Below are 72,089 nucleotides of genomic sequence, written 5' to 3' on the forward strand. Positions count from 1 at the left end.
AACAATGCAATAGATGGAGGGTTAGGGTGAACAGATCAAAGGTATTTTCTGTGATATGATCGACAAAGAAAGTGGTTAACCAATGACAAGCAAGGTCTTCCAAGCAGAAATCAAAGTTATCATGGCAAGTGATAGAGCAATAGACCTCAAGTCCAAGGCCAGTGATTTAAGTCGGGAAAGAACAGCATGCGCACTGGGTAGATGGCAATTGACGTGCTTTGGGATTCATGAGAAACACAAAGGTTCAGTACATATCAATGCAAAAGCACAATGCAATAGATGGATGGTATTGGGTTTGAATGGATCAGAGGTATCCTCCGTGATAAAGGTGATAGAGAAAAGTGGTCAGTCAATAAACAGGCAAGGTCTTTCGAGTTGAAACCGAAGCTACCATAGGAAGTGAAGGAGCAATCGCCCTCAAAGTTCAAGGCCACAAACCAACCAATGCATTTTAAACTGACAAGATTTTTCTTTGATTGAAACATGGGCAAAAAATTTCGTTTGTTTCGGATAAACCCTCCGTAAGGAAGAGCAAGCACCAGACAGGTTTGACCGTAAATTCTTAGGACCTTCCTAAAAAATGGGACCTAGTTTAAAATTCAAAACAATCATGAGTAGCAAAATCTAGCATAAATGTACCCCAAAGGAATATAAATTGACTTCAAAGATTTCATGCTTGAGAAAGGATTCAATTAAGAGTTTTGAGGACCCTCCTAAATAATGAGACTTAGCTTTAAGATTTGCATTGGATAACAAGATTTAGCGTAAGTTCTGTTGTAGGGTAGTATAATTCAGTCGTAAAAGTTGTCACTCTTAAGATAAGACTTGATTTTTGATTTTCAGGACCCTCCTGGATAATGGGATGTAGTTTTAAGACCCTCTTAGATAACAAGGTATAGTGGGAGTCATACCTTTAGAAGACATAATTTAAATGTAAAGCTATCATTTAACTAGGAGTTTTTAGGACCCTCCTAGATAATGGGATTTGACATTCAAATTCATAGATATATTTGGTGACATGATTCAATAAACACTTATAGATGCGCCCAAAACCAAACTGGGGAAGGAATATTTTTAAAATTTGTTTGTTTTGTTGTAATCAGGTTCAAAGGCAGCATTTTCAGATGAGCAATTCAAGTTTTGGCAATCAGCCGCCCACCTGGAGAGCAAGGGAATACAATTCCAGTTTTGGCAATCAGGCGCCCATCTGGAGAGTAAGGGAATACAGTTCACGTTTTGGCAATCAGGCGCCCACCTGGAGAGCAAAGGAAGACAATTAAAATTTCGGCAATCAGGCGCCCACCTTGAAAGAAAGGGAATACAGTTCAAGTTTGGCAATCAGACGCCCACCTGGAGAGCAAGGGAATACAGTTGAAGTTTCGGCAATCAGGCGCCCACCTAGAGAGAAAGGGAGTACAACTAAGGTTTTGGTAATCAGGCGCCCACTTGGAAAGTAAGGGAATACAGTTAAAGTTTTGGCAATCAGACACCCACCTGGAGAGCAAGGGAATACAATTCAAATGTTGTAATCAGGCGCCCACCTGGAGAGCAAGGGAATACAATTAAAGTTTTGGCAATCAGGCACCCACCTGGAGAGCAAGAGAATACAGTTCAAATGATATAATCAGGCGCCCAACTGGAGAGAAAGGGAGTACAACAATAATCAGGAGCCCACCTGGAAAGTAAGGGAATATAGTTAAAGTTTTGGCAATCAGGTGCCCACTTGGAGAGCAAGGGAATATAGTTCAAATGTTGTAATCAGGCGCCCACCTGGAGAGCAAGGGAATACAACAAAGGTTTTAGCAATCAGACGTCCACATGGAAAGCAAGGGAATACAATTCAAATGTTGTAATCAGGCGCCCACCTGGAGAGCAAGGGAGTACCACTAAGGTTTTGGTAATCAGGCGCCCACCTGGAAAGCAAGGGAATATAGTTAAAGTTTTGGCAATCAGGCGCCCACCTGGAGAGCAATGGAATACAGTTCAAATGTTGTAATCAGGCGCCCACCTGGAGAGCAAGGGAATACAACTAAGGTTTTGGTAATCAGACGCTCACCTGGAAAGCAAGAGAATATAGTTAAAATGTTGTAATCAGGCTCCCACCTGGAGAGCAAGGGAATACAACTAAGGTTTTGGTAATCAGGTGCCCACCTAGAAAGCAAGGGAATACAGTTAAAAATTTAGCAATCAGGCGCCCACCTGGAAAGCAAGGGAATACAGTTCAAATGTTATAATCAGGCGCCCACTTAGAGAGCAAGGGAGTACAACTAAGGTTTTGGTAATCAGGCGCCCACCTGGAAAGCAAGGGAATATAGTTGAAGTTTTGGCAATCAGGCGCCCACCTGAAAAGCAAGGGAATATAGTTCAAATGTTGTAATCAGGCGCCCACCTGGAGAACAAGGGAATACAACTAAGGTTTTGGTAATCAGGCGCCCACCTGGAAAGCAAGGGAATACAGTTAAAGTTTTGGCAATCAGGCGCCCACCTGGAAAGCAAGGGAATACAGTTCAAATGTTGTAATCAGGCACCCACCTGGAGAGCAAGGGAATACAGCTAAGGTTTTGGTAATCAGGAGCCCACTTGGAGAACAAAGCAGATCAAGTGTTGGTAATCAGGAGCCCACCTGAAGAACAAAGAAAATCAAGCATCAGTAATCAGGAGCCCACCTGGAGAACAAATCAGATCAAGTGTTGGTAATCAGGAGCCCACCTGGAGAACAAAGCAGATTAAGTGTTGGTAATCAGAAGCCCACCTAGAGAACAAAGCAAATCAAGCGTCAGTAATCAGCAGCCCACCTGGAGAAAAGGAAAAACATCTCAGATTACAATTCAAGTCGGCAACAAAGGAACTTCACCTGGAGAATACAAGCCAACAAGGCAACAGGAATCACAAGATCAAGTTTGAGGATATAGATAGGATTTTTGTAATGCATAGATCATAGTTTAGTCTAGCTTCTTTTATTTTGTCATGGTGTAATAAGGAGTTCAGTAAGTAGTAGCAGCAGCAACAGCAACATTGAAATCAATGCTTCATGGTAATTCCAGCTACCGAAACTTCTCGAACTACACTGACCTGATTCCTTTATAACCAAGGATATGTAGGCAACCTCGGAAGCAGGGTGCGGTCAAAATCTTTCGAAAATGCTTCCCATGGAGTATTCAAACGGGAAAAAATCGCTCGTATCTGCTCACTTTATCTTTGAACAAAAACTCTCCGTATTTCTGAGCAAAGAGGGGCAGCTGTGAGCACGTAATTTTTGCCCTATATGAATTATTCCCATAAATTCAAACAAAATAAATCTTTCCCATTGTTTGCAACTTCGTGGATTTTTGTAGCATTTTTTTTAATTGCTTGCATTTGTCTGTGCACATTTATTTTATTTAAATCAAGAAAAATACTAAAAATATCATGCATGGCATTTAGACTTTATTTTGTACATTTTTTGGATTAATTGGTAGTTACTTGTTTTATAAAGAAAATTGAAAATCACAAAAAAATGCTTCATTTTTTACACTTTTATTGATTTTTTCTCTTTTAATTTAGGATTAAGTATTGTTTATAATTTTTACAATTAGCTAATTAGTTTAATTTAGGACTTATGGATAATTTAGGATTTTTAATTTTTAGGATTTTAATTAATTGGATTTTAAAATCAAAGAAAAGAAAAAGAAAGCAAAGAAAAGCACAAGGGCCATTTTGTAGCTCAAAATCGGACTGGGCCAGCTTGGAACAACCCATTTGATTTAAATCCCTAGTCCATTTTAAAGGCTCAGACCATTGACCCATAAACCATTTTCCCTCTTTATTCCCTAAATCCCTCACATTAAATAGGGGGAGATCAAAAAATCCATAAGAGGAATAGACCCTTCCCCTAGAGAGTACAACGACGCTAGCTTCTTCTTCTTCATATAAACACACACACTCAAAAATGCACAAAAAGGAGAGGAAAAGAACGAGAAGATAGGGAAGGGAGAAACAGGGGCTCTCATCACTCACTCATTCTCATTTTGTTTTTTTTAGAAGAAAAATTACATCCACCTCTAATCTTCATTTCTTGAGCAATCGAAGTTGTTTTCAAGCTTTTTGGCGTCGGCACCGGAGTTTCGTCATATTCGACTAGCTATCTCTTACCACAAAACTCAACAACTTTACCTTCGTTCACTGCTTCCATTCACATGAGTTGAATTTCAGTACGTCAAGTTAATTTCTGGGATCCAAGGCAACTTATAACTCGAGACCAAAGCTGTGTGTTGATTTCTGCTGTTGAATCGACTGTTTGGTGGCTGAACTCCGACCATTATTTTGGTTCATTTCTTTGCGGTTGTTCTGCTTTTAGGTATGTACATCTTTGAAGCTGTAATTCCCTGTTAGGATTAAATAAAACTGAGTTGTTATGTTTGTTTATAGTTGGCTTTATAGATTCAGCATGTTTTAGGTCTCAAAGTTACTCGAAATCTTTCTTTTGTTGATCCTTGGTATTACTATGTATTTGAATTAAAACTCGAATTTTTGAGGCTTGAATGTTTGTTGGTTAGTTAGTCGTTTTCGGCTCGTTCAAATTTTTTTGTTTGATTATGTTTTAATATGGTTATGAATCTGATTAGTGTTAGATAGGCATGGAGTGTAAATAGGCACAAAAATGATTTTTGATATAGATAGCCTTCCCATTTAGCACGTGACTTTGTATAGAAATATGACTTCTGCTAAGGCCGTTATTCTGTTAAGTTAATTTCCTTCTGCTTAGCTAAATCACCTATATTAGCAATTTAAACAAATTTAGTAATGAGTTACTTTTGGGGATTAACTAATTGCCTAGTCTTGGAATATTTCGACTTCCTCCAAAGTTGAAATTCAAGGAACTACAATGCTTCACATAATAGTTAGTAACTTATCAATTTCTTCAAATTAACCCATAATCCTTGGCTTTGCAATAATCTTAAATTAGCTTTAGAAAAATAATTATGAATATCCATAGTTTGCTTTAGTTGAGTACATTCCTTTGAAATTAGAATCGAGGTATGCCATTAGTTGAATTTTCCATGGCCCTCGCAAACTTGAAAGTACGTAGTTGCTTTAGGCGTGCTATTTAAAATTACTTCTCTAAACTCGGGTGTGCATTTATGTGACTCAAATCCAAATCTCAACAACGTTAGATGAAATGTGTCATAAACCGCGGGTGCATTTGTGTGACGTGGTTCAAGATGTGTTTTATATGACGTTGAATCTTTCCTAAAAAGTGATAATTAAAAAAAGCGGGTATAAGAGTTAAAATTGTACCATAGGTTAAAACATGTATTAAAATAAGATAATAGGCCAATTATAACAGTTGAGCGACCGTGCTAGAACCACAGAACTCGGGAATGCCTAACACCTTCTCCCGGGTTAACAGAATTCCTTACCCGGATTTTCTGTGTTCCCGGACTGTAAAATATAGTCAATCTTTCCTCGATTCGGGATTTGAATCGGTGACTTGGGAAATCATAAATTATCCCAAGTGGAAACTCTGAATTTTTAATAAAATAATCCCGTTTCGATTGTCACTTAAATTGGAAAAAACTCCCTTATACTCCCTTCCGGGGTGTAGCGAAAAAGGAGGTGTGACAGGTATCAGATATAGAGATTCTGGTATTCTAAGGATTTAAAGAATTAGAAGGTCCTCGGATGCAGATTGTTCCAGGTTTGTGAATGGTAAAGGTATGTAAAGAGGTTGGCGGCTGATCGTATTGATATGGATAGGTTATTACGGGTTTTCGGAGTTTATCTATCTATTTTGGGAACAATTGGAATTGATTTGGAGGCCACTGATAGGCCTAGTGAGGATGTGTATTCTACATCGGGTCGGATTTGTTTACTCAGCAGAGCTATCGTAGCGGGTACTGTAATCGGTTAGAGTTGACCTTATTCGTGTTCTGATGTGTTTTATGTGTTACTTTTCTACGCCACGATGGATTGTGAGACTGTTGACTATTTACATATGATGCGGTATTGTTTGGGCTTTGTGGAGGAATTCGAGCGAGATACCTCCTGGAGTGCTGAATGGTTGATTGCGTCTTGGTTATGGTCTTCTTATTTGTGGTATATATATATAGTGATATCCCTTTCTCAATGATTATGGTCATGCACCTCAAGTGTGTCACGACCTAAAATCCCGGCTTAGGCATCGTGATAACACCTAGTCTGTAAAATTAGGTAAGCCGATTACTTACAATGATTAAGCTAGTTTAACAATGATATTTTAAAACAAAGTTTAATATAAATACCGAAAAAAGGTAACACAAGCCTACGCGGCAATAATCACAAAAACCTCCCAAGACTAGGTAATATAAAGTCACAAACTCTAGATGAATAAATAGGAATGTCTCAAAACAAAATACAATATTGTTTGGACAACAAATCGATAGTACAACAAAAAGGGAAAGGACTCCAAGGGACTGCGACGACCAAGTAGATCTACCTTGAATCCTCGCGATTAAGAAGCTAACTCTGCCTGAGTATGATATCTACAATACCTGGATCTACACAAAAATATGCAGAAGTGTAGTATGAATACACCACAGCCGGTACCCAGTAAGTATCAAGACTAACCTCGATGGAGTAGTGACGAGGTACAAGTCAAGACACCTACTAATCATAATAACTTATGCAGTAAATAAGTATAAAGCTAATAATGCAAGCAATAAGCAGCAAATGACAACAAGGGATAAACATGTGAAATAACCGTAATGTAATCTGAACACTATTAAGTACCAGTGCAATCATTTAAGGAAAAACAATGATAGCCAAATACTGAAACCATTCTAACACAAGTTTCACAACAAAATTACTCCGAGATACGTCATCTCATTAACACAAGTCACGAGTCTCAAACAACAAATCATATGCTCACAACACCTTGTTCCCACATTATTAATCACTACCGTGTGGACAACTCACGTGCCAATATCTCAATTCACTCGGAATGTCACAACCCCAAAACCGACGCGGTCGTGATGGCACCTATCGTGAAACTAGGACATCCAACCTATTTTTAAAAGAATCCATATTTCATTTAGAACTTAAGTAACACCATTTTTCAACTGAAATATGATAAAAAGATACAAAGTAAAAATAAAACAAAGCGGAAAATACAAGCCCGACCTCAGGTGTCACTAAGTCATGAGCCATGCTACAATAGTTCCGAAATAAGACAAGACCAAATAGTCTGAAAATAGAAACAAAGTACTAATAGGAAGATAGAGAAGGAGAAAAGAGGAACTGCGAATTGCCAAGCCGATACCTCGCTATCTCCATAAAGTCCTCAACCGGAATAGTCAACAGCCGCTACCGTGTCCTAAGATACCTTGATCTGCACATAAGGTGCAGGGGGTAACGTGAGTACACTAACTCGGTAAATAACAAGTCCAAACTATAGATTGCCAGGTAGTGATGATCCAAACCTCAATAGGTAATACAATTAAACTGTACAGAAAAGTAGGCATGCTTGCAGTTCAAGTATAAAATTCAACAGTAAATGAATATAATTTGAACAGTACGGAGTATAAAGCTTAGCAAATCTCTATGTACCAATGCACAGAAAGCATGAAAAATGTACCGTGTACCTCCACTCATAAATGCTCAATCACTCGGTACTGTATATGGCCATCCCGCCCAAGGAAGATCCATCCTGGAATATATATACACATCACTGACCGCAGTCATCTAGAACCGAGGAAGGCCATTCCAGCCCTATGGAGAAGATCTATCTCCAGGTATAAATATTTTGGACAAGATCCATGTCCAGGGAAGATCCATCCCTCAATAGCGTCAACCACGCTCAATGGGTGTGTAAAGACTCCAGAGAGGCTCCTTTCAGCCCAAGCGCTATAACAAGACAACAAAGGCATAATCAATATCCCGTTGTGGTGTGCAGCCCGATCCCATACTGTTACTCAATATCAGGCTCTCGGCCTCACTCAATCATCACTCTCCAGTCTCACACACACGGGTTCAAAATGTCATGATACTAGCCCGAACAATGATATGATGTGCCAAATAACAATAATCGAGACTGAGGCATGATATAATATGTATAAACAGGACTGAGTATAGAATATCTATGAAGATAATGATATGACAGCAAGAAACGACCTCTCGGGTCTCAACAGTATCGACGTAAAGCCTTAACATGATAATTAGCATGATTTACAGCTCATTAACTTAATCACACAATCACAATACAAATATCAGCAAGAAAGAGTCACTAAGTGGTGCCATGGAATGATCCAGACTGCAATTCTCACGGTGCACGCCCACACGCCCGTCACTTGGCATTTGTGTCACCTCAATAGTAATCATAGAACACATAGTTCGGGGTTTCGAACCCTTTGAACTAAGTTTGGAAGCATTACTTACCTTAAGCCAAGCCAAAACTCTAGCCCGCGATGCCTTGCCTCTCAATTCGGCCTCCAAATTCCCTGAATCTAACCAAAATCAGTATATTATCATCAATATACGCTAAAGGAATAAAACCCATACGAAAATTATCAAATTAATTCAAAAATCCCATAATTGGCCAAACCCGACCCCCGAGCCCACGTCTCAGAATTTGATAAAAATCACATCACCATAATCCTTATCCTCCCGCGAGTACATACCAAGAACATCAAAATCGGACCTCAAATGACCCCTCAAATCACCAATTTAAACTCTCCAATTTCAAGCCGTAATTTCTCAATTTCCCCCATTAAATCCCACAAATTTCATGCTTAATCAACTGAAAATCACCATAGAATCGAGTTTTAGGTTCAAGAAACTTACCTCAATGAAAACCCCCTTGATCCCCCCCTTCACAACCCTCCAAAAAGCTCCAAGTCCGAACACAAAAGGTGGAAAAATGACCAAAGCGAAGGCCTCTATTTATACTTTCTACCCAGCAAAAACTGCACATGCGGTACCAATGTCGCATCTGCGGTCCGCACCTGCGGACAAATCTCCGCTTCTGCGGATTTTCATTTAAAATCCCCCATCCGCACCTGCGATCAAACCACCGCACCTGCGGGCTCGCAGGTGCGACTCGCCTTCCGCTTCTGCGATGCCAAAAAATGCATCTGCGGTCTCTTCCCGCTTATGTGATCCTCACACCTACGGTCCCCAATCCGCAGGTGCGGAAACAACAGAAATAGAAAAATTTCTGCAACTCCAAATCCACTCCAACCTTCTGTCAATCACCCAAATCCATCCCGAGGCCCTCGGGAACTCAACCAAACACGCCAACAAGTCCCATATCATCATTCAAACTTATTCCAACTTTAGGAACACTCAAAACAACATAAAAACATCAAATCATGCTCGGATTCAAGCCTAAGGATTCCATACTTTCAAATTCCGCAACCGATCCAAAAACCTATCAAACCTCATTCGAATGACCTGAAATTTTGTACACACATCACAAATGACACAACAGACCTACTCCAATTTTTGGAATGCCATTCCGACCCTGATATAAAAATTTTCACAGCCGACCGGAAAATGCCAAAATTTCAATTTCGCCAATTCAAGCCTAAATCTACCACAGACCTCCAAAATACATTCTGATCACGCTCCTAAGACCCAAATCACCTAATGAAGCTATCTGAATCATCAGAATTCACATCCGAGACCTTCTCTACATAAGTCAACATTCGGTTAACATTTCCATCTTAAGCTTACTCAAAAGAGACTAAGTGTCTTATTCCTCTACAAATCTACTCCGAACCCAAACTAACCAACACGATAGGATGAAATATAGCTGAACAACACATAAAGAAGTATAAATGGGGAAAATGGAGCGGTAACTCATGAAACCACCGGCCGGGTTGTTACATAGAATGATTACGGTCTCACAATCATAATCTGCCCTAAGTGGTCACATGGTCAATACCAAAAATCCGCCTGACATGGTCACAGACTCACTATCACAATCTGACCAACATGATCACAAGTCTAGAAAATACTGTCTAACATAGTCCAAAACTAAATACAGTAAGAGGAAAGGATAGGGAAAGAGAAACAAGGTCTGCAAAGCGCCGGGCAGCTACCTTGGAATCTCCCAGAAGATCAACTGTGCGATGAAATCAACACCCACCTTGTCCGAAAACACCTGGATATGCACACGAAGTGCAGGGTGTAGCGTGAGAACAACCAACTCAGTAAGTAACTGGACTAAATAAAGAACTAAAAGTAGTGACGAGTTCTGCAATTATGGTTCAATTTCAGTAATTTCAACATAGGAAAATAGGCATGCTTTCATGTTCGACAATTTTAGGTCAAATCAGTTACCTCATGTCAAGTTCAAGTAAAACAGAACATAATATCTTTCAGAAAACTTCAAGACGGTGTTATATGGAAGCTAAGTGCAACAATAATAAAATCAAAAGCATCCTCTCAACGCAACAGTCACTCAGTCTTTCTCAATAGCTCAGCACTCGGTACTCGGCACTCGCACTCAGTAGGTACTTGCGCTCACTGGGGGTGTGTACAGACTCCGGAGGGGCTCATTCAACCCAAGCGCTATATCAAGCCAATCATGGCATAAATCAATGAACATGTTGCGGCGTGCAGCCCGATCCATAAATATCCTCACAATTAAGCCCTCGGCCTTACTCAGTCATCAACTTCTCCAGTCTCTCGGGCTCTCAGAAACCATGATAAGCAGCTCGGCATTCAGGCCCTAACTCAGTCACCAACCTCTCCAGTCTCATGGGCTCCCAAAAATTATAAAAATCAGCCCAAACATAAATGATGTAATGTATCAACAAGGAACAAAAGAGACTGAGATATGATACGCAAGTAAAACTGTGACTGAGTACAAGACAACAATTAGCAAATTATTCAACAAGTACACGACATCTATTGGTCCCTATAGTTCCAACATATAGCCTAAACATGATTTCTAATATGATTTGCAGTAAAATTTCTATAACACATGGAGAGCATACAACTAATAACAAGTTATTCAACTTCATGGTTCCACAAAATGGACCAAGTCACAATTCCTACATTGCAGGCCCACACGCTCGTCACCTAGTATGTGCATCACCTCCAAACCTGCCACAAGACACATAATACGGGGTTTCATACCCTCAGAACCAAATTTAGAACTGTTACTTACCTCAATCCAAGCAAAACTCTACTCTAACACACATTTTGCTCACAAATTGGCCTCAAAATGTCTCGAATCTTACCACAAATAGTACAATACAATCAACACGGGATAAAGGAATCAATTCCACAAAACAATAAGAAGTTATTAAACTTAAAACCGGCCCCCGGTACCATGTCTCAAAATCTGACAAAAGTCACAAAACATAAAAGCTCATTCAATCACGAGTCTAACAATACCAAATTTATCAAAATCTGACACCAAATCGTCATCTAAATCTCCATATCCCTAGGCTCACGCCCCTCGTTTACACCTTAAATACACACCAACTACGTGGGAAAATCAATGGGGAAACAAGATTATTGATCAAAAAAGAGCACAAGGGACTTACCTCAAGAATCCCCTCGAAAATCCTCTCGAAAATTTGTAAACCCGAGCTCAAAATGTTTCAAATGAAGCCAAATTCGTAAACTCTTGTATTTAATTTTCTGTCCAGCACTTCCGCTTATGCGGACACTTAACCACATCTGCGGTGTCACAGAAGAGACCAAATTTCTGCTTCTGCGGTCCTCTCCCCCGCATCTATGCAACCATAGGTGCGGAACTACCCATCGCACCTGCACAAACGTCCAATTTTGCGCCCATCACTCTGCTACTGCGACTATGTAGGTGCGAAAAAATCTTCGCACCTGCGACCACAGTCCTTCCCAAGCCTAGCCGCATCTGTGCTCCTCAGCTTTCACCTACGAACAAAGCTCCACAAGTGCGATTAGACAAGCAGAGTTCACCTTCAGCAATCACTCAACTTCAACTTTTGATCCGTTAATCATCCGGAATCGCCCTGAACCCCCGGGACATCAACCAAACATACCAACAAGTCTTAAAACATGGTAAGAACTTAGTCAAACCCTCAAATCACCTCAAACAACATCAAAAACACGAATCATATATAGATTCAAGCCTATTGAATTTTGAACTTCCAATTTCTACAAATGACGCTGAAACATATCAAATCACGTCCTATTGACCTCAAAATTTACGTACAAGTCACAAATGACATTATAGACCTGCTCTAACTTCTAGAATCGGGATCCGATTCCGATATCAAAAATTCCACTCCCAGTCAAACTTTCCAAAAATCCAACTTTTGCCATTTCAAGCCTAATTCAACTACGGACCTCCAAATGATAATCCACACGTTCCTAAGTCCAAAATCACCATACGGACCTATTGGAATCATCAAAATTCTATTCCGAGGTCGTTTACACATAAGTCAACATCCGGTCAACCATTTTAACTTAAGCTTTCAACCTTGAGACTAAGTGTCTCAATTCATTCCAAAATCTCTCTGGACCTGAACCGACTACCCCGACAAGTCACATAACAACTATAAAGCAAAAAATGAGTGTTAAATGGGGGAACGAGGCTACAACTCTCAAAACAACTGGTCGAGTTGTTACATTGCTGCATCAGCTGGTCTACCCCTCTCATAAGCCTTCCACCACTAATACGCCGCTCCCGACAGCTGGAATGTAGTAAAAACAACTCCATTCACCTCCACAATACCCATCGTGTAGAGAATACAGTAACACTTCTCTAGAAAACCCCCTACATCCTCGATAGTTGTGCCACTAAAAGTAAGTGGACCATACTTCTTGAACTTCTTAAACTCTTCTACTCCTCCTTTGATGCCCTCGACCTAACCTCAGGCTGAACCAAAATAACAGGCTATACTGGCACCACACCCAGAGTATGGCCAATATGAGCCAGCTGCTTTGGAGTACGGACGGCAGGAGTCTGAGCTCCTCCCCCAATCTGTGAAGTAGCAGACGCAATAGAGATCAATCCCTCCTATGTCAATATACAAAACATGCTCAGGAACTATGTTAAAGTCTCCTGAAGTACGAGAATAACAACAGACGACTCTGGTGCTTGTCCCATAATTGGAGCTACTGGTGGCTCCTCAACTGCTACTATAGCAGGTGCTCTAGCTGCGGCACATGCCCCTCCTCGTCCTCTACCATGGCCCTGGCCTCTCGCGGCTCTAGTAGGGGTGTGGATGTTTGCTTGGCTAATCCAGTAGTGCGTGTCCTCACCATCTGTGAGAGAATAGAGATTTAAATGCTCAAACTCCAAAATAAACAAACTCGCACGATATGAATGAAAGAAGTGGGATTTTCCTAATAATTCCATAGCCTCTCGAAAAAAAGTATAGACACCTCCGTACCGATCCGCAAGACTCTACTAAACTTTCTCGTGACTGCTAGAATCTATGAACCTAGAGCTCTAACACCAACTTATCACGACCTAAAATTCCGCCTTAGGCATCATGATGGAACCTAGTCTCTAAGACTAGGTAAGTAGATTACTTACAATAATTAAGCCAGTTTAACAAAGATATTTTAAAATAAAGTTTAATATAAATACCAAAATAAAGGTGAAACAAGCATACATGGCAATAATCACAACAACCTACCAAGACTAGGTAATATAGAGTCACGAACTCTAGATGAATACATAGTAATAGAAAATACAATGCTGTTCCAATAACAAATTGATAGTACAATTAAAAGGGAATGGACTCCAAGGGACTGCGATGACCAATCAACTCTACCTTGAGTCCTCACAATCAAGAAGCTAACTATGCCTGAGTCGGATATTTCCAATACCTGGATTTGCACAAAAATATACAGAAGTGTAGCATGAGTATACTACGATCGGTACCCAGTAAGTATCAAAACTAACCTCGGTGGAGTAGTGACGATGTACAAGTCAAGATACCTACTAGTCATAAGAACCCGTGCAATAAATAAGTATAAAGCTAATAATGGAAGCAATAAGCAATAAATGACAATAACGAATAAACATATGATATAACCGTAAAGTAATCACGATATGAATGAAAGAAGTGGGATTTTTCTAATAATTCCATAGCCTCTCGAAGAAAAGTATAGACGCCTCTGTACGGATCCGCAAGACTCTGCTAAACTTGCTCGTGACTCGTAGAACCTATGAACCTAGATATCCAATACCAACTTGTCACGACCCAAAATCCCGCCTTAGGCGTCACGATGGAACCTGGTCTCTAAGACTAGGTAAGCGGATTATGTGCAATAATTAAGCTAGTTTAACAATGATTTTTTAAAATAGAGTTTAATATAAATACCGAAATAAAGGTGAAACAAGCATACACTATAATAATCACAACAACCTATGAAGACTAGGTAATATAGTCACAAACTCTAGATGAATACATAGGAATAGAAAATACAATACTGTTCCAATAACAAATTGACAATATAATAAAAAGGGAAAGGAATCCATGGGACTGCGAGGATCAAGCAACTCTACCTTGAATCCTTGCGATTAAGAAGCTAACTATGCCTGAGTCTGATATCTCCAATACCTGGATTTGCACAAAATATGAAGAAGTGTAGCATGAGTACACCACAGTCGGTACCCAGTAAGTGTCAAAACTAACCTCGATGGAGTGGTGATGAGGTACAAGTCAAGACACCTACTAGTCATAATACCCTGTGCAGTAAATAAGTATAAAGCTAATAATGGAAGCAATAAGTAGTAAATGACAACAAGGAATAAACATGTGATATAACCGTAAAGTAATCCGAACACGTTTAAGTACCAGTGCGACCATTTTTAAGGAAAACAATGACAATCGAATACTGAAATTGTTCTAACATAAGTTTCACAACTGAATTACTCTGAGATACCTTATCTCATAAACGCAAGTCACGAGTCTCAAACCACAAATCATATACTCACAACACATTGTGCCCATATTATTTATCATAACCACACAGACAACTCACATGTCAATATCTTGATCCGCCTGGCATGATTACGGGCTTACAATCACAATTCACCCGGTGTGGTCACAGGATCAATACCAAAAATCTGTACTGCATGGTCACAGGCTCGCTATCACAATCAGCCTGACATGATCATAGGCTCATTATCATAATAGAAGCAGATAATACAAGAACATGTGGGCATGATCAATGAATGTCAAGTCTCTTACTCTAGAAATGGTATAAGTGGAATGCTACAATGTATGCGTGTGTGAGTTTACTGTTACATTACAAGTCAAAAAGTAATATCAAAGAGATCGAGTATCTCACTGAAAGCAACACAACAATACACATAAGGTGCATGACAAACACTAGGAAAATCAAACCATCACACTAATATCATCGACATAATGACCAGAGGGCATCACATATCATCCCTGACATAGCCACCCTTATCTCTCCGTAATAATAAAATCATAATATCCATCCTTATTGCTCCGCCCAAACATTTAACATAATAGCAACCTGTATCACTCTGATAGCCACACGTATCACTCTGATAGCCACCCGTATCACTCTAATAGCCACCCATATCACTCCATCCTGACAATATCATTTGTCACCTGTATCACTCTGCAGAATCATCAATAGTGAGATTTGACTTATGCTTCACATAACGACAACAGTGAGATTGCCCCCTTATGCTCCGCATAACAACAATCAACTCACAAAACAAATTCATATGTGCTAAGATTACCACAACGCATAGCCTAAGATGTGCTAACAATTTCGAATAAATAGATGAGAAATAAAAGATATAACATGTGCTAACAATTTCAAATAAATACATGAAAGAAGACTAAAAGTCTAAATCGGTCAATTTCCACATATAAGCCCAAGTACGCACTCATCACCTCGCGTACATGTCTTTCACATAATTCAAATAATACAATCAACCCAAATCCTAAGGGGTAGTTCCCTCCCACAAAGTTAGGCACGATACTTACCTCAAGGAAGCTAAATCAATACTCTAAAATGACCTTCTTGTGTGAAACAACCTCTGCACAGCTCGAATCTAGCCAAAATAAATTAATATCATAAATAAAAGTCATAGGAAACAATTTCGGATAATAAAGCTTCGATCTTTAATGAAAATCAAAAAGTCAACCCCGAGCCCACACCATGTAACCCGACAAAACTCAAAAAATCTGAACACCCATTTCGATATGAGTCCAACCATACCAAAATTATCCAATTCGAACATCAAATCGAGCTTCAAATTATCATTTTACATTTTAGAATGTTTTTACAAAAATCCCGAATTTTTCCAATTCAAATAACTAATTTAATGACAAAACGAATATGGAATCATGAAATATAATTAAATACGGGTCAAGACTTACCCTAATCCAAAGCATGAAAATCCCCTCCAAAATCGCCCAAAACCGAGCTCTCTAACCCAAAAAGTGATAAAATAACAAAAGCCCCCAAAATAGAGTACTTACAACTCTGTCCAGGTATACCTCTTACGCGATCGCGAAACACAAAACACAAAACACAAGCTAACAAAATTACCTCTACGCGAAGGCGTTTAGTAGCCTGTGAACGCAGCCCATCAGCTAAACTACCCAACACGAATGCGGTCGTGTTCACCAGACCACAATGCCCAATCTATGGCATCCCTCTAGCTCTATCTCTATGTGATCACGACATAAGAAACGCGATGATCATCTTCCCACAGGCTTCGCGAACACGATGACCAACTCGCCAATGCGATGAGTAAAACCTCTGCCACCATAGAAACACTTCGCGATCGGGTTCGTCCTCATGCGAACACAATAAACTGCAAAACATCAGAAACGAGAAACTCTAAAACATAAAGAAATGGCCTGTAGCCCATCTAAAACACACTCGAGGCCCCTGGAACCTCGCCCGAACATATCAACAATTTCAATAATATAACGTGGACCTGCTCGAGGCCTCAAATCACGACAAACAACATCAAAACTATGGATCACACCTCAATTTAAGCCTAATGAACTTTCAACTTCTACAACTCACACCGAATCATATCAAACCAACCCGGAATGGACTCAAATTTTGTATGCAAGTCCTAAATGACATAACAGAGCTATAATAATTCCTAGGAACACAATCCAAACTTGATATTAACAAAGTCAACTCCCGGTCAAACCTTCAACCTTCCAAACCTTTAACTTTCCAACTTTCGAGAAAATGCATCAAATCAACATACAGACCTCCAAACGCAAATCCATGCATATGACTAAGTCCAAAGTCACCACATGAAGCTATTGGAATCATCAAAATACCATTCCAGAGTCGTCTACACAAAAGCCAACCTCTTGTCAATTCTTACCACTTAAGCTTCTAAAATAAGAATCATTCTCCCAAATCAATCCTGAATCATTACAAAATCAAACACAACCACACACGCAAGTCATAATACACGATATGAAGCTACTCGAGACCTTAAGCCAACAAACAGAATGCTAATTATTAGAATGATCGATGGGGTCGTTATAGTGTGCTTGTTGAATATTACACATATAGTTATTGATTGTCAGACTCATGCCTCGAGGTATTCCATATAAACTGGAGTTTGATTCGTGTCACCCATCATAGAGGGGTTATGTTGGGATATGATCCTTTGTGCTCATTTCGTGTGTCTTGTTCCTCTTTGTGAAATGGGTTCATAGCATTACACTTCGTAGTTGTATCTGCCAAGCCGCGAGACAGTTCTGTCATTTGATTCTCTTTTCATCATTTGGGTACATCCTAGTTATTGCTTGTTTGGTGCAAGAATTGCATGGTATGTGGCTCTAAATAGGATCGTTGCGCCATGTTATTAGAGCAGTTTGTACTAGATGGTATGAGGTTATTTGATCTGGAATGATTGTTATCGGACTTGATTAAGGTATGTTTTGAAGGATAATATCACTAGCCAGCTTAGATTTTTGGTTATGGTTCTTGTCGGATGAGACATATCCATGACTTATTGATCTGATGAGTGGTTATGAATTTATGCGTGTTTCATCCATCATTGACAGTACATGAAGGTTTAGAATAAGATTTTATTTGATATGAGGTTTGTTACCGGCACCGGGCTTATCATTGAGTAGCTATTATGGTCGGAAGTTACTGCTATGAGTATCTTAGTATATGGTTTATCATGTGATTAACATTTGGGTTATGAGTATGGCTTGATTTGGCGCGTTCAGACTTGTACAACATTTAGATTTGAGAATCGGGTCTTGTAATGGATTCCTGATACTGGGAATTTGACTCCAAGGTTTATGTGCTAAGGTTAAAGTAAGGATCTTCAACTATGTTGAGTTGTCGGGCTTATATGGATTAGGGTGATGTGGGATCACCTGTAAGTATGTGCCAAGGAGTTTGTACGTTATTTGATGGCTTTGTAATGACTCTTGGTGTCGTGCCTCCTTTTTCCCTTTTGACGAGGAAGTCTGGGTTTCGACATTCATGGGGGAACAACTCGTTTCCTTTTAGGAATTGGGCATTTGAAGAGTCGCCACCTAACGGATTACGGTGCGTTAGGACACCTAGAGCGACTAACTCATGAACTAGTTTGCATTACCAGATATTAGGGTAAGGGCTCGAAATAACCTTGAGGGGAAGGTGTTAGGCATCCCTCGCGATCCACAGCGGTGGGTCCTGGGCGAACTTAAACTATGTGAATTAGTCATTTTATAAGTAAACAATTTCAACAATTATTTGCAAATAAAGGCATGTTTTCACATTTTAAATACATGTATGATTCAGGTAATGGAAGGAAGGGAGAGGTTTGAACAACTTGCATATATATATATATACACGTAAAGAAAAGGAAGTTCATTTAAAACACATAGGAATTGGAAAAGAGGGGTCCTAGGTTGGTTAGCCTACAGGATCACACCCATGCAGTGCCCGGTAATCACTTTTCAATGATGGGCTACACGTGGCATTAGCGTGCAGTCATCATATCTTTACTACCCAATTCCCTCCCCTTGGTCATAGCCTAAAGCATTCTAGCAACCTTAAAAGATATCTTGTGCATGCACTACCCGTCCCTTCATTATGGTCCTAAGGTATTTAGCACCTCTAATTTGGGTAGTTCTAGACTATCCTAAGGTACTTAAAGGAGAAAATTCTAGGCGACAACCAAAAACAATTAGGTCTGGAACAAAGATGGAACAATTAAAGGCTCAAGTTTTACCTCCACAAACAGAGCAAGCAAGTGAACGTCTTAAACACAGTTTTAGGTATTTAAAAGAAGCCCTAGAACATGATATCTAGGTGAGCAGAGAATATGCAGTATTGAGTTAAAACCAAAGTGTAAAATAATTTAATCCGTTTGCTTACTGATTTTAACATGTTGAATATGAGCAGTCACAAATAATAAGGCGTAGTTTTACAGTTTGTAGAATTTTAGTCGCCCTACAGGCTTGCCTAGGCATGTAATAACGATGTCCTATGAGCATGGTATCTAATCATTGATCAAGAATGCACTAAAATAGTAAACGATTTTAAACGGACAATTAAGATCCTATAGGCATGCTTTCTAGTGATATTAATTAACACAGCATTGAAGAGATTAGTAGGTTAGTTAATTAAATTGATTCAAAATCTACAAGCATGAGTTAAACTGATTTTTAGGCCTAACTAAAACTGATTTAGATCCTATAGGTATGATTTCTATAATTAAAGCTGATTTAGATCCTATATGCATGACTTCTAATTTTGTAAAGTAAAGCAAGTAGAATTTATTTGAGCCAAAGCAAATCCTATAGGCATATTATCTAATAAACACATTTGAACCAAATGAACCCTATAGACATGTTATCTACCCAACTTTACCCACAATATACAACTACCATCCCTTTCAATAGTCACCCCAGTATTTGTTTACAATAATTATTACAGACAAAGGATTGAATATATTACATAAATATAAATATACATTAAGCTATAGGGAGCCTGAAATAGGCCCAAAGCATATCCTGGTGTACCAAGCCTTCACTAGTCTAAAATGCCCAAGATTCCATAGCCCAATTTCATGTCCAAGTGTGTTCGAGTTCCCTAAGGACCTCAAGGATATCGGGCAATGCTCACACCCAGACTTTCCTCAAATAAAGATTGATTGTATGCAGTGTGGAAGTGCCAACCCTGATATGCCAGAGTTCAGAGAGATCTCAGGGACCTCTAAGCAATATACATACCAGATGGGCAGAACTTAACCTAAGAATAAGTGAGAGTGCTTGACATGATTTGAAAGAGTTTTGGTAAATAGTAGCAAGAGGGCCTTAGGAGTGAAAAGATTTTTTTGAAACCAGTACTAGTTAAGGTGGTAAACAGTTTGAGAAAAAGTATGAAAAAAACATTTTTTGAAATCAGAATGCAAGTCATAGAACACGCAGTTTCAGAAACATTTTAGGGCAAACAGGTTCCACACATGGAGAGAGAGAAGGGTTGGGGGACACATAGAATACAACCCGGTGTATAAGCAAACAAATACACAAATTTCTCAATAGGTTGTGGAATTGACAAGTTAGTTATAAAGATTACAACAAAGATATGTTGAGAACACATAGGTCTTAGAAATGACCAATACACACAACTAGAGTACTTTGAAGGGCTAGATGCCTTAATAGGATCTCATTAGTAAAATAGAGTAGGTAAGACTCAAATGAACAAACTAGGCAAGCACTTCATGAAGCATTCAAAGTTTAGAAATACTAGTCACATATAGAACAAGCAGGATGTAGACATGCTGGGTGAGACAGTAAACAAGCAATGTAGCCTGAACATACTAGTGGACAAATAGGATTCATGCAATCACCCCAAAATAGGATTGGACATGCTAAACATTAAACAGATCCTTGTGGGCAAATAAACTAGTCATAGTCTCTAACAGAATAGACTTCAACATCTTAAGTGATACAGTAGTTAGGTAGTGTAATCTAAGCATGCTGGTTACATATTGAGCACATGACAGTAGAATAGTAAATAGAACTAGAAATTACAGCTAATGAACTGCAGCAACAAAGAAAACACATAGTTTTGGAATATGAATTGAACCCGGTCATACTAGTTAAGGAGAAATAATAGAGTATAGAACAGAGATGGTACAAATAGCTAGCCTTGGCTTAGAGCCGGCTGGATTAGTGAGAATTGCAAGTAACAGAAGAGAATAGAGAGCTTTTGAGAGTGTGAGAGTATGGATGAACTAATGTTCGTATTTTTCAAAAGTCAGAATGAAGAGATTATATAGCACATAGAAGAGTAAAACAAATAAGGCAAATAATAATTAAGAGTTTCAAATAAGGTATGCAAGTAAAATTAAATAGTTAATTTGGGCTAAACCTAATCAAATAATTTAACAGAATCCGGAAAGCACCTCTTTAATTAGGGAGAATCAATTAACAACCAAGTTACAGGTTCAATAATGTAAATAAATCAATTAATGACCCTCTAGGAGTCGGTTAAAGTAACTAAATCCCATAAATCAGGCTAATAAACCAATTAAGGCAAGTAGTACCAGTCATGAGTCACAAATAAGGAAAGAGATCATAGAGAAGTACCAATCTCGGCAAAAAATATAATTTGAACCCTAATTAGGAAAATTAATTCAGTCAATCCCTTTTAATTGATAGAACTAATGAATAACAGGCAAAATATTGAAATAATTAGTGAAATAAGCAGAAACCCTAGGGATTAAAACATATATATGAAAAATCAGTCGAACAAGTAAAGAGAATCACAGTCAAACACTTTAGAATTTTTGCAGAAAACTTAAAGTGATGAAACCCTAGTTTGAAAACACTTAAAGAAGAAAACTTGAAGGCATGTCAACATACAGAGATTCGAACAAACAGAAGTCATAGAAGTCAAAACCTGAAGTATTGTAGTGTTTAAAAATCGGTCAGTAGTAAAGGAGTAAAAGAACCCAGAAGAGAAGCCATGGAAGTTTAAAAATATTTCAGATACCTAGAGGTTCGACCAACAAACAACAAGAAAACAAACCCTAATATAACAAAAAATGTTCAGACATCGATTAACTAGTAAAGAAGTAAAAGAACTTTTAGGAAAATCAATGATGAACTTAGGATCGTTCTAGATCTATGGAGATCTGAACCGATTCAAGTCCAAAGATTGGGTTTCTTGAAGAAAAGAGAAAGGGTAAGAGAATATGGCCTTTAAATCAAGGATTTGAACCGTGAAACTTTGATAAAAATCACTCACAGACCATAAACAAACACTTGAAGAGCCTTAAACAAGATCTGGACCTGATCTCTTTGAGGTCCTTCCACAAAAACCACACAATCGAACAACCAGGGAGATAAGTGACAAGTAGAAGCCTCGTACAACCATGGGAGCCATAGATCGAGTAGGAATCATAGGGATTAGGGCCGGTTTTGGGTGGCGGCGATTAGGGTTAGGTTTGGGTCTCAGAGAGAATTGGAGAAGAAAGGGGGTTTCAGGGTGGCTATTTGGTGAAAAATAGCTTAGGGTTTCGGGGGTTAGGTTAGATAAAAAAGGAAGATTTGTTTTGGACCGTTGATAGATCAACGACCAAGATTGGTTCCGGGCTAGGGCGGGTTATAAAATTGTGTCAGGGTTTTGGGTTAGGTTAATTGGGTTGGGTTTTTAATTGGGCTAGGGGTGTATTTGATTGGGCCAAGGGTCCGAATTCAATTATGGTTGAAGGTGCTATTTGTAAATACCCGATTTAATTGATAAACTATTTTTAAAAATAACTAATAGGCTGTAAACAATGATTTTCATGCCTAAACATATTATAAAATAATTACTTAATATTTAAAAAATGTAAAGGGCTATTTTCGGGTGAAATAATGTAATAATGAATACATAGACTATAATTACAAAGTAATTGCAATTGCATCCCAAAAATACAAAAGTGGCTATTTGTGCAACAATTAAAACTTAGTACAAATGCAAATGATAAAATTAAACCACAAAAATTATTATAAAATTATTTGTGACACAATTAGTGATTGTTTTATACATAAAATGTTGGGAAAATTAGTTAAAATATTTTAAAATGCAGAAATTGTATAAAAAGTGCTAGTTGATGCCAAAGCATAGTCTTGAAAACATTATAGGAAACAACACTTGTTTCATTTGGTAACAACACTTGGCACGTTCGAGGGAACGTATATTTAAGTAGGGGAGAATGTAACGATTCGACCGGTCACTTTGAGCAGTTGCACTTCATTCGGTGGTCTGAGGTCACAAATAGCTTCACATGGTGTATTATGACTTGTGCGCATCATTGGTTTTGATTTTCGAGTGATGTAGGATGGCTTTGGATGAATGATTCTCATTTTAGAAGCTTTAAGTTGGAAGAGTTGACCAAGTACGACTTTTTGCGTATTTGATCTTGGAGGGGTTTTGATGGTTCTGTTAGATCCGGATGGTAATTTTGGACTTGGGTGAATGCCTGGAATTAAATTCAGAGGTCCCTACGTTGATTTGACTTGTGTCACGACCCAAAATCCAACTAGTCGTGATGACACCTAACCCAACCTGCTAGGTAAATTAATTTAACAATAATCAATTTCAAATAAGATCTATTGAGAGAAATAATGATAATATAACTGAACTCTTATACAAAGAATCACCAAGGACTTGTAGTACAAGTCATTTGCTTCTAAAATTTAGAGTTTACAAAGCTATTATGAAATAAATATGTCATGTATTTGAAATGTACATAAATTTTTTTTTATTAATCTAAAACTACCATGAATAAGAGGCAACTACAACCGGAAGACAGGTTCATCTTCACAGCCATCTTTCTCCATACACAACAATATTAGCTCCAAAATCTGCACGCAAAGTGCATAAGTATAGTATGAGTACAATCGACCTCATGTACTCAATAAGTAACAAATCTAACCTTAGGTTGAAAGTTCTTTACCGCGAAAATGGTAATAACAATTAAATTTGATTATGGGATTCTAAAAATATGTGATCTATTTTTATGCTAGTTTGTTAAGCAGTTGATGCTATGTATGTGAGACTTAGAAACGAAATAAAAGTTACGGATAGGGAGAAAATCAAACCGTTGGGCCAATTATCGGGGCCTCGAGGTATTCCGGAGCTCGGCAAGGAGCTATCGAGGGGGGTCGGGATACGGCTAACAGTCATAATAGAATTAACAGAGTCTCTTTATGACCAATGATAAACAATAAATGATGAACAAATACGAAGAAATAAGTGAAAGCAATGATATCAAGAGAGTATGTTATAGAGTAAATAGAATGTTCTTGCATATATTGTGTGGAGAACCTGAAGCAACAGGAGCTTAAAAAGTGACAAGGATTCCCTTTATATAGGAAGGGAATCCCATCATAGTACAACAAGCATTAATTACAATTATACGGAAATGTGACAACTAGATGACACCCTGATTCGGGTCTTAGACTAGTCCACTAGACTTTGTCAGTCCTAGTCGTACGCCTAGGGAGCTTCCCATTCCTACCATTACCGAGGTCATCGTTGTTCTGAGCTCGAGTGTCGACGACCCTCGAGAGAGGGTACTCAGTACGTGGTCTCGAGCCTTCGAGGTGATCTTACGAGATGCCTTACCAGTGAGAAATTGGCTTCTCCGATTCTGCCGTATATAGATAGTCCCCGCGTTTCTTAGAGAGGAGCGACAAGAAATGATTTTGACATACGACTCTTCGGGCTCCCTATTATGGCGTCATACTGATGGTGTCAACTTGTGATGTAAGACTTCGTGATAACCGGGGCATCTCATGGACTTGTTTTTTCAGTGTCGTTCAATGCGCTACCAATTCCCATTCTTCGGGGCAATAGTACCGCCGTCAACTTAGTATCCAGTAAAGCATTGATTACGCCTGTCGATCCGTCTTTCAAAGGCATTAATGGCATTGTTGGCCACATTATCATCCCCTATAAATGGGGGCCTTTCCATGCTATCTTTTTATGCAAGTACTTTTCAACATCTTTCCATCCCTTTCTTCTCATTATCCTTCTCCATTACTACCCACCATGTTTGGGGTCTCTAGCCTTATGGTCTTATGGCGGCGTTCTTATCAGCCATTCCATGGCCTTTTGCCTGGGATTTTCTATGTCGAGCGAGATTACACCATCTCGTCATTGTTGGATCGAGGTGACGAGTTAAAGGGGGTTGGCCTATTTCCACTTAGGAGGACGTTTGGACTCTACACCGCTACTCGAAAGAGTGTTCGAACTATACACTGCTGCTCACTCTCCTACACTGGCCTAGTGTGGCACTTAATCCCTCGAGTTTTTCCCAAGGGATAAAATGGCACAACCGGCCGTTAAACTCGCACGGCCCAATGTCTTGGAAGGTGGTCTCGTAGCGGCCGTGTGAGTAGGGTTGAGGCCCGCCGAATCTTCAACCTTTGGCTTCGGCGGGCTATGTCTCTTTTTTTTGCCTCTTCTGCATCACCTTCCTTTTCTTCATCTTCGCCCTCAGATATATTGCTTTGTGGGATTGATATGGGAAAATAGAGGAGGTGGCGGTCAAAGATATAGCCGTTGAGGATGCACGCTCAAGAATACGGTGCTCGAGCATGCTGCTGCCGAGGATGCACTCTCAAGAGTAGGCTGGGCTCTTAGGCTTTTACTATACGTATACCTTCTTGCTTCTTTGTTTCTGTGTAAGGACCCTTTGTGGGCCTTTGTAATCATATGTAAGGACCCCTTGTGGGCTTCTATAATCGAACTTTTATGAATATGAAAATGTTTCCTCAATTTTGTCTTTGACGCTTGCTTTTTTCCTTTTTATTTACGTTTATGGAGATTCCGAGTGTATGACTCTACCAGTCGGTGCCAATATCGAGCCTAGATGTGAGTGTTTTTTCCTGATTTTTGATTGATTAGTATGGCTTCTCGTGGAGTCCTTCGTCATTCCTTGGATCGAGCCTGGATCGGGCCGATGAACTGGGGTCGTTGAGACATTTACTTCAAGTAGAATGAAAGTAACGCTTTGGTCCTTGAAACCATGATTTATCACTTAGGCTCCATGGTAACCTTTGAGAAGAAATTTGCTTAGAGGCCCATGGACAAGGACTGCCTTTGATCTTTCGAGGGCAGTCCTCGAGTGGAGGTTTGTTCAAATTCGGACCACCTCGAAGCTTGCTTTGAGCTTAGTGTAAATAGCCTTAAGGTGCTGTAGATAGATCTTGAAAGAGGGTTTGTCCAATCTCAGATGGTGCCCTAGGGGAAAGACCATACGGGTAGAGCCTAAGTGCTTATTTCCTTGGAGCCTAACTTCTTTTTTATGGAGGTTCTCGAGGTCGGGTACCACCTCGGGGCCGGTGATGACGCCGTTGGCCCTTTAGAGCCTGACTTCTCGCCAATGAATGTCCTCGAGGTCGGGTACCACCTCGGGACAGGCGAAGGTGTTATTGGCTTCTTGGAGCCTAACCTTTTTCTGATGGAGGTCCTTGAGGTCAGGTACCACCTCGGAACTGGCAAAGGTGTTATTTCCTTCCTAGAGTCTAACCTTTTTCTAATGGAGGTCTTCGAGGTCGGATACCACCTAGGGACTGGCAAAGGTGACATCGACAAGTGTTTTTACTTGGCTTTGAGGCAGACGGATCATCACAGTTCCTTCCATGTATAAATAGAATTGTTTCTGCTCTTTTGGAGATCTCACCATTTTAAGAAGTTGCCCTTATCTTTCAGCACTAACATACTTGCACAGATTCCCGCTTCAATTTTCCAATTTTGCCATAGTCATGACTGCTGCATCAGGGTCTGCCCAACAAAGAAAGGAAAACTCCGTCCCCGCCATTCAGGACCAACGAGAGTATGCCTTGAAGACCGCTTCTTCGATAGGAGAGGAACATCTTGGGTTAGTGAGAAAAGACTGCGGATGGGGGGAGAAAGTAGTGTTACAGATATTTTCCCCGGATGAAGGCATCATGGATCGTGGCGATGGATTTTTGAATGTGTACACGTATCCTTTCATACTAGGCCCCCTTGATAGGATTGTGCTCGATTTTTATTTAAAGTATCAGGTTACCTTGGCACAGATCCACCCATCATTTTGGCAAACAGTGTTGATAATGAGATTTTATACGGAGAAAGCAAGGCTTGAACTTATGCTCAATCATCTCATTAGGCTGTACCGGCCCTTTCATCATCGAGGTCTGCTAACCCTGCGATGTCGGTCGACCACGCCCTTCGTTGTCGATGATGAGAAAGATGGAGACCGGGAGTGGATGAGTCGCTTTGTCCCAGTGCGGACCACTGACATCATCCCCGTGGAGCTTATGCCATTCCCTAAGGAGTGGAACTATACACATAAGTGGAGCTTTTTCTACCTTCTCAGTTTTGTCCATGGTGAAAACTGGCTTTGTAACTGTACCTTTTTTTCTTTTTCTGCAGCAGTTTTATAGGTGCGAAGCAACGTTCCTGATTTGCCGGATTGGGTCGAAAAGTTGGCGACCCACTTGACCTGTGATGAGCGCAAGTGGCGAGCTTTGTCCCAGGGCCAATGGGAAGTGAAACAACATGGTGAGTGGTGTACTATTCTTTCCTCTCTCGTCCTTCATTTGGAGAGGCATTTTCCCTTTATGCGTACTAATCTTGCCATCATAGGCATCGAAGAGCCGTTCGAGGTGAGACCGCACTCCTCTGGAGAGGGGAAAGGGTTGCCAGCTTCCAGGCTAAAGAACGACAACAATAAGAGACAAATGCTTTTACAGCGCGATGACATTCAAGGCAAGGCAAAATGGAGTCGGGGCTTCGGAGTGGAAGCATCAGCCGAGCCTGCTGCGTCCGCGATTCCTGGTTCTGGAGAGAGGGTTTCTCCATTGCCGTCGCCTTCCTTTTCTGGTGATGGTTCTTTGGGAGATACTAGAAACCCGGGGTCGCATACACCGAGCGATCGTGCTTCGACCGGAGTCGACTCTTTCAGGGCTGAAGGAACCGGATTGGTAGGTGTGCGCTTGGCCTTTGAGGAAACCTGGTGGCTTCACTTTATGGTGAGTGTTTTTTTATAGGCCTTTCGAGCTTGGTGCCTTCCCTTCCTTACTGGGTTTTCTTTTGTAGGACTTCGACAAGCTTAAGTCTGGGCTGCTTCGTCATGAAGCCAGGTTGCGGAAAGCTCTAGATGAGGAGATATCCTTTAGGCTCCTTTGTGATGAAAATGAGGTCGAGTTGGTGTACTTGTGGTATGAGGTAGGATGGAGCTTGAATTACGAGAACCACTTGAAGGAGTAGGTAATTTTCTGTCCCAGGTGAGCATACACTCCGCCTTCTGATTCCTGAGGCTAATGCTTAGTTTATTTTAGTTGTAGAAAAAGACGGAGGCCTTGGGGAACCTTTGGGATGAAGTTGGTCGGGCTAGGCATGAGCATGAAGAGCTAAAAGCTCGGGCGGAGGCTCAGGCTTTAGAGGGGAAGGATGCTCTAGCTAAAGTTCCCGCTTTTGAGGCTCAACTTAGCTTAGCTCGTGACAACGCCTCGGTTTAAACAAAAATGATTATGAAGCTCGAGTATGCGCTTTCGAAGGTCAGGGCTGAGATCGTTGATGGCCGGGCCGAAACGGTAATGCGCCAAACTAGGGCTGACCAGGAGATGGCGATCTATTCAATGGATGCTGTCGATGCTCAAGTTGAGATGGGAGGGATCCTCGACTGCGAAGAGAGGGTTGAAGAATGTGCTCGCTGTAAATATCAAACAAAGACCCTCGAGGAAATCCATGCTAGGGGCTTCTCCCTCTCGAAAGAGTTGGTGCGAGCGAGGGCGAACGAGCATGATGCTCGGTTGCTTTCGCCCAATGCTGAAGAAAACGAAGATGAGGCCGGCAGGCCATAGCCCCCGGGGGGGGCATATATTTTCCTATCTGCATGTAGCATTTTCAAAGCAAGTTTGTAGATGGAGATTGTGTTCTTTCGCATATGTGTATAAAAGAAAACCTTGATGCTTTACTTCTTTTCTATCTCTTTCTGTCTTGAATTTGTCCAGGTGAACTGGTCTTTGGGTTGATAGGAATCCTTAGAGTCGTGGTATGGCCTTGGGGCTCATTAGGCTAGCCCGTAGGTTCTTACACACTTTTGCTCTTAGGCATATTTAAGCCAACTGTTTTGGGCTCAGTCCCTGAGTTGGGCATTGACTCGAGCTTATTTCACTTTCGAGTGGCCGAAATTTAGGCTGGCGATAGTGGCTCTTACGCTTTGTCGATGCGACCTTTTAGTATATGTGGGCAAGCGATAATGGCTCTTACGCTTTTGCCCTTAGGCATATTTGTTTAACTGTTTTGGGTCCAGTCTCCAAATCGGGTTACGACTCGAGCTCATTTTGACCATCAAGTTTTTAGATTTCAGGCTGGCGACAGTGGCTGTTACGCTTTTGCCGTTAGGCATATTTGGTTAACTATTTTGTGTCCAGTCTCCGAATCGGGTTACGACTCGAGCTCATATTAACCCGAAATTTTTGTGTGAGATGTCGACAATGGCTCTTACACTTTGGGTCGAAGCGACCTTTTATGTGTTTGGCCCTGAGGCTCATTAGGCTGGCGACAATGGCTCTTATGCGTTTGATCGATGCGACTATTTATGTGGGCTTTATTTTTCCCTCGATAAGGATTTTTGAAATAGTGTTTGCCTGACTCTTCGATGGCTTAATGAAAAACCTCGATTGTGAGTCATTATACGGCGCTGATCGAGCACCTCAGGAGGTTTAGCTTGGAGGCTGAGTATCTTGAAGCCGATGTTTAGGAGCTGACGTAGTTGAAGCTCTTTTGCCTATATCAAAGGTAGCCTATATAACCGGTTCTTTCCAAAGTAGATTCGATGTAATTGAAGGCCTATAATTTTGTAGCGATGGTCGGGCATCCCTGAGTCACGTTAGTTTGGCTGGTACAACCTTGTGACCGGAGTCATTTGTGTTCGACCGGAGTCTTTGAGTCCTGAGTGAGATAATTTCGGCGTCTATATCGAGGGTTTACCTTTTTAGGGGTCTTACAAGTTCGATATATAGCCAAAACTTTGAGATCGGGTTTATGCCTTTAGTAAGGTCTTACAAGTTTTACATGCCTTTGAGGTCTTACAGTTTTGGATACTTGGTACAAGTATGGCGCATGCCTCACTTGAGGTCTTACAAATATTGTTGTTGCCTTATGTAGGTCTTACAAGACCGAGGCTTCCCACAAATGGCCTTACGGCCTCGTGCTAGGTCTTATGAGATCGAGTCTTCCCGATCGGGGTCTTACGACCTTAGGTTTTTTAATGAATGGCGATTGGCAACAATCCCCGAGTCATTGAGGTTTCCTTGGCTCAGAAGCTGTCACTTCTAAACTTTGTATTGCCTCATTGAGGACTTACAGTTTCGGAGATCCCAACCTTGAGGTCGTGCATTTTTTAAGATTTTGACGCAAGTCCTTGAGTATTCGGGGCACTTTCAGCTTTGGAGACATTTTGTTATTTTCACGCTGCCTCATTGAGGGCTTATGAACTTGGAGTCCCGACCCAGAGGTCGTTCAGGTGTTAAGTTGCCGACACCAGTCCCCGAGTGTTCGTGACATTTTCGGCGGATAAGTCACTTTTGCGGAGGTGCCGACCTTCTTTTGGAGCGTGAGATGCTTTGATAAAAGATATTCTTCAATTATTTGGTACAAGTATACATTTTTTTACCATTGGGGTCCAGACTGTACGGACACGGTTCGTTCGACCATTTGGCCCGATATATCATATTCCTGTTGGGACCCTATTTGGCATTTCTTGGCTTTTCCAACCGGATGGGCTTCCGGGGGGATGCCCCCTAGTGTTCGAGGTTGATTGAAAAAGACGCCTCGAATATTTGTTCGATCTTTCTTAGGTAGCACATAGATGTTGCCTTGTTAAAAACCTTTCCTGTAAAACCCTTCTTGGGATGAAAACCCGGCCAAAGGAAAAGAGTACAACGCATGAATTTGAAACCTAAGGCCTTCGGGCTGGGAAGAGCTTTGGTTGATTCGACCAGATGCCTGCATTCTGGTTAGTATAAAATGCACTGAAAAAGGGAGACAGTCATACCTTAGTGCAAATGGCACTTCGGATCTCGGTGTGACTCTATCGTTTATTATGAGGACTCGGTATAGTCCTTTGTTTCGTTAAGTCGGGCGTAGCCGAGAACGTTACTTGTCATCGCTATTTTATCGTTTTCTTATCCTTTGGCTCCTTCGGTGGTGGAGGTATTGGCGCTAGTGCTACATCATGCACCGCGAACATTTCCTTTGCCGCATGCTGCTACCTGTAGACGGTTTTTAACCCATCCTTTGTCGGGAATTTCATTATTTGATGGAGGGTGGATGGTACTGCTCTCATGCAGTGTATCCACGTCCTTCCTAGTAAGGCGTTGTATCTCATGTCTCCATCGAAGACATGGAATTTGGAATTCTGGGTCGTGCCGGCCACATTGACCGTGAGGGTGATTTCTCCTTTCATTGTTTCACTTGCCATATTGAATCCATTGAGGACTCGAGTGGCAGGCACGATTTGGTCAAGCAGTCCAAGCTGCTCTACCACCCTCGACCTGATAATGTTGGCCGAGCTACCTGGATCCACAAGTACACGTTTAATTTGAAATGTATTTATAAGGAAAGAGATTTCTAGTGCGTCGTTGTGAGGCTGAGACAAGGTCTCGATGTCCTGATCGCTGAATGTGAGAGCGTCCTCGGGTATGTAACCCCTAGTTCACTTTTCCCTGATGATAGATATTTTTGTTTTTCTCATCACAGGCTCTTGCGAAGCATCGATGCCTCCCAATTTCATGTAGATGACGTGTTGTGGCTCATTCGTTTCGTTCTTTTTTGCTGCCTCTCTTTCCCAAAACTGATTTTTAGCTGGGTCGTTGAGGAATTCCCGGAGGTGGCCTTTGTTAAGTAGTCGGGCTATCTCTTCTCGGCGTTGGTGGCAATCCATGGTCCTGTGGCCATGTGTGTTGTGAAATTCACACATTAAGTTATGATTCCTTTGCGAAGGATTTGATTGTACAGGCCTGGGCCACCTGGCGTCTCTTATTTTACTGATGGCGAAAACGATATCCAATACATCAATGTTGAAGTTGTATTCCGATAAGTGAGATGCCCCCGTTGGGTCTGCATTCTTATCGAATCTGGCTCTAATGATGATTCCTCAAGGATCATGTCCTCGGTCTATCCTTCAATCATTGCGAGGTGGATTACGCCTCGAGGCATTCCTCCTGTCTTCAGTGTATGCCTAGTATCTTTTTTGTTTGGCTTTGGCTCCTTCGCCATAAGCCTGCTTGGGTATACTGAGCCCGAGGGGGCACCTAGCTGGTCGTCATCAACCCTGATCTTCGACTGGTATCGGTTGTGGACGTCCGACCAGGTCATGGCTGGATATTCGACCAGATTCTTTTTTAGCTGCTTTGAAGCCATCGAGCTTCATTCATTCAGACCTTGAGTGAATGCCTACACTACCCAGTCGTCGGAGATCGGTGGTAGTTCTATCCGTTCCATTTGGAAGTGGGATACGAACTCTCGTAGCATTTCGTTCTCCCTGTGCTTGATCTTGAACACGTCAGATTTCCTTGTTGCTACTTTGATGGCACTCGCATGTGCCTTTATGAAAGAGTCTGCCAGCATGACAAATGAGTATATGGAGTTGCGAGCTAGGTTGTGATACCACATCATGGCCCCTTTCAAGAGTGTTTCCCTGAACTTCTTTAACAAGATGGACTCGATCTCGTCGTCCTTTATGTCGTTGCCCTTTACTGCACAGGTGTAAGCGGTAACGTGCTCATTGGGGTCTGAGTTCCCATTGTATTTTGGGAGTTCTGGCATTCTGAACTTCTTTGTCTGGGAACGGCCTTTGTATGAACTTTTTCGAATCCACACCTTTCAGTACTGGGGGTGCCCCTGAAATTTGGTTGACCCTAGAGTTGTAGGTTTTGACCTTTTTGTCATTGGCTTCAATTATTTTCTCACCGGATTCGACCCTTCTATTGAGTTCCTCGAGCATTTTCACAATCACGGTATCAACTCTCAACCCGTTATTGCTCGACTCTCCGGTACCTGTTCGGCTGGGGGAGCCATCCCCGATGCTATCTTGTTGGAAGTTTTCTGGTGACTTTGAAGTTGAGCAATATCTAGTTGTTGTGCCTGCAACATTTCAAAAATAACGTGAAGGCTAACCTCACGCTCTTCCCTGGTCGGGTTATTTGAGCTTCTTATGGATCTACCTGATGCACGCTCCTGCCGGTATGCGAGCTTATTTCGATGCGTTGGGCGTCGCGTGAGACAGCCGTCCATGGGGATTGGTTTTGGTTCATTCCAGGGTTTTGTGGGGGCAAACCAACACCCAAAACATCCACAGTGTTCTCTCCGTGGTCCTCGAGATTGTTGTTTTTGCCTCCATTCACTGAATTAGACATTTTGACCTGATATCGAAGATCTTAGACAAGAAAAAGCTTGAAAGATATAACTTGTGTTGTGTAGCTAAACCAGCAAGAAAATAATCACTATTATTTTTAGCCCCATGGTGGGAGCCAAATTGTTTACTGTGAAAATGGTAATAACAATTAAATTTGATTATGGGATTATAAAAATACGTGGTCTATTTTTAAGCTAGTTTGTTACGTAGTTGATGCTATGCATATGAGACTTAGAAATGAATAAGAGTTAAGGATAAGGCGACAATCAAACGGTTGGGCCAATTATCGAGGCCTCGATCTTGACGATTTAGGGCCTCGAGGTCGATTCCGGAGCTCGGCATGGAGCTATCGAAGGGAGTCAGAATACGGCTAACAGTCATAATAGAATTAACGGAGGCTCTTTATGGCCAATGATAAACAATAAATGATGAACAAATACGAAGATAATATATGAAAGCAATGATATCAAGAGAGTATGTTAGAGAGTAAATAAAATGTTCTTGCATATATCGTGTGGAGCAACTGGAGCAACAGGAGGTTACAAAGTGACAAGGATCACCTTTATATAGGAATGAAATCCCATGATAGTGCAACAAACATTAATTACAAAGATACGGAGATGTGACAACTAGATGACACCCTCATTCGGGTCTTAGACTAGTCCACTAGGCATTGTCAGTCCTAGCCGTACGCCTAGGGAGCTTCCCATTCCTACCATCACCGAGGTCATCATTATCCTGAGTTCGAGTGTCGACGACCCTTGAGAGAGTGTACTTAGTCCGTTGTCTCGAGCCTTCGAGGTGATCTTACAAGATGCCTTACCAATGAAAAATCGGCTTCTCCGATTCTGCCGTATACAAAAGTAGTGACAAGCTTGGACAACGGTCAAAGTCCAACACTAACAGCCAAGAACAACTCACAACAATATAATGAAAACAATACAAGTAATACTCAAAGATACGACGCTCAGCTCGTTCATAGTCTTAGAAAATAGGCATGTTTTTCAGGTATAACTGTAAAACCCAAATCTTTCACCGAAATCACCAAAATGTGAGTATGTCAGAAAACTGTAATTTTTCCCAAAAACATTCAACAACGGATAAAATATTCCATTATTAGATAGTATGAGGAAAGTACATCTCTATGCCTCCATGTCAATGTTTAAGAGAAGTCATGACTATCAGAATACAGTATGGCATGAGGAAATGCATCTCTATGCCTACATGCCAAGTATGCATGTCAAATGTAATGTACTACAGTGATAAACTCATGTACTAACACTCTCAGAGTACTCAATCTCATTGTCTCACAATCAATCACTCGGTACACTCAATCACTCGGCACTCGGCACTCGCTACCTATGCTCACTGTCGCTCACTGCTGGTATGTCAGTCTTTGGAGGGGCGGATCTTGCCCAAGCACTAATATAAGCCAAGATGGCATGCTGCGGCATGCAACCCGATCCCATCATAATTCAATAAAGCCTATTGCGGCGTGCAACCCGATCTTATATTCATCACTTACAATCAGGCTATCGACCTAACTCCGCCATCAATCTCTCCAGTCTCTCGGGCTAACAAATCTCATGATAATCAGTCCAAACAATGATATATGATGTAACAATAAATGATAACAGAGACTGAGATATTGTATGCAAATGAATGAATATGATTGAGTATGTAATTGTAATTTAAGCGAATAACTCAACAGCAGAAATGATCTCAGTAAGTCCCAACAGAGTAACCATATGGTCTAAACATGGTTTCTAATATGGATTACAGCTCAATTACTCTAGCACGTGGAAATTTCATGGATAGAAATTGAGTCATAATTCGCACGGTGCATGCACACATGCCTGTCACCTAGCATGTGTGTCACCTCAACACCAACACATAAGATGTATATTTAGGGATTCATATCCTTAGCACCAAGTTTAGAAGTGTTACTTACCTCGAAAAAACTGAATCCAATACCGAGCAAGCCAAACAATACTTTAGAAATTCCATCCAGTCCGTACTGACCTTCGAACAGCTTGAAACTAGCCAAAAGCAACTCAAGAACATCAAATAGTGCCAAAGGAAACAAATCCAATCGATAAAGGTAGAATCTTTAATCAAAAGCCGAAAGTCAGCCAAAATATTAAACCCGAGCCTACACCTCGGAACCCAATAAAACACATAAAATCTGAAAACTCATTCAAACACGAGTCCAACCATACTAGTTTCCCTCAAATTTGACTCTGAATCGATGTTCAATATTCAAAAATTCACTTTATAAAAGTTTAGACAAAACCCCCCAAATTTCTCTTAAAAATTAATAATCCAAATGCCAAAATCGAAGATATTCATGAAATATAATCAAAAGAGAGCATAGAATACTTGCTCTAAACCATGTGGTGAAACTCACTCTCCATAGTCGCCCAAAATCGAGCCCCAAAACTCAAAATCTGACCAAATGAGCAAACCCTCGAATTTAAAGCTTTTGCCTAGATATTTCGTTTTTACGGACCACACGTCGCTTCTACAGCGTCGCTTCTGCTACAAAAAACCTCTCATTTGGAAGAAGACTGAAATCACGACCTCTCGTTCCTATAGGAGAATATCTGCTTCTGCGACATCTCAGGTGCGAGCCATCACCCGCTCATGCGCACCACCTCGCTTCTACGCTCCAGACAACCACTCCTGCGCTTCCGCATATGCACTCGATCCTTCCTCACCTAGCCTTTTCACGCTTCTGCGACCACTTGTCTGCATCTACGTACTTGAAACAGCGTCCATTCTTCCGAAGATGCGGAAACACGAGTACAAGACCCCCCTTCAGCTACGCAACATGAAGAATAAATGAACCGAACCACATTCGAAACTCACCCGAGCAACTTGGGACCCCATCTGAATATACCTACAAGTCCCAAAACGTAATACGGACTTACTCAAGGCCTCAAATCCTGCATAACACCATCAAAACCATGAATCACACCTTGAATTGAACTTAATGAACTTTCAACTTCCAAAACTCGTGCAGAACCATATCAAATCAACTCGGAATCAACTCAAATTTTTCACACAAGTCCCAAATGACATAACGAAGCTATTCCAATCCCCGGAACCACAATCCGATTCCGATATCATCAAAGTCAACTCCCGTCAAACTTATGAACATTCCAAACCTTCAAATTTCCAATTTTTGCCAAATAATGCCGAAACATTCTAGAAATATCCAAATTCAAATATGGGCATACGTTCGAGTCCAAAATCACCATACGGACCAAAAGGAATCATCAACACTCTATCCTAAGGTCAAATACTCAAAATTCAAACTTGATCAACTCTTCCAACTTAAAGCTTCAAACATGAAATTCATTCTTCAAAACCAAAATCAATAATTCACACAAGTCATAATATATCATACGTAGCTACTCAAAACTTCAAATAGCTGAATGGTATGCAAGTGCTCGAAATTACCGGTCAGGTCGTTACATTCTCCCCTACTTAAACATATGCTCGTCCTAGAATGTGCCAAGAGTTGTTCCGCGGCCATCAAATCACTATGTAAACTTACCATGCACATACCCGGGGGTAATCCCACGTCATCCCAATCCAAACAGGCCTGAAAAAACAACATAACTAAAGATCCTTAATTCAACCTTAGCCCATAAACCTTGAAACCCAATTTTCAACATCCGGAATTCTTTAAAATACCTGAATCCCTCACCTACACAATGTATAAGTCTAAGCAAGTTGTATCAAACCATAAGCATAACCCAAGATGTATTCACATGATATACCATATGATTTGCACACTCATAGCAATAATTCCTGATCACAGTAGCATCTTAACACAAACTCGGTACTGGTAATAAACCTCATATAAATTAAATCCCTCTTCTAAACTTTTGTACACTGCCAATGATGAATAAAACACACAGAAACTCATAACCACTCATCAACTCAACAAGTCATAGAGCTCTTCCTCCTTCGACAAGAACCCTGGCCAATATTTTAGCCAATCAGTGACATTATCCTTCCAAATATATCGCTTTCCAATTCGATAGCATCCATTCTAGGTCTAACAACCTCATCTCATCAAATACAACCACTACTGACATGCCATACCAATACAACATTAAACCACAAACCGTGTAATCCGTGCATCAGTACACAACAATTCAAATGCACCTAAAAATGGAAAATGACTTAAATAAGAGAACCATCCCGCAAGCTCAACAAGTACCACCACTGTTACATCCCGCATTTTTGTATGATAAAGTTTCGTCGTAAGTTAATCGACGTAAGTTCAGGAATGAGAATTATTGTGAGATTATAAATGTTGTACTATTTTAAACAAATGATGAATAACTCCGTGAAGGTGAGAGAGGAATCAAGTTAAAGAAAATGAATTTTTCATCAAAGTTTGGCATATTGTGATAAAATACGGGTCGAGCATTAATACCCTATTTTTGTGGACTAGTGTCATACAAGGTACCACATGACCATGATAGTAAGGTGTACAAGGTATGTTAAAAGCAAGTAGTATTTTAAGTAAGTTGAGATAATTCTTAATTATACCGGTAATTGATTAATTACCGGGTAACAGGACATTACCTAATTACTTGAGAATTAATTCAAATATTTGGATAAGGATTAAATCAAAACATGGCAGCAAGCCACTTCATAGACAATGACTCTTAGTCATTATGGGATTACGTTGCAATATATGCAACATATGGCCTTTTTAATTCAAGGATAAACATGTATCTTTCAACCATATTTAACAATGGCAAAGATTCTAATTTTGGTCTCTTTCAACATTTTAAAGAAAGACAAAGACACTTACGGGTGAAAGACACAACAATATTTCATATGACTCATTTACGGAGTGAGTTAGATTGATGTGACTCTACTTCAACAAAAAAATCATACGAAATTATATTGTGTAATAGAAACGGGAATTAGCTATTCTAAGGGAGTACAATATAATATTTCTCAAGAATATCATACAAATTTTCCCCTACTTCGATCCGTCGTTATGTGTTGTCGCAATAGACATGTGTTAGAGGGATTGTCAAGAGAATCAGTTCAGGTGTGTTAAGGCTATCCCTTCTTTCTTTTTGGCATGATCTATACGACATGAACAAAACGAGAAAATGCACAACTTCTATAAATGAATCTATTCATAGAAGTATTAGAGGTGCCTATATTCTTGAATTTCCATGTATCATATTATTTTATCATCTATTCATGGGTCTCAGAAAAATACGTAAGTTGAAAAAAGAAGTTTACTTCATGATACTACTCAAGGCATAATGGTCTTATGACATTCCAAAAGATTTTATTGATGTACTTCTCATGCATTTCATTGACTAGATGGCGTTATATACACGTATCTATGTATATTATATTTATATGGGATACTGAAAAAGGTTACAGTGTTATATACGCATCACCACCTGATCAATTGGTATACGTTGATGATTTTGCCCACAGTGGTTGAGATGATATATGGGATGCCCTCTAAAGCCTGATGATGTTATGAAACATGTACCTATGCACGACATGACATTAATACGCATATGCATGACACTATAATTATTTTACGAATTTCAGACTTGTCCAGATTTAAAGGTTGGGTTATTTCTTCTATATCTCTTTCATATCTGTTATGTACTTATTTATGTGCCTTACATACTCGGTACATTATTTGTACTGACGTCCATTTTACCTGGGACGCTACACTTCATGTCTACAGGTCCCGATAGACAGATCGAGAGCCCTCCAAATAGGCTATCAGCTCAGCGGAAGATGTTGGTGCGCTCCATTTGCTTCGGAGTTTCTCGTTTGGTTAGTATGATTTAGACATGTATTGTTTTATGGTGGGACTCTGTCCCAACCTTTATGAAAATTATTTATTCTTAGAGGCTTGTAGATAGATGCCATGTACATAAAAGATTGTATGGCCTTGTTGGCCTATTTTCAGTATACGAGTGGATATTTGGTCTTATAGGCCAGTATGGCATATGTATAAGTTTGTATTCCCTCATGCTTCACTCTGTTTCATTTACCTATGATAAAATTATATAAGAGATATGTTACATTGGTATCTGGTTAAGTAAGGTACTAGGTGCCCGTCGCGGCCCATCGATTTGGGTCATGACAAAAGTGGTATCAGAGCAGTTCTGTCCTAGAGAGTCTACAAGCCGTGTCTTGTAGAGTCTTGTTTATTGGTGTGCCATTCACCACACTTATAAGAAGGAGGCTACATGGCATTTAAGACTGTCACTCTTTCATCTTACTCTAAATCACGTGGTAGAGATCACTTATAAGAGTGCAGATCCTGAACTTCCATTCGTAATAAGACGATGCCTACATTCAAAAAGATGATCGATAAGAGATATAGTTGTGGTAGTGTTGAGTTAGAGGAACTCAATTTTTCATCTTGCTTATGATGAGTAAATGAGAGGTCTTCAGCAAATCATGCATGTACTAAATGATGTGCGGTTCTTGATAAGGAGCTTTTATGAAAGACTACTTATCCACTCTTACGATAAAATGGAGTAATGGAATTGGAAGTTAGACACGAGTTGTAGCAAGTAAAAGAAGCAAGGTAAAGAAGGGTACGAGGTACCAGTTAATAAAGATTATCCTTATTTACCATTAAGGAAGAGAGATATAAGCATTTTGAGTTACCTTCAATAGTAACAGAGGTATGTATAATTGGCCACACCGATCTAAGTTATGCTCTATGGGAGCTAACAAATATAGTTTCAGAGAAGGAAATAATATCACGATCCGGCTGGGGTTAGAGTAAGCCAAAATGGTGGATGAATTGTTTGCGTTATTTAACATTTCCAAAGGATATTACAAATGTTCTAATAGATCTCCTTGTGAGACAACTAGATGGTGCACACTAAAATAGTAGAGCTAGATATGAGTACTACAAAGATAGGAACTGGTACCTAGAAGGGTGTTTATCGTAAAAATAGTAACAACAATTAAATTTGTAAATGAGATTCTAGAAATATGTAATCTATTTTTATACTAGTTGTGAGAGCAGTTGAAGCTAAGAGTATGAAGTTTAATGAAGAGATACAAGCTAAAACGGGGCAGTAATCAAACCTAGAGGCTTGTCGCCCGAGCCTCGGACTGGTCGATGAAGGAGCCTCGGGGCCAATATCTGGCTAGGTCTCGAGCTATCGGGGGTAGTCATGGATGGGATAACAGTTGAGATATAATCAATAAAGTCTCTTTATGGCCAATACCAAACAATAAATGAAGAACAAGTATCAGAGCAATAAATGTTAAGAGTGGCCTCGAGATAATAATAACGAGCAAGTTAGAGAGAAGAGAGAGAGAAATATTATTGGTCTTGTGGAGAATAGTTGGAGTAATATCAGCCCGCTACAAAGTAGCATGGGTTCCCTTTATATAGGATGAGAACCCAGTTATAGTACAACATGCATTAATTGTAAAGTATGGAGATGGAATGGCTAGACGTGACACTTCGGCATAGGCTCTGGATAGGCTGGCTCTATCACACTTAGACATGTGCCTTGGGAACTTCCCCTTTTGCTATAGCCTCGACCTTCATCTTTTTTTAGTCGGGCCCCGACGAGCCCCGAGGGAGGGTACTCAGTCACAACTCCACGTCCTCGGGGTCTCGAGGTATTCTTCCGAAGTGTTTTGATAGTGAGAAATTAAGTACTTTGATTTTGTCGGATACAGGTAGTCTCCACATTTCCCAGAACGAAGAGACAAGAAATGATTCTGACACCTGAATCCACGAGCTCCCTACAGTGATGTTATACCAATGATGCAACCTGTGGCGCGAGCTTTTGCGGCAACTGGTGTGTTCCATGGACTTGTGTGTTTGACATCATTCCATGCACTGTCGATTCCAATTCTCCAAGATGAATGCTCCACCATCGGTTCGGTTCTTCAAGAATGCAGTAATTGCGTCTGTCGGTCAATCTTCCAAAGCCTCGATGACCGTGTCGTAACCCCCTATAAATGGGGGTGCTTTGGCATTGTTGTTTTTCTATCCACGTATCTACGTTGACTCATTTGCCCATTTCTTCTTATCATCTTCCTCTATCTTTGAACATTATTTTTGGGGCTCATGGCCTTGAAGCCATTCGGCAGGGCTCTCGTAGGCTGTGTTGCGGCCTTTTGCTAGAGCTTCCCTTTATCGAGCACGACCGCGCTGTCCCTTCGCTACTGTGGTTGTTGTCATTGGCCGAGATGGTGATAGATGGGGAGTCGGTTCTCCCCTTTTGTAGACAGTCATTCGGACTATGCACCACTGCTCACTCTCCTACCTAGGCCTGGTGTGGCATTTCATCCCTTGGGTTTTTCCTTTACCAAGGGATAAAATAGCACTACCGGCCATTGAGGTTGGGGCCCGCTGAATCTTCAACCTTTGGCTTTGGCGGGCCATGTCTCTTTTCTCTACCTCCTCTGCATCCCCTCCTTTTCCTCTTCTTCTTCTTTTCCCTCGGTGGGGACCTTCCGCATAATTGAGTTGGGAATCTAGAGGAGATGGCGGTCGAAGGAATTGCCCTCGAGGATGTTAATACCGGAGATGCACCTTCGAGGATGGATCGGGTTCTCGAGTTTCATCACATGCACATCCTTCCGTTCCTCTATTTGTGTGCAGAGATCGTCTGTTGGCTTTTGTAATTGTATGTAATGACCCCTCGAGGGCTGTTGTACATGGATATTTATGAATATAAAGATACTTACCTGATTTTTGTTTTCGGTTCTTGCCCTATTGTTGTATGTTCTCGTGCGCTTCGAGGCCTTTGAATGTTTTCCTTTGTTGTTGACCGCAGATAACTAACTCAAATGTGAGCGTTCTTTCCGATCCTTTGCCTATTGATATGGATCTTTCCTAAGACCATCGTCGTACCTCAGACCAAGCCTGAATAGATCTGATAGACTCAAGTTGTTAGGCCCTTAGAGTCGCATGGAGACAATATGGTGAGTTTTGGAGCTTTCGAGAGTGGTATCCTGAGCGAAGGTCAACTTTGGGCACCCGGGGATCTACTTTGAACTTGATGTAGATAGCCTTTTAAAACGTAGTGTATAGACTTTCATTGAGGGATTACCTATACTTAGGCAATGCCCCGAGCTCCCATAGAGCCTTCATGATCTTAGTCTCGTGTGCTTACTTTTCTTTTTAGAAAGGAAAACCATGAGATTAGGTACTGCCTCAAGTTCTATGATGGCGTTGAAGGCTTTCCGAAGCCTGACTTCTTTTTTTTTGGTGAAGATCCTCGAGGTCGGGCACTACCTCAAGACTAGAGAAGACACAGTTGACTCCTTGAGGCCTAACTTTTTGTCGATGGATATCTCTAGGGTTGGATGCCACCCCGGGATATGTACCGAGGCCGTTGGCCTCCCGGGGCTCACTATGGATAGGCGAATTTCTGCTATTTTCCCACATATATGTGAGGTGGCTTTTGCTTCTTTGGGAGACCTCATTATTCTGGATAGCTATCCCTCCACCTTGGCATTGGGTCCTTCATCTCTTCAGGTGCAAAAAGCATTGGCGCACGTCCTTGATTTAGCCTGTCAATTTTACCATAGCCATGGCAGCTACTTCGGGGCCGGCTCGACAGGGAGGGGTTTTCCACTCCCAGTGTTCAGGATCCGCGGGAGTTCACTCTAAAGACTGTGTCCTTGAAAAGAGAGGAACATCTGGAGATGGTGAGGAGATACTGTGGATGGAGCGAGGGGATAACGATGCAGGTGCTTTCCCCGGATGAGAGTATTACGGACTCTGCTGATGGATTCTTGAACGTATACCTATATCCTTTCGCATTTGGCCCTTTGATAGGGTCGTGCTTGATTTCTGCTTGAAGTATCAGGTTACTTTGGCCCAGATACATGTGTCGTTTTGGCGAGTGATGCTAATGATGAGGTTCTTTGTGGAGAAAACTGGGCTTGAATTCATGCTTAGCCACATCATCAGGCTGTATCGGCCCTTTTATCACTGAGGCCTGTTAACCTTACGGTGTCATTCGTCCATGCCCTTTATTGTCGATGATAAGTAAGATGGGGATCAGGAGTGGTTCAGTCAATTCATCCTGGTTCGGACTGCTGACATTATCCCCATGAAGCTCATGTCATTCTTGAGGGATGGAATAATGCGCGTGAGTGAAGTGTATTGTGATTCCTAGATTTGCTTATAGCAAAAACCAGTTGAGTAATTGTGTGTCTCCTTCATTTATACAGTAACTTCATGGATACCGGGCGAAGTTCTCCATCTTCCTGGCTTGGTCTAGAAGTTGGCGACCCATTCGACTTATGATGAACATAGGTGGCGAGCTATGTCCCATGATAGATGGGAATCGAAATACCAGGGTATGTGCATACGCTGCTCCTACCTTGGTCTTCGTATATTTGAGATGACATTTACCTCTCTTTTTTTTGTACCGGCTTTGTCATTGCAGGTATCGGGTGGTTCCTTGGGGCGAGGCTATGCTCCTCCGAAAAGGGGAAGGAGTCGTCGGCCTCCGAGATAAGGGTCGATGGCGATAAACGAGATTTGTACCCGCAGTGTGATGGAGCTTTTAAGGGGGCTCAACGGGACTGTGTCTTCGAGGAGAGAACATCGCCTGATCCTACTATTCCTGGAATGTTTGATTCTAGAACAGTGATTCCTCCAAGTGAATATACTTTCCCCGAGGTTGGTTCTTCTTGGTTCGAAGGGGCAGGACCAACAGGAGTGTGCTCCGCCTTCGAGAAAGTCTGCCGACTTCACTTCATGGTGAGTTTTGGCGGTCGTCCATCTATATTTCATGTCTTTATTCCTTTATTGAGTTTTTCTTTTGCAGGCCTTTGATAGTATCAGGTCTAAGCTTCATAAGGCCAGGTTTCGGAAAGTTCCAAATGAGGATGAGTCCCTTAGGCTCCTTAGCGAGGAGAAGGAGGTTGCATTGATGCACTGGTGATATGAGGCGTATCGAAGGTCGAATTACGAGCTTAGCTCTTTTTGACCCTTAAAGTAAATCTTTCTTCCTATCTTAGCTGCAGAAAAAGACAGAGGCTTTCGAGTACCTTAAGGGCGTAGCCGACCGTGTCATTAATGCTTGCGGTGAACTGAGGGCTCAGGCGAAGGCTCAAGCTTTAGAGGAGAGTGGCGCCTTGGCCAAGGTTCACGCTTTCGAGGAACAACTTTGCTTGGCTCATGACAATGCTACAGTTCAAGAGGATATCATTGTGAAGCTCGTGTCCGATCTCTCGAAGGTTAGGGCTAAGATAATCGATGCCCGGGCTGAAGTAGCATTAAGTCGAACCAAGGCTGATCAGGAGATGGCGATTCATATGAAGGACGCCGCTGATATCCAAGCCGAGTTGAAGCGGGCCCTCGATCGTGAGAAGAGGATCAAGGAATATGTTCGTTGCAGATCCCAAACAGAGGTACTCGAAGAGATCGGTGCTAGGAGGTTCTTTCTCTCGGAGGAATTGGATCAAGCAAGGGCGGACGAGTGCGATGCTCGATCACTTCTTGCTGATGTTACGAAGAGTGAATCTGAGGCTGGTAGGCTGTAGCCTTTTGGAGCAGAGCATAGATTTTGCCGCTTTCACATTTTGTATTTGTCATTCGCAGAGCATGTTTGTATAAGGAGAACGCACCTTTTGCATATGATAATAGAGAACTTGAAGCTTTATCTCTTTTGTATCTCTTTTTGCATTGCTTTCGAGCAGGCGGGCTACTTTCTGTGTTTAATGGGAGCCCTGTGGGTCCGGAGCTAATTAGGCAGGCCCGGAGGCTCTTAAGTGCGATTTTTGATATGAGTAGGCGTTAGGGCCTTTGTGCTTTGCCTAGCTGTTTAGGCCTAGTCTCCGAGTTAGGCTTTGGCTCAAGCTTACCTAACCTTCAATCTCTTGTGCCTGTGTGGGCGGATGATGATTGTTCTTGTTCCTTGCCCTTGGGCATTTCCGTTTCAACTATTTTGGGTTCAATCTCCGAGTCGCGTTGCAACTCGAGCTTTAATTGACCCTCAAAATTTTCCGTGCTTGCGTGGGAAGATGACGATGGCTAATGCGCTTCAGGTCGAAGCGACTTTTTAAGTGTGTTGCTCGGAGGCTTGTTTGGCTAGCGACAATGGCACTTACGCTATGCCCTTAGGCATGTGTAGTTAACTATTTTGGATCCGGCCTCCGAATCAGGTTACAACTCGAGCTCATTTTAATCCTCAAGTTTTCAATTTTCAAGTTGGCGACAGTGGCTCTTACGTTGTTTGGTCATTGAGAACTTTTAGTGTGTGGCCCGGAGGCTCGTTTGGCTGGCGACAGTGGCTCTTACGCTTTATCTCGACAACATTTTGTAGGCTTTGTTTTTCTCTCGTTAAAGTCTTTTTTAAATGATTTTGCCTGACCCGTCATTGGTTTGGGAAGAACCTCGATTTCAAGTCATTAGCGGCAATGTTAGAGCACCTCGGAAGGTTTTTAGCTCATAGGCTGAGTAGCTCAAAGCCTTCTGATTTGGAGCTGGCATGGTCGAAGTTCGTTTGCCTGTTAAGGGAAGTCTATTTTAACAAGTTCTTTTCAAAGTATATTCGAAGTAATGGCCTGTGATTTTGTTAGCGACAGTCGGGCGTCCCTGAGTCACGTTAATTTGGCTAGTGCAGTTGTTTTGACCGTAGTCATATGTGTTTGGCCGGAGCCATTTTTGATCCTGAGTGATAGTTTAGGCATTTATACCGAGGGTATTCCCTTTCGAGATTCTTACAAATGCGACGTATGGCCTAAACTTCGGGCTTGACTTTTATGCCTGTAGTAAGGTCTTACAAAATTTTCATGCCTGTTGTGGTCTTACAGTTTGTCATGCCTTTTGAGATCTTACAGTTTGTCATGCCTGTTAAGGTCTTACAGTTTGTCATGCCTGTTGAGGTCTTACAGTTTTTGCTGCTATGTAGAATAGATTTAGTTATACCGAGTCTGCCCGCTCGGGGTCTTATGGCCTCGGGTTTTCCAGTGTATGGCAATTGGTGACAGTGTCTGACTCATCGAGTTTGCTTAGGCTCGAAGGTCATTATTCCTGAGCTCGAAGTTACCTTGTTGGGGCTTCATAAGGCCGGAGTTCCGACCCTGAGGTCATGTAACAACAATTAAATTTGTAAATGGGATTCTAAAAATAAGTGATCTATTTTTATGTTAGTTGTGAGAGCAGTTGAAGCTAAGAGTATGATGTTTAATGAAGAGATATACGCTAAAATAGGGCAGTAATCAAACCTAAGGGCTTGTCGCCCGAGCCTCGGACTGGTCGATGAAGGAGCCTCGGGGCCGATATTTGGCTCGGTCTCGAGCTATCGGGGGTAGTCAGGGATGGTTTAACAGTTGAGATATGATCAAGCAAGGCTCCTTATGGCCAATATCAAATAATAAATGAAGAACAAGTATGAGAGCAATAAACGTTAAGAGTGGCCTCGAGCTAATAAGAACGAGCAAGTTAGAGAGAAGAGAGAGAAAGAGTTATTATTGGTCTTGTGGAGAATAGTTGGAGCAACATCAGCCCTCTACAAAGTAGCGTGGGTTCCCTTTATATAGGATGAGAACCCGGTTATAGTACAACATGCATTAATTGTAAAGTATGGATATGGGATGGCTAGACGTGACACTTCGACATAGGCTCTGGATAGGCCGGCTCTGTCAGACTTAGCTGTGTGGCTTGGGAAGTTCCCCTTTTGCTATAACCTCGACCTTCATCCTCTTTGAGTCCTGAAGAGCCCTGCGGGAGAGGACTCGGTCGCAAATCCACGTCCTTGGGGTCTCGAGGTATTCTTCCGAAGTGGTTTGATAGCGAGAAATTAAGTCCTCTGATTTCGCTGCATACAAAGGGATAAATATTACCTTAGTATGGCTCTCGTCCCTTGTAGATGGAGAATGTTAGGCAGCCCGAAGAGCCAGTAGATGGAGCAAAGGAAGGTAAAAAATGAAAGAATGTCTTGTTAATATTGTCAGGATAAAGTGATAAATAGAAATATTAGCAAGGAAGTACGAAGAGGGATAATGAAGCATTATGTGGAGATTGTTACAGAATCTATAGTCAAATGAACGGAAAAAAGGCTAGAGGTGACAGGCCTTGAGACAACAAAAGAATATAGGTCATAAAGTCGTATTATCATTTCAAGAAATAAGCTCGTGACTCCAACGCAACTACAGAAGGAAAAGTTAGACTCTAGAGTAAAAGAAATCAGTATGGACTTGTGAACAAGGTACACTAAACATGAATTAAGGAATGTGTGATTTGATAATGCTTGACATTATGAGAAATTCAGATTGTGTTCCAGCCATAATAGAATGGACAACAGAAGAAGATTCATAAGAAATTCAGAGAAAGGTCATCAGGAAGACGCTTCCCTAAAGAAAGCAACGTGAAAAAAGTTAAGCTTAAGGTACTGTATGTGACAGTTGCGCTAAGTGTCACCACTGCAAGTAAGGGAATTTTCTATCCTTGGTACAGAAGGATTGCCGGAAGGCAAGTAAGGATCATTATTTTTGTGAAACGACGCCAAAGATGAAGAGGTAAAACATCTATAGGTAGATCTTAATGGCTTCAACTCTTAGTACCCCCCTAAATGGACGAATATGGAGTGATGTGCATTAAATTGGAATTAAGTGGTTCCAGTTACAATGGAATGGTAAAGGAAGAATGCGATAAAAATGAAAAGGGAATGAGATGGAACTTATACAAAATCCTACAGATACGCTATGATTCTAGAATATTGTGCAAGAACAACATCAAGGAGAGGATGTAAAGGTTCCTTCCCGAGCTGTTATTAATAAATAAGGAGCCAGTGTGAGATATAAGTTAGGACAAAGGAAAAAACCCAAGAAAGATTACGCGGAATATTGATATGAGAATAGGCCAATGAGTAGTTAGTAGTTGATCAGGAAGAGCCCAGTTATGGCTAAACATGAGGTTACAGACGAGTCATCAGATCGTGTAAGATAAACATAGTAAAACCCAACATGGAGAATTCAGCCTCGCTGCAATGTCATTATAATACTTGAGATATATTAAAATAAATAGGAGTCGGAGTAGTTAAAGGTATCGTATGAGTATTATGGGGATAAAAGAAAGTGCCACTAGGAAGACAATCAAAATATTAGTCCATAAGCAACCCTACAAGCACAAGGTCGTGGAGGTAAGTAACTACGGATACGTATAGGAAAGAAAGGACATCAGGAGGTCCATTGAGTATAAAATGTAACGAGCTCACAATTTTACAAGAGTCAGAAGGTCCTCCCTAAGTACTACCATGAAAAACTAGCTAAGGAAAATAAGGAAGAAGGCTTCAACCTAAACTCAGTGACCTAACGAGGAAATGGTCACAAAATAACAGTCTCACAACAACATTGTATGCATTCCATGAAAAATGTGTCACCTACCACAGGTAATGAACGGGGAGTAAAACCAAAAGTGATATTCGAGACCATATGAGTTGCACAAAAATTTTGGGCATGTGTAAGAACTTAGATAAGCTAAGTATGCACGCAACAAGAGGGCAGAAAGACTAGGAAACAGTAAATGCTTACATTTAAAACAAAGATGAGAAAGAACGAAAAGAATTATTCAATTAATGACCCAGAATACGTTATGAATGCACTTAAAGAGGTCGGATTTTTATATATGTAGCATATACGTTGATAATCATACAGCCTTAGAAGATCCCGGTATACGCTAAAGGAGGAATTGAGCCCAGGGCATGGACAAAGGATTGAATTGTTAGAAGATTCTATCATGGATAATCTATAACGCCCATGAAAGGCTAAGGTAATGACTAATACCATGAGCCACAGATCAGAAGATAGCTTAAGCCTACTTAAAGGTTGATCAGAAGGAAGAAGAAACTAATGAGTTACATCAACAAAGTAAATCAGGAGTTTGATTATTGGACCTAGAAAATTATAGAAGTTGAGCTTGAGAACATGGCCGAATCACTCTTAATATCGAAGGTTCAAGAGAAATAATACAACAACTATAATCCATAATGGCTCTACCAAAAAGCCAGTCAGAAAAAGTACCAGCCTTATAAGAAGTCAACATGAAGCTCTCACCAGATTGTGTATACAGCAGAGGTGCAAGTATTATAATAGAGCTACAACTTGTGAATATTAAAGGAGGTCATGAAAGGGATAGAAGATGTGATGCAAGAATTCAAATTAAGAAAGGTGAAAGTGAACAGCGTACGAGATACTCAAAGGCAGAAGATCGTGAATAGTACATACTTCGGATAAAAAGCTAAAATCATGGGGATTTAGTATCTAGGAATAATAACGGTATCGTTAACAGCATATATTCCAACCTATGGTCAAGGTATCGATAAGCCTGACTAAAAGCGTAAAGAAGAGTTAGAGACGATGTGATGTCTCGCTTGATGTTCCAAAATGACATAAGGAAATCTATGATGCAAGCAAGTTGAAATGTTCCATGTAATATAAATAGATATGTGTAGGTTGCAAGCTATTGTATGATGAAGCTACAAGGTTTTGGAAATACATGAATAAGAATAAGAAAAAGGGCAAGTGAGAAGATGACGAAATTGGATAAGTCCTCGGGATTAAGCCCATGAAAACAAGGGAGCTGATGGTTCCTCTAAGTTATAGAAAGCTCAGTATAGCCTGAATAAACTCAAAGGAGTCTAAGACTAGTAGCATGTAGAAGAGATGGAATGTTGCCCTCGTAATAGAATGAGGGTGTAATTGTGATAGGTAAAGGATGACATTTGGGCCTTCGATTGAGTAATTACTTGAAGAGGATTTCACAAATTGTACGGAATTAAAAACGTAAGGTCAATCACATTAGGATGCTATAAAATACGATTATTAAAGTACAATATTGCCCCTAAGTGTATCAGGAAAATTACTTCAAATATTCCTCGATACAGCATAAGATCTAGTGGCAATATGTTACATAAGAAGTTTCAAGTTATCAATTGAAGATTGTAGATCAACATTGAGGTAAATCAACAATGAATGGATAAAATATAAAAAGTACGAGATGAGATTAGACCATCATTCTTAAGATGAACAGTAATGAGGAAGCATTAAAGGACATAGATTTATATATATGGGATGAGCAATGAACGTAAGCTGGAATTGGTAAGTAAGACTCATGGTATATTATGACGTACTTAGATGTAGTAAAGTCATGCTGATAGATAACCGAGTATGTGAAATAAGATATAGCAATATTCGTAAGTTCGACAAAGTACTGAGCGAAGAACTTCAATATACCTATAGATGCCTAGAGGGACATCTTGTCAAGCTCTGTATATGTTTACAAAGTGAGGCCTAGAGATTGTCTAAGAACTGGAGGAAAGAGAAAAGAAAAGTCACATGGGCGCACATGCAAATTTTGAGTCGTACAGGCTACATGATAGAAGGTAGCAACAGTTTCGAGATTAGAAGAATCCCGGCTACAAGTTGTGGTGTGAGAAAAAAGCTTAAAGGGAGGAACGCCCTAGCCCTTAAAATTATTCACAGAATAGTTGCCTAGATGGAAAGGAAAGTACTAAAGTATTAAAAGGACATAAGTTATGAAAATGATGAGTACATCAGTCAACATTCGAGGGCGAATGTTCCAAAGGGGGGAATGATGTAACATCCCGCATTTTCGTACAATAAAATTTCATCGTAATTAATCGACGTAAGTTCAGGAATGAGAATTATTGTGAGATTATAAGTATTGTACTATTTTAAACAAATGATGAGTAAATTTGTGAAAGTGAGAGAAGAAGCAACTCAAAGAAAATGAATTTTTCGTCGAAGTTTGGCATATTGGGATAAAATACGGTCCGAGCATTGATACCCGATATTTATGGACTAGTGCCATACAAGGTACAACATGACCATGATAGTAACGTGTTCAAGGTATGTTAAAAGCAAGTAGTATTTTAAATAATTGAGATAATTCTTAATTATGCGGGTAATTGGTTAATTATGGGATAACGGGACATTACCTGATTAATTGCGAATTAATCCAAATATTTGATAAGGATTAAATCAAAAGGCAGCAAGCCGCTTCATAGACAATGACTCTTAGTCATTATTGGATTAGGTGGCAATATATGCAACTTATGGCCTTTTTAATTCAAGGATAAACATGTATCTTTCAACCATTTTTAAGAACGGCAAAGATTCTAATTTTGGTCTTTTTCAACATTTTAAAGAAAGACAAAGACACTTACGGGTGAAAGACTCAACGATATTTCATATGACTCATTTACGGAAAGAGTTAGATTGATGTGACTCTGCTTCAACAAAAATTTCATACGAAATTATACTGCATAATAGCAACGGGAATTTGCAATTCTAAGAGAGTACAATGTAATTTTTCTCAATAATATCATACGAATTTCCACCTACTCTGATCCGTCGTTATGTGTTGTCGCAATAGACATGTGTTAGAGGGATTGTCAAGAGAATCCGCTCAGGTATATTAAGGCTATCCCTTCTATCTTTTTGGTATGATCTATACGACATGAACGAAACGAGAAAATGCACAACTTCCATAAATGACTCTATTCAGTAAAGTATTAGAGGTGCCTATATTCTTGAATTCCCATGTGTCCTATTATTTTATCATCTGTTCATGGGTCTTAGAAAAATACGTAAATTGAAAAAAGGAGTTTACTTCATGATATTACTCAAGGCATAATGGTCTTATGACATTCCAAAAGATTTTATTGACGTACTTCTCATGCATTGCACTCATGTACATTGACCCATGACCAGATGGCGTTATATATGCGTATATATGTATATTATATTTATATAGGATATGGGAAAAGGTTACGGCGTTATATACGCACCACCACTTGATCAGCTGGTATACGTTGATGATTTTGCCCACAGTGGCCGAGATGATATGATGGGATACCCTCAGAGGCCTGATGATGTTATGAAATATGTACTTATGCACGACATGACATTCATACGCATATGCTTGACACTATAATTATTTCATGAATTTCAGAGTTATCTAGAGTTATAGGTTGAGTCATTTATTCTATATCTCTTCCACATCTGTTATGTATGTTTACCATGAAAATGGTAGTAATAATTAAATTTGATTGTGGGACTCTAAAAATATGTGATTTATTCTTATGCTAGTTTGTTATGCAGTTGATGCTATGTGTGAAGTTTTGAAACGAGATAAGAGTAAGAAGCGAAATGATAATCAAACTGATAAGCTAATTATCGGGGCCTCGAGCTTGTCGATTTGGGGCCCCGAGGTTGATTCCGGATCTCAACTGGGAGCTATCGAAGGTAGTCGAAGTATGACTAACAGTTATAATAAAATCAACGAAGGCTCTTTATGGCCAATGATAAGCAATAAATGATGAACAAATATGAAGATAGTGAATAAAAGCAATAATATTGAGAGAATATGTAAGAGAGCAAAGAGAATATTCTTGTATATTTCGTGTACAACAGCTGAAGCAACAGAAAAACTCTAAAATGATAAGGATCCCCTTTATATAAGAGGGAAATCCCAACATAGTACAAAATGCATTAATTACAAATATAAGGGGATGGGACAACTAGATGACACCCTTATTCAGGGTTAGGGTAGTCCATTAGGCTTTGTAAGTCCTAGCTATGTGCCTTGGGAACTCTCCATTTCTACGATAGCCATGATCAACATTGTCCCTAGTTCGGGCGTCGACGAACCTCGAGGGAGGAAGCTTCGACCATAGCCTTATAGTCTCGAGACTTCAAGATGATCTTCTGAAGTGCCTCGATAACGAGGAATTGGACCCTCTGATTTCACCGTATACAAATAGTCCCCACATTTATTAGAGAGGATCGGCAAGAAATGATTTTGACATCCAACTCTTTGGACTTCCTGTGATGATGTCACACTGATGATACCATACTTATGACGTAAGCCTTCACGATAATTGGGACATCCCTTGGACTTATCCTTTCAGCGTCATTCAATGCGCTGCGGATTCTCATTCTTCAAAGCGACAGTATCATCGTTGATCCAGTTTCCAATGACGCATTGATTGCGCATGCCAATATGTCTTTAAAAGGACATTGATGATGTCGTTGGTTGCGTTTTTCAAAAGAGTATTGATTGTGCCCGCCGATTACTCTTCCCTTTCTCTATAAATGAGGACTTTCTAGAACAAACTCCTTGTTCAAGTGTTCTTCAATCAACCTTTCTCCCATTTCTTCTCTCCATCCTCATCCACTGTCATTTCCCATGTCTGAGGCCCGTGGCCTCAAAGTTGCCTGGTGGAGTTCTCGTCAATTATACCATGACCTTTTCTCGGGGCCCCTCCTTATCGAGCGAGATTACACCAACTTGTTGTTGTTGTTGCTATTGTTGTCGTCGTTGGCTCGAGATGAGGAGATAGGGAGGCTGATTTTTTCCATCTTGGAAAGGTATTTGGACTATACACCGCTGCTCACGAGGGTGCTCGGATTATACACCGTTGCTCACCTTCATACCCCAGTTCGGTGTGGCGCTTCGCCCCCGACCGGTAGCTTGCACGTGGAGTGGCGCCTATGAACGTTAGCTTGCATGGATCAATGTCCCCAGAAATGGACTCAAAGTATCCATGCAAGTAAGGTTTACGCTTGCCAAGTCTCTTATCGGTCCGAGGTTCCCTTGGCCGATGAGGGTCCTCGTCCTCTGGCAGGCTATGGCATTTTTTCATCCCTTCCTGCTTCTCCAATTTCCTCCTCTTCATCTTCTCCATTGAAGATACTACTTTGGAATACCGAGACGAGACTCCCGAGGAGGTGGAGTTTGAAGATATTGCCGCTTAGGATGCATACCCGAGGGGATATCGCTCGAAGATACCGCCGTCGAGGATGAACCATCGAGAATTGATTAGACTCTTGGATTTTCTTGTGTATGTACCTTTTTTTATTCTTTGTTTCTATGTAAGATCCTTGTGGGCTTTTGTAATCATATTTAAGGACCCCTCGTGGGCTTTTGTAATGGAATGTTTTTTAAATACAAAGAAGTTTCTTCAATTTTGTCTTTGATGCTTGTTGTATTCCCCTTTATTTTCATTTATGGAGATTCCAAATGTATGACTATACCGGTCGGTGCCAATATCGAGCCCAGATTTGAGTGTTTTTTCCTGATTTATGATTGATTATCATGGCTTCTCGTGGAGCCCTTCGTCATTCCTTGGATCGAGCTTGGATTGGACCGATATACTCGGGTCATTAGGTCCCTTATTTTGAGTTGAATGAAAGTAGCGCTTTGAGCCTTGAAACCGTGATTTATCACTTAGGATCCGTGGTAACCTTTGAGGGGAAATTTTCTCAGAGGCCCGTGGATAGGGACTACCTTTTAGCTTAGTGTAGGTAGCATTAAGGTGTTGTAGATAGATCCTGGAAGAGGGTTTGTTCGAACTTAGATGGTACCACGGGGTCAAGCCCATACAGGCGGAGCTTAAATACATGTTTCCTTGGAGCCTAACTCCCTTTTGGAGAAAGTCCCCGAGGTCGGGTACCAACTCGGGACTGGAAATGATGTTATTGGCTTCTTAGAGCATAACTTCTTTTTTATGGAGGTCCTCGAGGTCGGGTACCACCTCAGGAATGGCAATGATGTTATTGTCTTCTTAGAGCCTAACTCATTTTCTTGCTGATAAAGGTCCTCGAGATCGAGTACCACCTCAGGACTGGCAATGATGCGGGGATTTTTGTTCTCAAAACATTACATGGCATTGCCTAATGTACGATATGGTTGCCAAGTTTTTGGGGTAATTTGGTGACATCGGTCAGTAATTCTAATCAGCTTCGAGGCAGGCGGATCGTCGCCATTTTTCTCATATATAAATAGGGTTGTTTCTGCTCTTTTGGAGATCTCATCATTTTAAGTAGTTACCCTTCTTTCCTGTGTTAGTTCTCCAATTTTGCCATAGCCATGGCTACTATGTCAGGGTCTGCCCAACAGGGAGGGGAGAGCTCCGCCTCCGACATTCAGGACCAACGAAGGTACATCTTGAAGACCACTTCTTCAATAGGAGAAGAGCATCTTAAGTTAGTGAGAAAAGACTGCAGATGGGGGAGAGAGTGATGTTGCAAACCTTTTCCCCGGATGAGGGCATCATGGATCGTGTCGATGGATTTTTGATATCCTTTCGCATTAGGCCCCCTTGATAGTGTTATGGCCTACTTCCGTTTAAAGTGTCGTGTTACCTTGGCGGAGATCCACCTGCCATTTTGGTGAATAGTGTTGATGATGAAATTTTTCGCGGAGAAGGCGGGGCTTGAACTTACGCTCAGTCATCTGGTTAGGTTGTACCGTCCCTTTCACAATCGAGTTCTGCTAACATTTCGATGGTGATCGAAAACGCCTTTCGTTGTTGATGATTAGGAAGATGGAGACCAGGGGTAGATGAGTCGCTTCGTTAGAGTGCGGACCGCTGACATTATCTCCGTGGAGCTTATGCCATTCCTTGAGGAATGGAACTATACACATAAGTGGTACATTCCTTTCCTTTTCAGTTTTGTCTATGGCAAAAACTGGTTTCGTAACTGTGCCTTTTTTTTTTGCAGCGGTTTCATGGGCGCCGGGCAACGTTTCTGATTTGCCGGATTGGGTTCGGAAGTTGGCGACCCACTCAACCTGTGATGAGCACAAGTGGCGAGCTCTGTCCCGGGGCAGATAGGAAGCAAAACATCATGGTGTGTGTTGTGCTATTTTTTCGTTTCCCTTCCTTTGATTGGGGAGGCATTTTCCCTTTATGTGTATTAATCTTGTTGTTGTAGGCATCGAAGGGCATTCCAAGGCGAGGTCGCGCTCCTCTGGAGAGGGGGAAGGGTTGCCAGCTTCCGAGCTAAAATATGGAAAAAATAAGCGAGTGATGCTTTTACAGGGCAATGGTGCTTTAGGCAAAGCAAAACGGGATTGGGGCTTTGGTACAGAAGCATTGTCCGAGCCTGCCGCGTCCATAGTTCCTGGTTCTACAAAGATGGTTTCCCCGTTGTTGTCACCTTCTTTTTCCGTCAATAGTACTTCGAGGGATACTAGAAACCCAGGGTCACATACACCGAGTGACCGTGCCTCGACCAGAGTCGACCCTTTCAGGGCTGATGGAACTGGATTGGCAGGTGTATGCTCGGCTTTTGAGGAAGCCCAGCGACTTCACTTTGAGGTGAGCTTCGACACAGGCCTTTCGAGCTTCGCGCCTTCCCTTCATTATTGGGTTTTTTTTGCAGGCCTTCGACAAGTTTAAGTCCGGGCTGCTTCGCTATGAAGCCAGGCTACAGAAAGCTTTGGATGAGGAGATATCCCTTAGGCTCCTTTGCGATGAAAAGGAAGTTGAGTTGGTGCACTTGCAGTATGAGGTGAGCCGGAGCATGAATTATGAGAACTACTTGAAGGAGCAGGTAATTTCTGTCCCGGGTGAGCATGCATTCCGACTTCTAGGTTTTGAGGCTAACGCTTTGTTTATTCCAGTTGCAGAATAGTAAGGAGGCTCTGGAGCACCTTCGGGATGAAGCTGACCGAGCCATGTGTGATCATAATGAGCTAAAAGTTCAAGCGGAGGCTCAAGCTTTAGAGGGAAAGGGTGATCTGGCTAAAGTTTTTGCTTTTAAGTCTCAACTTCGCTTAGCTCGCGATGACGCTTCAGTTCAAACGGATATAATTATGAAGCTCGAGTCCGAGCTTTCGAAGGTCAGGGCTGAGATTGTTGATGCCCGGGCTGAAGCCGTCATGAGCCAAACTAAGGTTGACTAGGAGATGGCGATCTATTTAAAGGATGCTGCCGATGCTCAAGCTTAACTGAAAAGGATCCTCGACCACGAAGAGAAGATCGAAGAATATGCTCATTACAAATCCCGAAGAAAGACCCTCGAGGAGACTTGTGCTAAAGGTTTCGTCCTCTAGGAAGAGTTGGCACGAGCGCGAGCAGACGAGCATGATGCTCAGTTACTTCTGTCTGACATCAAAAAAAGCGAAGATGAGGCTGGCAGGCTGTAGCTCCCAGGGGGTGTGGTTTTTGCCATCTTGCATCTTTATTTCTTCTATATTTCTTTTAGTCTCGAATTTGGCCAGGCGAACTGGTCTTTGAGTTGGTATGGATCCTTAGATTCGCGATATGGCCTTGGGGTTCATTAGGCTAGCGACAATGGCTCTTACGCCATGGGTCGAAGTGACCTGTTGTGCGTGTGACCCTGAGGCTCATCAGGCTGGCAACAATGGCTCTTACACCTTGGGTCGAAGCAACTTTTTATGCGTGTGGTCCTGAGGCTCATCAAGCTGGCGACAATGGCTCTTATGCCTTGCCCTTTGGCATATTTAGTTAATTGTTTTGGGTTCAGTCTCCGAATTGGGTTATGACTCGAGCTTATTTGACCCTCAAGTTTTTCATTTGTGCGGGCTGGCGACAATGGCTCTTACGCCTTGCTCTTAGGCATATTTAGTTAACTAGTCTCCGAATCGGGTTAAGATTCGAGCTCATTTGACCCTCAAGTTTTGCATTTGTGCGGGCTGGCGAGAATGGCTCTTATGCCTTGGGCCGGTGCAGCCTTTTAGTGTGGGTTGGCGACAATGGCTCTTACACCTTGAGTCAATGCGACCTTTTACGTAGGCTTTATTTTTACCTCATTAAAGACTTTTTGAAATAAATTTTGCCTGACTTTTCGACGGTTTAATAAAAAACCTCTATTGCGAGTGGTTATATGGTGATGATCGAGCACCTCGGGAGGTTTTGCTCGGAGGCTGAGTATCCTGAAGCCGATGTTTAGGAGCTGACGTGGTCGAAGATCTTTTTCCTATGTCGAGGGTAACCTATTTAACCGGTTCTTTTCGAAGTAGATTCGAAGTAATTGAAGGCTTGTGATTTTGTAGTGACGGTTAGGTGTCCCCAAGTCGGGCTAGTTTGGCTGGTACAACCTTGTGACCGAAGTCATTTGTGTTCGCCCGAAGCCTTTAAGTCCCGAGTGAAGTAGGTTCGGCATCTATATCGAGGGTATGCCTTTTTATGGGTGTTACAAGTTCGATATATAGCCGAAACTTTGAGATCGGGTTTATGCCTTTAGCAAGGTCTTACAAGTTTTACATGCCTTTGAGGTCTTATATTTTTGGATACTTGGTACAAATATTGTTCATGCCTTGCTTGAGGTCTTACAAATATTGTTACTGCCTTATGTAGGTCTTACGAGATCGCGTCTGCCCGCTTGGGGTCTTATGACCTCGGGTTTTTTAATGAATGGCGATTGGCGATCTTGTCTCTGATACCGTTACTTGCAAACTTTGTATTGCCTTATTTAGGGCTTATGATTTCGGATATCCCAACCCTGAGGTCATGCATTTTTTGAGATTTTGATGCCAGTCCCCGAGTATTCGTGGCACTTTCAGCCTTGGAGACATTTTTTGGTTTTCACGTTGCCTCATTGAGGGCTTAGGAGCTTGGAGTCCCGACCTGGAGGTGATTCAGGTGTTTAATTTTTGATGCTAGTCCCCAAGTGTTCGGGACATTCTCGGAGGAGTCATTTTTGCGAAGGTGCCGAGCTTCTTTTGGAGTGTGAGATGCTTTGGTAAAAGATATCCTTTAATTACTTGGTACAATATACATGTTTTCTCTATTGGGGGCCCGACTATACGGACACGGTTTGCTCAACCGTTTGGCTAGGTACATCATTTTCCTATTGGGACCCCATTTGGTGTTTCTTGGCTTTTCCGAACGGATGGCCTTTCGGGGGGATGCTCCCCAGTGTTCGAGGTTGATCTCAAAAGGAGCATCGAATTCTTTTTGAGTCTTCCTTAGGTAGCATGTGGGTGTTTCCTCGTTAAAAACCTTGCCGGTAAAACCCTTTTCGGGATAAAACCTCATCCGAAGGAAAAGAGTGCAACAGATGCTTTAAAATCTTAAGGTCTTCGAGCTGGGCTAGCGCTTTGACTGCTTCGGTTCGGTGCCTGTATAAGGGTTAGTATGAAATATAAAATGAAAAGGGAGATGGTTATACCTTAGTGTGCGGGATGTGCCGGCAATATTTTGAGCTTCGAGATGTTCTAGTCGCTCGTGGTGAGGACGCGGTACGGTCCTTTGCTTTATTTAGTCGGGCTTAATCGGATATGTAGTTTGATTACTCTTTGGTCCCTTTGTAGTTGGAGGTATTGGTTTTGGTGCCACATCATGCACCGCGAACATTTCTCTCGTCGCATTTTGTTCCCTGTAGACGGTTTTAATTCAATCCTTCATTGGGAATTTCATCATTTGTTGGAGGGTGGATGGTACTGCTCTCATGCAGTGTATCCACAACCTCCCAAGCAAGGCGTTGTACCACATGTCTCCTTTGATGACATGGAATTTGACATTCTAGGTTGTGCCGGCCACGTTGACTGGGAGAGTGATTTCTCCTTTCGTTGTTTCACTTGCCATGTTGAATTCATTGAGGACTCGAGTGGCGGGCACGATTTGGTCAAGCAGTCGAGCTACCTGGATCCATGAGCTACCTAGATCTATGAGTACACATTTTATTTGAAAAGTATTTACAACGAAAGAGATTACCAGTGTGTCATTGTGGTGTTTAGACAAGGTCTCGGTGTCCTTTTCGCTGAATGTGAGGGCATCCTTGTGTATATACCCCCGGGTTCATTTTTCTCTGGTTATGGATATTTTTGTCCTTCTCATCATGGGTTCCTGTGGGGTATCGACGCCTCCCAAGATCATGTGGATGACATGTTGTGGGTCATTTGTTTCGTTCTTCTTGGTCGCCTATCTTTCTCGGAACTGATTTTTGGCTCGGTCATTGAGGAATTCCCGAGGTGACCTTTGTTAAGTAGTCAGGATACCTTTTCTCGAAGTTAGTGACAATCCTCGGTCCTGTGGCCGTGCGTATTGTGAAATTCACACACTAAGTTATGATTCCTTTGTGAAAGATCTGATTGTACAGGCTTGGGCCACCTGGCGTCTCTGATTTTGCTGATGGCGAACACGATGTCTGATACATCGACGTTGAAGTTGTACTCTGATAAGCGAGGTTCCTCTGTTGGCCCCGTGTTTATATCGAATTCGGATGTGCTGATGTGTCTCCAAGGATTCTATCATCGGTCTATCCTTCGATCGTTGCGAGGTAGGTTGCGCCTCGGTGTGTTCCCTCTGTCTTCGGTGTACAGCTGATATCTTTCTTTGTTTGGCTTTGGATCCTTTGACAGAATCCTGCTTGGGTATACTGAGCCTGAGGGGGCTCCTAGCTGGTCGTCTTCGACCCTAATCTTTGGCTGGTAAATTGTGGATGTCCGACCAGGTCACAGCGGGATACTCGACCAAATTCTATTTCAACTGCTTTGAAGCCATCGAGTTTTGTTCATTCAGACCTTGAGAGAAGGCCTGCACTTCCCAGTCATCGGAGACCGGTGTTATTTCCATTCGTTCCATTTGGAAGTGAGATACAAACTTTTGCAACATTTTGTTCTCCCTCTACTTGATCTTGAACACGTCAGATTTCCTTGTTGCTACTTTGATGGCACCGGCATGTGCCTTTACGAAGGAGTTTGCCAGCATAGCAAATGAGTCTATGGAGTTAGGATCTAGGTTGTGATACCACATCATGGCCCCTTTCGAGAGTGTTTCCCCAAACTTCTTTAGTAAGACGGACTTGATCTCGTCGTCCTTTATGCCGTTGCCCTTCATTGCGCAAGTGTAAGGAGTAACGTGCTCATTGGGGTCTGAGGTCCCATTGTATTTTGGGAGTTCTGGCATTCAGGACTTCTTTGGAATGGGTTTCGGGGCCGCTTCTCTGGGAATGACCTTTATATGAACTTCTTCGAATCCACACCTTTCAGGACCGGGGGTGCGCCCGGAATTTGGTTGACCTTGGAGTTGTAGGTCTCGACCTTCTTGTCGTTGGTTTCTATCATTTTCTCACCCGAATTGATCCTTCTGGTGAGGTCCTCTAGCATTTTTACGATGACGGGATCGGTTATCGACCCGTTATTGCTCGATCTCTCTGGTACCTGTTCAACTGGGAGTGTTGTCCCCGGTGCTACCGTGTTAGGAGTTTTCTAGTCACTTTGCAGCTGAGCGATAGCCAGCTGTTGTGCCTGCAACATTTCAAAAATAACATGAAGGTTATCCTCACGTTCTTCCTTGGTCGCGGTTTTCTGAGCTTCTTGTTGATCCCCTTGGCGCACGCTCCTGTCAATGTGGGAGCTTATGCCGATGCGTTGGGCGTCGCGTGAGACTGCATCCATGGGAATTGATTTTTGCGCATTCCCAGGGTTTTGTGGTGCCACACCAACACCTAGAATACCCACACCATTTTCTCTGTGGTCCTCAAGATTGTTGTTTTCACCTCCATTTACTAAGTTAGACATTTTGACCTAAAATCGAAGATCTTGGACAAGAAAAAACGTGAAAGATAACTTGTGTTGTGTAGCTAAACCAGCAAGAAAATAATCACTATTATTTTTAGCCCCACGATGGGCGCCAAACAATTTACCATGAAAATGGTAATAACAATTAAATTTGATTAGGGACCCTAAAAATATGTGATTTATTTTTATGCTAGTTTGTTATGCAGTTTATGCTATGTGTGAAGTTTAGAAACGAGATAAGAGTAAGGAGCGAAGTGATAACCAAACCAATAAGCTAATTATCGGGGCCTCGAGCTTGTCGATTCGGGGCCTCGAGCTTGATTCCGGAGCTCGGCAAGGAGCTATCGAAGGCAGTTGAAGTATGACTAACAGTAATAATAAAATTAATGAAGGCTCTTTATGGACAATGATAAGCAATAAATGATGAACAAATATGAAGATGGTGAATAAAAGCAATAATATCAAGAGATTATGTAAAAGAGAAAAAAGAATGTTCTTATATATTTCGTGTAGAGCAGCTGAAGCAACTGAAAAACTCTAAAATAATAAGGATCTCGTTTATATAGGAAGGAAATCCTAACATAGTACAAAATGCATTAATTACAAAGATAAGGGGACGGGACAGCTAGATGACACCCTGATTCAGGGTTAGGGTAGTCCACTAGGCTCTGTCAGACCTAGCCATGTGCCTTGGGAACTCCCCATTCCATCGTAGTTACGGTCAACATTGTCCCGAGGTTGGGTATCGACGAACCTCGAGGGAGGAAGCTTCGCCCATAGCCTTGTAGTCTCGATACTTCAAGATAATCTTCTGAAGTGCCTTGATAACGAGGAATTAGACCCTCTGATTTCACCGTATACAATGTACTTATTTATGTGCCTTATATACTTGGTACATTATTCGTACTGACGTCCCTTTTATTCGGGGATGTTGTGTTTTATGCCCGCAGGTCCCGATAGACAGATCGAGAGCCCTCCAAGTAGGCTATCAGCTCAACAGAAGATGTTTGTGCACTCCATTTGGTTAGTATGATTTAGACATGTATTGTTTTATGGAGGGACTCTATCCCGACCTTTATGAAAATTATGTATTCTTAGAGGCTTGTAGATAGATGTTATATACGTAAAAGATTGTATGGCCTTGTTGGCCTATGTTCAGTATACGAGTGGATATTTGGTCTTATAGGCCAGTATGGCATATGTATAAGTTTATATTCCCTTATGCTTCACTTTGGTTGATTTACCTATGATAGAATGATATGAAAGATACGTTACATTGGTACCCGGTTAAGTAAGGTACCGGGTGCCCGTCGTGGCCCATCGGTTTGGGTAGTGACAACCACAACCGCAATGCTATGAACCCATCATACATTGTAGAACCAAGACACAAGAATCTAACATGAAGGATCATATCCCAAGATAACTCCGTTGTAATGTGTGACCCCATCCAAACACTAGTCTTATGAAATACCTCAAGACATAATGCTCAAAATTAACAACCACACACAATTCGACATTAAGTATATGAAGTGCATGACCATAACCAAGGCACAATCAACCATTCTACACCCCAATCACCATCTCGCTTGAATTTCAGTACAATGCCCAAATAGAACCACACCATGTGTGCACGTTACCAACGAATCACAATCCCTCGTAGCATAAAAGAGTAACACATAGAACATACCAGAACATGAACAGGGTCAACTCTAGCTAAATAACACAGCTTTCAGCAGTAATGGTGCTGAGTCACAAATCTGACCCGGTGTAGAATACACATCCTCATTGGGCCTACTAATATGCCTCCAAATCAACTCTGGTCATCCCCAAATGGGTAAATGGCCCTCCAAAAGTCCACAATGACCTAACTATAGAATGTACTACCATCTAGATAACTTTTGCCACAACTTCACAGTTCGCAACCCCAAGACAATCTGCTTCTGAGAACTCCCAGTCTCCAAATCCATAAAGCCCATAAATTCCAATAGACGATCCCAACTCCGCCACATGAATGACTAACACATCTCTCATACATAATAATCCCCACAGTCGATCAACCAGACGAGTACAGCAATACCAATGAAGCATCCGTAAGTCAAAACATAGTGAACCTTCTGAAATGTGCACCCTTTTTTAGCAATACCTATTAATAATATCATTTATCTAGTCATGTGAAACCGTCCATGTTGTCTAAGAATTCATGACCTTCCATTCAAAACTGAACCGTGACCTTGCACATACAAATCTCAGTCCCACACAACACACCGTATCTATCATGCCATCATATGAAAAGCACGAGAATCACATAATCATATTTGAGTCACCAGCGAAATACATACCCGATAAGTCAGAAACCTTCCATTTGATCCCATCTAAGAGAAAATCACAATACGCAAGATGCTCCTCAAACCAGTAGGAAATATCCACCTCAAATTGTGGTAGAAAGCATCAAGAACTTTTTGAAACCTGTTTGCACATAACCAAGCCATCAGAACTGAATCTCTCTAACTCAACCAAGTGACGTAGGTCGCCAAACCCAAGAGTATTGCCACAAAACAACTCTAGAGACTCACCACACCATTAGTACCCAAAGAACCGATCATATCCATTATCGTGTTGATCTAACCTACTACCAAGTTATCCTATTTCTCTGAGTTCCTTCCGAATTACCCTCAAGTCGATACTTCTCCTTGCTAGAACACCGCGATCCTTACCCAAATCTCACCACAAGATATCCTAGCATAAAACCACACCGCCTTAAGGCCTATAAGCCGATGTATTCCCTCTTAAGCACCCCAAAAGTACCACAACCGAGACACCCACTCTGAAGAGACCTTCTGTGAATCTAAAGTTGTTTCCTTCACCTTCCTGATACTAAAATGTAGAATCCATAATGATATAGAAATATCGCGAGTCTTGACACCATCCAATGTAAATCTCAGATTCTAGCCATACAAAAATCGGAAAAATTCTCAATTGCTACATATAAATCTTAAATCTATTAGAACCTTCTTGAGAGTCTTCCAGTCTGCTCAAATCTCAATTGTACCGCCAAACGGGCCAAATGACTTGTGCCCATTAACACGATAAAACTCAAAGAAGTAACCCCTCCTTAATGAAACCGAGGAAATTCCTACTACATGTGCACTGCATCCTTCACGAATAATACCTCAATCATTCCATGATTCCCATATACCCATAAAGTGTAATATACTATGCATCTCAAAATTTCCTTGCTTAAGTCATCCTCAAAATAGCCTTTGCAAGTCATAACTGATCCAAAAGTATGCCTCAGACCGAAACCAATACAACACGTAACCATGAAATCAAATCATCGATAGCAGACTCCCCCACTTGGCTCAATGCCATAGATCACAACACTTGATAAACTCATGTACTCACACTCTCAATGTACTCAATCTCATTGTCTCACGATCAATCACTCGGTACACTCACTCACTCGGCACTCGACACTCTACACTCCGCACTTGGTGCTCTATGCTTACTAATGGTATGTCAGACTCTGGAGATGCAAATCCTGCCCAAGCGCTAATATAAGCCAACATGGCATGGTGTGGTGTACATCCTGATCCCATCATGAATTAATAAAGCATGTTGTTGCGTGCAACCCGATCACAAATCCCATGCCAATCAGCTTAAACAATGACACATGATATAATAATAAATGATAACAGAGACTGAGAAATGATATGCAAATGAATGAATATGACTAAATATGTAATTGCAATTTAAGAGAATAACTCAACAACAGAAACGACCTTAGTGGGTCCTAATAGAATAAGAATGGTTTGTAATATGGATCATAGCTCAATTACTCTAGCACGTGGAAATTTAATAGATATAAACTAGATTAGGTAACTACATAGTACCACAGAATCAACCGAGTCATAATTCACATGATGCATGCCCACACGCCCGTCACCTAGCATGTGCGTCACCTCAACACCAACACATAACACATATATACAGGGATTCATACCCTTGGCACCAAGTTTAGAAGTGTTACTTACCTCGAACAAGCTGAATCCAACAAGGAGCAAGCCAAACAATACTCTAGAATCGCCATCCCGCGGTTACCAATCTCTGAACGACTCGAAATTAGCCAAAACAACCTCAAGAACATCAAATAATGCCAAAGGAAACAAACCCAATCGATAAAAGTAGAATTTTTAATCAAAAGTACAAAGTCAACCAAAAAGTCAAACTCGGGCTCGCACTTTGGAACCAGACAAAACTCATAAAATCCGACAATCCATTCAATTACGAATCTAACCATACGATTTCACTTAAATCGGACTCTGAATCGATGTTCAAAACTCAAAAAATCACTTTATGAAAGTTTAGACAAAACCCCCCAAATTTCTCTTTAAAATTCATAATCTAAATTCCAAAATAGAAGATAGATTCATGAAATATAATCAAAAGCGAGTATAGAACATTTACACTAATCCATGTGGTGAAAATTCTTCTCCAAAGTCTCCCAAAACTAAGGTTCAAATCTCAAAATGTGACCAAATGAGCAAACCCTCAATTTTAAAGCTTCCACCTAGACATTTTGCTTCTGCGGACCACCTGCCGCTTCTACGGCATCGCTTCTGCGGAAAAAGACCCACGCCTGTAGAAGTACATTGAAATCCCGACCTCTTGCACCTGCGGGAAAATAACCGCTTCTGCAACATCGCAGGTGTGAGCCATTATCCGCTCCTGAACACGACCTCGCTTTTGCACTCCAGACAACTACTCCTATGCTTCTGCAGATGCGCTCAAAACTCCACTTCTGCAATCCTTCCTCACCCACCCTTTTCCCCCTTCTATGACCACTTGTCTACATCTGCAGACTCTCGCAGATGTAGAAACACCAGTAAAGACCCCCCTTCAGCTATGCAACATGAAGAAAAAAGGAACCGAACCACGTCTGAAACTCACCCGAGCTACTTGTGACCCCGTTTGAATATGCCTACAAGTCCCAAAACACAACATCGACTTAATTGAGGCCTCAATCCCACATAACAACATCAAAACCATGAATCGCGCCTTGAATCAAACTTAATGAAATTTTGAACTTTAAACTCCCAAAACTTGTGTCGAACCATATCAAATTAACTCGAAATGAACTCAAATTTTGCACAAAAATCCCAAATTAAATAACAAAACTACTCCAATACCTAGAACCACAATCCGAACCCAATATCATCAAAGTCAACTCCCAGTCAAACTTATGAATATTCCAAACCTTCAAATTTCCAATTTTCGCGAAATAGTGCCGAAACCTTCTAGAATATCCAAATACAAATTCGGGCATACGCTCGAGTCCAAAATCACCATCGGGACCTAAGGAATCGTTAAAATTCCATTTCGAGGTGAAATACTCAAAACTCAAACTTGGTTAACTCTTCCAACTTAAAGCTTCAAACATGAAATTCATTCTTTCAAACCAATTCTAAATCACCTGAAAACCAAACTCAACAATTCACACAAGTCATCATATGAAGCTACTCAAGACTTTATGTAGCTGAACAGAATGCAAGTGCTCAAAATGACCGGTTGGCTCGTTACAACATTATATGCCAAAAGGCTACAATTTAAAGGTTTAGAATTGTCCTAAGTTTTATAATGGTTTGAATTTATGGATATTGGGTTTGGATTTTTATTTTGGGGCTTGGAATAGGTCTGTTTTGTCATTTGAAGCATGTATGCAAAGTTTGGCGTCATTCGGAGCTTGTTTGATGGGAATCGGATAAATGACTGTGTTTCTAGCAATTCGTAAAGTTCATTATCATTTCATGTGTTCTTGTATTTGATTCATGGTTATAGATGTTATTTTGGTGTTTCGATTGCTTGAGCGAGTTCGTATGATATTTTTATACTTATGTGGATATTTGGTGTTGGGCCCCGAGGGCTCGGGAGAGTTTCGGATTGGTTTCGGACTGTTTTGTTAACATTTCATTGTGTTGGTTCTAGTTTCATCGTATTTGGGATGGGTAGGTTGCAATTGCAATCATCGCACTTGCGAAAGTTTCATCACAATTACAGCTAAGGGCTGTTGGGGAGGGACCTCGCATTTGCGAGGAATTCTTTTCTTTTGCAAAAGCTGGCAGGGCGCTTTTGCGAGCAAAGTGCCGCTTTTGTGAGCAAAGTGTCATTTTTTCGATGGCAGCTGGGTGGAATGCTCTTTGCAATTGCGAAGTAATATGTCGCAAATGCGACTTTAGAAGTGACTCTCACGGGTCGCTTTTGCAGACTTTGGTTCGCTTTTGCGATTGTCACATTTGTGAACTCCTGGTCACAAATGCGACATCTGCACCTGGTTATATGTTTTGTATTTCAAGACTTAGCTTTATTTTATCATGTTTTGAGCCCTAGACTCGGTGAGAGGCAATTTTGTGGAGAGATTTTTATACCAAACTATTAGGCAAGTGGTTTTTATCAATTTCTAATTATATTACAGGATTTTATATAAGATTTAACATCAAAATAAAGGGATTTGACGGAAAATTTAGGAATATTTGTCTGTGTTTTGAAAAATAAAAATTTGAGATTTGAGAGTCGAATTGGACTTAAATTTGATAACAAAACACGTATATGAACTCGTGGGGCTATAGGTAGTCGAGACCTACCCTTCGACTCGGGTTTTGACCGGGCGGGCCCGGGGTTGACTTTTGGGGAATTATATGAAGATCATAGCTTTATTAATTAGAATTGGTTTCTCTTGTATTATTTGATATTATTAGGTAATTTTGGCTAGATTTGAGTTGAGCGGAGGTGAATTTTAAATGAAAAGCTATTTTGAGTATTGATTTAGCCTAACTTTGTATTGGGGAAACTATCACTTAGGATTTGGGTTGATTGTATTATTTGAATTACATAGAAGACATGTACATGAGGTGACGATTGCGTACACGGGATTATATATGGTATTTGACTAGTTAGACTCTTAGGCTTCCTTCATGCATTTTGAAGTTATCATATCATGTTATATCTTCCCTTTAAGTTACTCTCACATGCTTTATTTGAAGTTGTTAGTACATGTTATATCTTTTATTGTCAAGTTTGCTCTTATATAATTTAATTGAAGTTGTTACCTCTCTTATTGTCATGATATTATTTTATCGTTGAGTTATTCTTATTTGAAGTTTTCATTTCGTGTTACCTCTTTCACTATTGGTTTATCCTTATTCAAAGTCATTATTACATGTTGTCTCTTTTATTATTAAATTAATGTTATGCACTTGAATAGGAAGTTCCCATTTTATGGGAATACCTTCATTGTGAATTATTGAAGTTGTTGGTTATTGAGATATCTTTCCCTTGCTGAGTTGTTTTCCACTCATTTTTGTTGTTATTGAAATTCTTGTACATATTATGGTTGAGCTGTGGACTATGCATTGTGGTAATATTGGTATTGTTGATTTGGAAATATTGTGGCATATGGGCACGTGTGGTACGACTTGATTATTGTATTGTGACATTGATGTGCATGCGGCGGTATAAGGATAGGAGTTGATGAGCATGCGACGACATAAGGTGAGATTTATACGCGTGTAGATAGTAAGAGAATTACTTGAAGCCACATGGTAAGATAAGGGGGCTAAAGCACGAGACACTATTTTGGAAAAAAAATATTTCAAAAATATATGCAAGGATCACACGGCGATATAAGGAAGATTGTGATTGTGATTTGTAAAATGTGAATATGAGGTGTGGTACCTCCGTTGTAATTCTTATTGTGCATATTATGTTGGAACAACTCGTTGATTGAATGGTTATTGTCTTTCCTTAAATCATTTCATTTGTATTTTTTCGTAATTGGTTATTTGTTGTTATTCTTGTGTTGGAATAGTTGTGACTTCTTGTGTGAGTTATGCATTCTAAGTGATTTGTTGTGTTGCTTTAATGTGCCAATCTGTGCTTCCGTTGTTACTTGGTGAATTGGTTGACAAGATGAATTTACTTGTGTGGAGTTCTTATCTAATATTTTGTTAAATTGTTGGTAACTTAACGGTTGCAAATAAAAGAATTATTTACATGCTTTATTTTGTGTGTCTCTTAAGTTAGAACTCATTATCTCGCTCGGTGCTTTACTATTTTAAATTGGATAAAGGGCCAAATATATCCCTATACTATGAGAAAATATTTAAATATACCCTTTGTTATACGTTTAATCTAAATATATCCCTGCCGTAATGCTATTGGTTCAAATATACCCCTCTTTCGTTAAGTTTTGTCCAAAGTGGACATCCAATCCTACGTGGCACTGACATTTGATGAGGTGGATGCCACATGGCATGCCACCTTAGTGCCCTTAATTTTCTTTTTAAAGTCATATTTGACTGGACAGATGAACCAATCCCAGAAAGAAGATATGAGTCCATGGCATCAAAACCAGTTGGAATTGGTTTCCACACTTTCACCTTAGATGATTTCAATGTCCCAAAATGGCCTCAAAGGATCTAAGACGTCTATACTTGGATGGTGACCAACAATTTGGTGGAACGAGAAAAGTATATCATCCTGTCAGAACTAACTTCATGGTTCTCAGGAATTCTCAGAGATTAGTGGAATTCACTTGGAATTCAAGACAAAAACACTTTTCTTACTTTCCAAGACTTTGCCTTCAACATCAGAATCCTACATGAAGTTTTCTATGGAGATACTAGCCAATCACAAAAAAAAAGATTCAAAAACAACTCTTCGAGATGAAGTGTGTGTAATTCGATAGAAATGACATTGACAACCATTTTGAAAAATGGCAAAGATATACTTCGAGATCAGTGGAGACATCAATCTAAAGCAAGCCATTGTCTCTTCCCTTCCAAAGTTGTTGGCAAGGCGAACCATGACCATCATTGAAGAAAAGTTTCGGTCCATAACAATCCCACAAGTTGGCTACATCAGGAAAGCTATTTTCGTTGCATTAGATGACATTTTCACAAAGCGATCTACCCTAAAAAACATTATCCAACACAATCCAGCGCTTGACAAAGCATGCCACAAATCTGATCTGATCACCGGATCAAGATGTTCCTGCCACACATCTAGGCGACGGAGAAAATTCAGGAAGTTCAGATGTCCAAAAATTCCAGATGGGAAATCAAGGTCCATGAGGCGCACAAAATATTTCCGATGAAGGAGACCAGGAAATTTTCACAAAAAGAACAGATGTTTTATTTGCCACAACATTGGCCATTTCGCAAGAAATTATCCCCAATCGAGAAAATCTGTCAAAATCTTGCAAGAAATTGAAGATTAGACTAGCATACATCTGAAAAAAGAAGAAGACCTTGAGTCCATATTCTCTATGGATGATGAACTTACTGAATAAACTCTATTCTCTCTTAATATATACGAAGATTATGGTGATGACCAGTATCAAATTTCCAAACCAGCCACTAAAGCCCTGGAAGAGATCAATGCTATCACAGTCATCCAAACTAACTCGAGTCATTGCTTTTATTGACACTGGAGCTACTTGTTCACTCATGAATCCTGTTGTTCTCTCGAAATATCAATAGGTTCCCCACTTTAAGGATTTCAACACTGCATCAAATGGAATCTTGACTACCACCGTCATCACAAAGCACCCAGTCACAATTGAGTTCTTTCCAGGATTGAAGTACAGAACCAATCTGATAGGGTCAGATGTACCAGGGAAAGATCTTATTGTTGGATTCGAGCTTTTCAGACAACTAAAAGATCAACTCCAGATCAAGGGTAATTGAATATCCTTCAAGAAGCAGTTCAAACCTTATTCTAAAATTCCAAGGATATTCCAAATCACCAACGATGAACAAATCAATGAGATTGAACAAAATCTCATTTAAGCATTCATGTGTTGAATCCCACAAGGATTTTATGAAGAAAAGAAAAAGCATGTTATGGAAGAACGTAGAGTTTTTTTTATCAAGCTCCCTTTCAAGAAGAATGAAAACATCAATCCAACAAAAGCCAGTCATTCAGGCATGAATCCAGATCATCTTCAACTTGCAAACAAAGAATGTGAAGAACTTTTGGAATTTGATCTGATAGAGCCATCGGATTTACAATGGGCATGCGAAGCATTTTATGTCAACAAAAGAGCTGAGTAGACAAGAGGAAAACTCAGGTTAGTCATTAAGTACCAGCCACTTAACCATTTCCTCCAAGATGATAAATTTCGTATCCCAAATAAACACACTCTTTTCTCCCACATAGCCAAGGCCGAATATTTTTCCAAGTTTGATCTTAAATATGGATTTTGGCAATTGGCAATCCACCCCAAAGAAAGAGACAAAACGAGATTTTGCATCCCCGACCATCACTTCCAATGGAAAGTCATGCCCTTCGGATTAAAAACTGCACCCTCCTTGTTCCAAAAAGCCATGATAAAAATATTCCAGCCCATCCTCTATGCCTCTTTAGTTTACATTGACAATATCC

At 40.9% G+C, this 72,089-nt stretch overlaps 1 long non-coding RNA gene across 1 annotated transcript; it reads left to right on the plus strand.

The window, feature by feature from the left end:
* The first annotated feature begins 3,509 nt into the window (after window positions 1-3,509).
* On the plus strand, window positions 3,510-39,380 carry LOC142170549 (uncharacterized). Its single transcript, XR_012699787.1, has 2 exons — window positions 3,510-4,336; window positions 39,090-39,380. It is a non-coding gene; the product is annotated as an uncharacterized LOC142170549 (long non-coding RNA).
* The last annotated feature ends 32,709 nt before the right edge of the window (window positions 39,381-72,089 follow it).

This window comes from Nicotiana tabacum, chromosome 16, assembly GCF_000715075.1.
Source record: "Nicotiana tabacum cultivar K326 chromosome 16, ASM71507v2, whole genome shotgun sequence".
NCBI classification, from domain to species: domain Eukaryota; kingdom Viridiplantae; phylum Streptophyta; class Magnoliopsida; order Solanales; family Solanaceae; genus Nicotiana; species Nicotiana tabacum.